Source organism: Mixophyes fleayi, chromosome 2, assembly GCF_038048845.1.
Source record: "Mixophyes fleayi isolate aMixFle1 chromosome 2, aMixFle1.hap1, whole genome shotgun sequence".
Lineage (NCBI taxonomy): Eukaryota > Metazoa > Chordata > Amphibia > Anura > Limnodynastidae > Mixophyes > Mixophyes fleayi.
Genome location: NC_134403.1, coordinates 204,021,750 through 204,093,838, shown reverse-complemented (window position 1 = coordinate 204,093,838; position 72,089 = coordinate 204,021,750). Strand labels below are relative to the sequence as shown.

The following is a 72,089-nucleotide window of genomic DNA, read 5'->3' as shown; positions in this document are numbered from 1 at the left end:
TTCATCGAACACACTTCGGAACATAGAAATGAATTTGGCACTATCTTGTAATACAGGATCGTTTCTCTCCCACAGAGGGGAAGCCCAAGCCAGAGCTTATCCAGAAAACAATGAGATAAGATAGGCCACTCTGGAACGATGGGTAGAAAAATTTTGAGGTTGGAGCTCAAAATGAACTGAGCATTGGTTGAGAAAACCCCTACAAGTTTTGGGGTCTCCATCGTATTTTGACGGAGTAGGCAGGTGAAGCGTGGAAGCCGTAGACACCTGGGATGGCACTGGGGAAACGGAAAGCACAGGAGCTTCAACATTAGATGTAACGGTCTGTCCAGATGTTCCTTTGGAGGCTAACGACTGGTAACATTGAAGTAACAGCTGTTGGCGAGCATCCTGTTGCTCCACACGGGTGACCAGATGCTGCAGCATCTCTTTGGCTGTAGGTTCCGTATCTGGGTCTGTCATGGCCTGATCTTACTGTCACGGGCACTAGGAGTCTTTACCCAGGGATCACCAGGTGATAAGCTTACCAGAGCAGTATAGATGGTAATATGGTACTCTGGTAGCGGGGTGATCACGGAACAGGAGACAGCAGATGATAGAGATGCTCGGGAAAGTCTATGACTAGCAGCACTGGTAATATATATGTAGTAATACACGAGGAACTGAATGGACAAAGGACACGTGAGGGTAGTCAGTGGTCTGCGGTAGCAAGTTGTACCACTGCTATAGAGAGGACACTGGAACAGGTGACACAGGAAACAGGAATCAGTGGTCTGCCTCTAGCAAGTTGTACCACTGAATATATATGTGAGGAGGAGCACGGGGAGAGACTGCAATACAGAGGATACACGGGCACCTTGAACTTGATCCACAATGACATGCACAATATAGTAATGACGAACAGCACTGCAATAATACAAAGTCACAGAAACTATCCGGGCAAAAGCTAACACAATCAATGATGGCAATAGTCTCAGCGGATAGTAAGCTCCAGAGGAGAACAACTCAGTCCAGCAAGATATGCAATACACCAGCACAGTCAATGAGAAGTATGCATACCGTGGTTCAGGAGCAGGCTGTCAGACAGGAGTGCAGAGATACCTGAACGGCTGGAGGCCGGCAGGATGCGAAGTCCCGGGAGGGTGAAGCGGTAATCAAGTAGGTGCAGCGCACAGGTAGGTAGACCAGCAGGGAAACAAATACTCAGGAAGCAGTAGTATGTAGAACTGGACTCCTGGAGGACCCTGAAGAGTAGCGATGGTCTAGACGAGATGAAAGCAGTGAGGCGCAGATCCGATGCAGACTGGCGAGTAGACACCAGCAGGAACACTGAGAAGCACGGAGAGCGGATCAGCTGCTGCAGACACGAGCAGAACCGAGGAGTAGCAGCCAGCAGGACTCTGCAGGCACACGAAGGCAGCGGATAGAAACCAGCAGGTGCAGCCACGATGAAACACGGGAGAGTAGAGCTGAGCTGGAACTGTTGATCACGGAGAGCAGCGGATAGCAATCAGCTGGTGCAGTCTCGAGGAAACACAGGAGAGTTGAGGTGAGCTGAAGACTGTAGCGCACGGAGGCAGCGGATAGGAATCAGCTAAACAGTCACGATGAAACACAGGAGGGTTGAAGTGGTCTGAAGACTGTAGTGCACGGAGGCAGCGGATAGGAATCAGCTAGTGCAGTCTCGAGGAAACACAGGAGAGTTGAGGTGAGCTGAAGACTGTAGCGCACGGAGGCAGCGGATAGGAATCAGCTAAACAGTCACGATGAAACACAGGAGAGTTGAAGTGGTCTGAAGACTGTAGTGCACGGAGGCAGCGGATAGGAATCAGCTAAACAGTCATGATGAAACACAGGAGGGTTGAAGTGGTCTGAAGACTGTAGTGCACGGAGGCAGCGGATAGGAATCAGCTAAACAGTCACGATGAAACACAGGAGGGTTGAAGTGGTCTGAAGACTGTAGTGCACGGAGGCAGCGGATAGGAATCAGCTAAACAGTCACGATGAAACACAGGAGGGTTGAAGTGGTCTGAAGACTGTAGTGCACGGAGGCAGCGGATAGGAATCAGCTAAACAGTCACGATGAAACACAGGAGGGTTGAAGTGGTCTGAAGACTGTAGTGCACGGAGGCAGCGGATAGGAATCAGCTAAACAGTCACGATGAAACACAGGAGGGTTGAAGTGGTCTGGAAACCACAGGAATCAGCAGCGCTGAATACACGAGGAAACACAGGAACACCTTCAGAGGCTCATGGGGAATGAGACTCCAAGATCAGGCAACGAGGTATGGAACTCAGGTGCTTTAAATAGGGAGTGTTGCCTGATCAGCCAATTAACTAAAGGGACAGGTACTGAAGGTTTGAAAGGGCTGCGCATGCGCAGACCCTCAGGATGGTGGACGGCCACGGTTCCTAAACACACGGGAAGAAGCACTCACCGTTTGGTGAGTGACAATGAGTGTAAACCAACAAGAACATGGCAGTTACATGATAGTTGATGTTGATGATAATGGTTTTAGGATTACCAGTATGAAGACCACGAAGAGCACGGTAAAAGAAACAGAGTGTCTGTCAAGTTCCCACTAGGATAGATTGGATCCTTCTGGGTCTCAGTTGGGATTGGCAGTACTTCTCTGTTACACTGACGGTCTGTTCACAAACTCACAGAACTAGTTGGCGGAGGTCTTCACCTTTAGCAGCCGCCTTTCCCATAGAGCTTTATATGCTCACAGGTACTCAGATGCCCCCAGGACTTAACTCCAGATGTAGTGTAAGTTTGTAATGCAAAACCGTAGCGGCAGGCCAGGAGGCAGCGTAGATGGCAGCGGATGGTCAGACGAAAGCAGCGGTCAGAGGTCACTAGCAAGCAGAATAATCAGGTAACACGCCAAAGGTCGGGGTCACAGGCAATACATCTGGGTCCAAGGTACAAGCAAAAGAATCAGGGTCACAGGCAAGGTCCAAGGTACAGGCAGGGGTCATACACAGAAGTTCAATCCAGAAGGTATACACCAAACAGCACAGGAGCAGGTTAGCAGACAGGGAACTGGACGCTATAACCGTCAGTGAGGCTCAGACCTCACTGCCTTAAATAGTACTAGGAGCCAATCAGGACAGAGGAGAACAGGGCTGACAATCAGCCTCAGGAGGCTGCTAATTAATTAATAGCTAGAACTGGCATAGATAATAACATAAACCAGGAAGCATGTATAAAAATATAAATGAACCAGTTTAAATCATATGAGAGCTCCCCCTGGATTTGGAGGCTGTCCCTATACCCTCCTACATCTATGCCACAAGGACAATCCCAAAGAATAAAAACAGAGCATAGAAACTAGAGCACGCGCCCGGCTGCTAGATCACGCCAGGATGCGGCGCACCGCCGTGGCTCGTGACATTCTTCTAGATGCGTGAAGTCTAACAGAGCAGAAGGTTTTCGCCATGGATTCCCGCAAGGGAATTTGGGCTTCGCAGTTTCCACCCTGCAGGTCGTGGTCCTCTAAGCAAGTTCCCGGTGAGCAATGTGAGAGAACGAAGCACCGGATAGCAAAGGTTGTCACAGAAGAAGAGTAACGAAAACAAGGAGATGTGGCAGTTACTACTGAGGAGTGGAGAATGGAGAGCAATGATCTGCGGCAGTACACTGGGGAATTGAGAGAGATGATTTGCGGCAGTACCACTGGATGCGATGTTCTGCGGCAATACACTGGAGAAATGCAGGAAAGCACAGAGAGCATATGGAGCTGCTTCCAGACCAGGGATCTGACTAAAAGAACCAGCGCTGTAGAGTGAGAGGAGGAGCCTTATAAAGAGCTGTCAATAACGGACCAAATGGGAGAGCATAGTAGGTTTGAAAGGTAAGGCGATTCTGCGCATGCACAAAATTGCCATCACCATGTGCAGGTATTATTATTATCATGGATATATTGATAGGACATGTTACAGTCCTTTGATGTTGAAAAAGAGGCACTGAACGTTATCCTCTTTCTGTTTCTTGGTATCTGTGACTACTTGCTTGTGTACCAAGTCAGCAAACGTCTGACTACCCACTTGTGTACTGACCCGGAAAACGTCTGACTGCTCGCTGGATATCTACTCGGCTGTTGGGCTTCAGATAATGCCACCAGTATTGTTACAGCAGGAGGCACTGGATGTCAGGCACAATTGGAGAGTTGCAGATACAAAGTTTATCTTAGGAAGCAGGAGACGCTGAACAACACGTACAAATGGAGAACTGCAGGTACAGGATACTGGAATCTCCATGTTTAGCTGAGCAGCTTTAGTTCCTGGATACCAGGCATGGTTAGAGAACAGCAGATACAGGATACCGGGATATCCAGGTTTAGCTGAGAAGCAGGAGTTACTGGAGACCAAGCACAAGAGGATAGCTGTAGGTACAGGATACCGAAATCTCCAGGTTTAGCTAAGCGGCTGACATTACTAGATACCACAGAACAATCAGACAGGAGGAAGGTCAGGCAAAAGCCAGGGTCAGAAGTCGAAAGATCCACAACAGTACCAGGGAACAAACAGGAGCAAAGTCAAACAAAGCTGAAGTCAGGATCACTGGAAAAAAGGAGCAATACGTTGAGCCAAACAGAAGTCAAATACCAGGAGACAAATCAGGACTAGATCACAGGAGTTTCTCAGATAGACAAGGAGCAACAAACAATTGAACAGGCACCAGACTGTTGGAAAAGGCAGTTTTTAAACACAGGTGATCAAGATCCAGATCAAATGATAAGTTCTTAACCCCTTTCAGGCAGGATCTGAAACAGTCAAGGCAGCATCCACAGAGCAGATGATGTACTGCAGACAAAGGCATATTGTAACATATGGGAGTCGAGCTAAATCAGTGTCCACCCAGATTTGACACCTAGGGGGAGAATGACACTGAATAGATTGTGGTAGCTGTACAGCATAAAATATTTCTTAAAGTTTGACACACCAATGCCACTAACCCTTGTTGTTTTAATCTCACAAAATGAAACACTTTGTATTTCTTCACTAATGCCATAATCATAATCCCAGACCCAATTATAAAAATAGACTAAAAAGTAGGTTTAAAAAATAAGTAAAGTAGAATTTTACTGTGAAAAATGTGTACCACATTAAATGTGCAGTAGACTATAAATACTGGTTCCCTCTCACCTGATCCCTTGAAAAAAACCTATGAGAGATTGAAACGTGTCGGCAACACAAGGAGACAGGGTTTTCGACTTAATCATCAAGCAGCGTGAAAGGCAGGAGAGATCATGAACCCAGGCATCTTTTCTCCTAACTTACACTACACACCCTTTACATTGCAGATAAGGTCATACTTGTCAACTTTTTGTAACAGATACTGGATTACTACTACTAATCTTGATTAGTGCTGGCTTATCTGAGGTGCGGTAACGATCTAACGATCTCCCCGGTGTTCACCAAGAACCGCCACAAGGCGGGCTGGGCTTCGCTGCCAGGAGTCACAGGTCGCGGTCCTCAGGTTCGCCCCAAGATGTAGTGCAGCGGAGTGAAGCGGAAGATGCGGAGTCAATCAAACCAGGTCAGTACACAGGAATGGAGACCTTCAGAATCAGGAGGCAACTCGGAGTCAATCAAGCCGGGGTCGGTACACGGGTCACAAGAATAGAGGGATGGTCAGCAAGCCGGGTCGGTACATAGGGGTTGGAGAGCCAGGATAGTCAAAACAGACAGAGTTCAGAACACAGGAAGACACAGGAGACTGGAAGACACAGCAATCCACGAAGCACAGGAGCCGGGAACAGGTAAGTGTTGCTCTGACACTCAGCGATTTTTATACTGACAGGGATTCAAAATCCCCGCCTCTGGGTTGCGGTCATGTGACTGCCGAACCCGGAACAGCGGCTTCCGGACGGAGCAGCGGGGAGCAGGTAAGTTCTTAACACTTTTCCTCATAGGCTTCAGGGAGATCCCGGAGGAGGTGGGCGTGCGGGGGTGGGGCTTGACAAATTGCATCATTTGGGGCTAGTAGGAAACTATGCGTTAAAGAAAAGCAGCTAATGAATCTCTAGAGACTGAAGGGCTAGATTTACTAAGCTGCGGGTTTGAAAAAGTGGGGATGTTGCCTATAGCAACCAATCAGATTCTAGCTGTCATTTTGTAGAAGGTACTAAATAAATGACAGCTAGAATCTGATTGGTTGCTATAGGCAACATCCCCACTTTTTCAAACCCGCAGCTTAGTAAATCTAGCCCTGAAGTGTCTTTTACATTTCTGCCTCCATTACTGAAGTCATGTTGTCTTACCTGTCAGTCTTTGATTAAATATTGGTCTCAATGAAAATGGCCATCTCCATAGGCATCAATACATGGACATGGGACACAATTCCTGAACTGTGTCATCATGCCACAGATGGCAAAGCCAACCAGTCTTGTGCTGGTTCAGCATCAGGGAGAATGTCAGACTGTTCAGGGAGTGAGGGAGATCACCCCTATTTCAGGGAGTCTCCCTGACATTCAGGGAGAGTTGGCAAGTATGGATAAGGTAGAAGGTTATATGAGAGAAGTGTTTATATGGTACATTTTTAAATGTGAGTGATTTTTTATTTTAATCATTCAATTTTGTATAGAAGGTATTATGCCAAGTTTTCCCTCCTTTCTTCCTTTTTTTATGATGGTGACATAAACACCTGGATACAATATAATTTACGGCTGAATATTTTTTACATTATCATGATTTGTGAAAGAGGAATTTCTTTGACATGCTGTTTGTACTCTCAACCATGTGAGTGGGATTTTAATAAGCTACCTGTAGACATCACAGTGGAACTTCTATTTGATATGCAGTTTTAAACTCTATGTGAGTGCAATTCCAGTGGGTGTGCTTTCATGCTCTTATAGAAGAAGAATACACCTTTTCTCCTCTGAACCTTATCCCCATAGTGTAATTCTCTTGTTGTAACAATATTGCACTAGTGTGTTTTTGTTTGTTTATTTTTTATGTATACGCAATTCTACTTTAAATGAGGAAAGAAAATTCCCTTATCAAAATCAAAGCAATCCTCAAGGACTTCAACTATTGCTCAAAATGGACTTTGTATCTGCTATATATGTTTTGTGAGAGTATTTGCTAATATTGATACCTTTATTTGTATCTGTCCTATTGTTTGTGTAAGCCTATTGTGTAAACTTACTTTTTATTTTCATTATTGTATTGGGGAGAGAAAAAAAAATGTCACCCCAAAGCCCTCCATTTTAACCAAATGAACCTAAAATATTCATAAACTGCACCCTCTTCTGGCGCAGCCACCCAGGGTGCAAGGTCTAGGAGGCGCCATGGCCCCCTGTTATCAAACAAGTCACAGCCCCAGGTACACATCTGGGGCTGATGCAGAGTCAGCGCCGTGGATCGCGGTATAAGCAGCAGGGAGGGAGGTCATGTTTCAAAGGCACTCCGCCCTCTATTGCCACCATACAGGAAAAGTGCACTAAGCTGAAAGAGGCCCCCCTCCCCCGTGGTCCGTCCTCCAGCTAATACAGCCAAGCAAGCTGCTATATTAGTATCGTGACTGCTCAGCAGAGGACCCTCTGCCCCCTGGACAGCCCACCAGCTTCTCCTGCATTTTACACCTGCCTGTACTTCAGCTATCTAGGTAAGTAATAATCAGCATGTGTTTCTTCTCCTGTCTCCCTCTTTGTCTGTGAATCTCTCTCTCTCCCCATCTCCTCAGTGTCCCCCTCAAACATCTGATTGTCTCTCCCTCCTTCCCTTCTATTTGTCTCCTTCTCAGCCTGTATGTCTCTCTTTCCCCTCTATTTTCTCCTCAGCATGTCAGTCTCTCTGTCTATCATCACAGGCTATTAATTTAATGGGATTAAGGGATATTAATGTATTGGAAAGGACTATTAATTTAATAGAGGTAGGGGCTATTAATTTAAGTGGAATAGGGGTTAATAATTTATTGGTGGGGCTATTAATTTAATGGGGTATGGTCTATTGATTTAACAGGAATAGGGCTATTAATTTATTGGTAGTGACTATTAATTTAATGGGAATAAGGGTTATTAATTTATTGGTAGGGCTATTCTTTTACTTGTGGGATGATTGTGGTGGTGGGGCTATTCATTTAATAATGGGGATTTTTGGGTGCTTTTAATTGAATGTAGGACAGAGTTGGGGTTGAAAAGGGCCTATTTGTGAAATGGGAGTGCTATTAATTTAATGTCGGGGCTGGTAAGACAAAAAATATGTCTTTGTTTAAAAGATAAATGTGGATATTATTAATTTAATCTTGAGAAGGAGACTTGATTATTAAACATGGGTACTTTGATTTGATGTCAGGACTGGTTAGAGGAAGGAGGCCTGGACTGTTCACTTGTTGCCTTGCTTTCCTTGTGGTCAATAATAAATGATTTTTACAAATAGGGCCCCAGCAGGATCCGGCCAAGCAGCAAGTGAGCGGAAGATACCAGCAGCAGCTCCATGTGGTCAAACTACAAGAACAAGTACGAAAAAGTTGTACAGGATTGGAGAGCCGTCTAGTACTTGTAAAAGGATAGGCGTGTTTCCCACACACCTCCACAATAGGACTTCTTCCCTTCCAGCAGTAGGTGCCTTTGGAGGCAACATCTACTCCCACCAAAACAAGAGGGTGCCAGTGGTCTAGCTCATCCAGGGAACTGAAATCTCTAGTTACGGTCTGTGGGTGCCTTATCTATATGTACACAAAATATTAATATAATGAAGTGTCATATACACAAGAGAGAATACACAAAAAATAATACAATCATATTTGTGGTGCGCATGCGCAGTATGGAAAGATGTAACTTACGCAAAACATAACAGATTTACGGCCAACTCTAAATGAGCCCAGTATGTATATTTTTATATACAAAAAAAGTAGCACTTTGCAGAAGATAAAACTTTACTTTGCAATACATATATTATTATAGTAGTATTTAATGTATATTCTGTTTGTTTTTTAAAGTAGCCATGTTAGGTGTGTTTTTTTTTATTATGTTTTAGAGTTGTAGAGCCTGATTCATTAAAGAAAATAAAGCAAAAAAAAAATCTTTTGCACCTTGTCATAACCATGTTGTTTTGGAGGGGAATATAAATTTAAAATGTAATGACAGATTTATAGTTGGGGTAGTGCAAGTTGTAGATCCGTTCAGTGTAAAAATAAAGCTATCGAGTATGTGTGCTACATGAAAAAACAGCCAGTATTTAACTTATGTGTAAAAAAAATTAACTGATTTGCACCCCTTGCATTGTAACATGGTTTGTCCAAGAAGAAAACTTTAGAAGACAGTGGTCTGATTAGGAACGAAGGAGGATAAATGACAAGGCTGTGCCCGTACTGCACTCATTAAGAGAGGGGAGGGGGAGAGGGGAATGGTTTAGGTAGATCAGGTGCAAAATAGAGGGTGAGCTGATTACAAGGTAGCCAAAAGAAGAAGGGAGGGAGTAGTAATAGGGATAGCAAGGGGGGTATTAAAGGGAGTTAAATTAAGGGAATCCAGGAGCGTAGAGTAGAAATGTTTTTCAGAATTCCCTCCCACTCACGCCACAGATGGGTTATAAGTTGTATTGTATGTTAATATGTATTTTATTGGCAGTAGATGCACAACAAGGTGGAAAGCACTGCAGTCAGTGGCCATGGGAGGGGCGCAAATGACGGCCATGGGGATACCCCATTTTGAAAGTGCGGCTGTAATGCTCGATACCACCCTTATGGGGGGTCTTGTAGAAAGCCAGGGTGAAGGGGGTGGGATCGCCAGGCCAGGAGGCACCAGGGGATTGAGGGCCCCTCTTATTGGTTGTGATAATTATGGTTATAACTGGAGCTGATGGATGTACTGCTGTTTCAATTTTCATCGCCCCACACTACAGATGGGTTATAAGATTTATTGTATGTTAACATGTGTTTTATTTGCAGACGAGGCACAGCAAGGCAAAAAAGCACTTCAGTCAGCAGCCATGGGGGGAGCAAGTGGTGACCATGGGGATACCCCCAATTTGACATTTGAAAGTGTGGTTGAAACCTTTATGTGGGGTCTTGTAAGAAATCTGGATAAAGGGGAGTGGGTTTCCCAGGCAGATCTCCTGACATTTTACTTAGGAATTTCCCCAAAGCAGAAGTTCCACTATCTATGTCTCCATTACTCAACACCATTGTCAACACAGGCATGTACTTTAGTGGTAGAGCCAGACTTCTACATACTGAGAGAGAGTGTGTATGTGTGTGTGTGTGTGTGTGTGTCTGCATAAGAAGTAAAGGAACCTTCCTATGTCACACTGTTTCCATCTAGGCAGCAATTTACATAATAATTTTAATAGGGAAGCACGGACGCCTCCATCTCTCTCTTTTTAGTAAAATATGTAGTTGCATTTTTATTAAATATTGTTAAAAGGCATTAAAAATTAGGGGTAAATTTTAAACTTATTAAGACAGCCCGCAGTCATTCATTAACCATGCCACCTCTTCTAAATTTTCACTTTGACCACTGCATATAGGGCTTCATTTAGAGTTAGAAGCAATTCAAATACAAAGTTCATATTTGAACCTGCACATCCCATGTTACGATTCAACACATCATGGTTCTACCAATTGTCACGTCTTTCATTAGAAATACCACTGACTGGTATTGGCGATACTAAGCTTGGAGACTCCGCTAACGCACCACTGGTGTTCACCAGGGACCCCCACAAGGAAGTATGGACTTTGCTATGAGAGGAGCGCAGGTCGCGGTTCTCCCAGATAGTTGCCAGTACAATGGATGGAGCGTAGTCAGACAGGCCGAGTCGAAACCAGAGAAGCGCAATACAACGGAGAGGAGACAAAGAGTAATCAGGAACGGTCCAGGGGTCAGTACCAGAACGGGTGGCGAAGTACAAAAGGAGATTTGGAAGAGTAGTCAAACAAGCCAAGGTAATCAGAACACAGGAGACAATAGGAACAACTATAATGCTGGAACAGGGTAGAACCAATACTCTGGCACCCTAATGGTGCCAGAGTGAGGGTTAAATAGAGAGCAGCAGGAAATTAGCAGGAAGAGGATTTCCGGCGATCAGACTCAGCTGATCACCGGGTAGCATCCCGTTGCCTAGCAACGGGACGTGAGCTGTGGGCAGAGGGCGTCCGTCTCCGGCAACCATAGGAGGCGTGGAAACGGCGCCTGACACCAATGTTCAGAATTGTACCATCTATCTGCTTTTACTCCCAATTCTAAATGTGGTCCATAGGGGTGTATTTGATATTTGCATACGGAGTGAACACAAGTGCACTTGCACTGCGTAAATACGCATCTTGCCTAAAATTGTTGCATTTTGAGCTGCATGTATCTAACACTTTTCACAAAGTTTGCTGCTTCAGTGTTTTTAGACCTTTTTGTCAGATATTGCTATGGTATACTGAAGTAAAATTACAAACATTTCATAAGTGTCAAAGGCTTTTATTGACAATTACATTAAGTTTATTTGAAGTGTTGACCCTTCTACTTGAATACCTCTGCAATTCGTGCTGGCATGCTGTCAATCAAATTCTGGGCCACATACTGACTGATGGCCGACCATTCTTGCCTAATCAATGCTTGGAATTTGTCAGAATTTGTGGGTTTTTGTTTGTCCACCCACCTCTTGAGGATTGACCACAAGTTCTCAATGGAATTAAAGTCTGGGGAGTTTCCTGGCCATGGACCTAAAATTTTGATGTTTTGATCCCCGAGCCATTTACTTATCGCTTTTGCCTTATGGCAAGGTGCTCCATCATGCTGGAAAAGGCATTGTTAGTCACCAAACTGTTCTTGGATGGTTGGGAGAAGTTTCTCTTAGTGGATGTTTTGGTACCATTCTGTCTTCATGGCTGTGTTCTTAGGCAAAATTGTGAGTGAGCCCACTCCCTTGGCTGAGAAGCAACCATCTTGAATGATCTCAGGAAGCTTTACTGTTGGCGCTTGCTGGACTTTCTTGGGCGCACTGAAGAGTTCTTCACAACTATTGAACCTCTCTACTTGAAGTTTTTGATGATCTGATAAATGGTTGGTTTAGGTACAATCTTACTAGCAGCAATATCCTTGCCTGTGAAGCCCTTTATGTGCAAAGCAATGATGACTGCATGTGTTTCCTTGCAGGTAACCATGGCTAACAGAGGAAGAACAATGATTTCAAGCACCACCCTCCTTTTAAAGCTTCCTGTCTGTTATTCTTACTCAGAGTGACAGAGTGATCCAGCCTTGTCCTCGTGAACACTCTCACCTGTGTTATCGAGAGAATCACTGACCTGATGTTAGCTGGTCCTTTTGTGGCAGGGCTGAAATGCAGTGGAAATGTTGTTTTGGGGATAAAGTTCATTGTCATGGCAAAAAGGGACTTTGAAATTAATTGCAATTCATCTGATCACTCTTCATGACATTCTAGAGTATATGCAAATTACCACCAATTACTGAGGCAGCAGACTGTGTGAAAAATAATATTTGTGTCATTCTCAAAACTTTTGGCCATGACTGTATACCGTAGTGTGTGAATTTAACATTTTTTATAATGATGCTATAGCAATAAGTAAGATTGGTGGTGTTTTTAAAAAAATATGGGTTAGAAATAATTCTTGTATAGTTTTGTTATTTACATTTAATCACTATGGTTTCTAAATTCAGGAAATACATGGGTTTTGAGGATACAGGGGTCTTTTTAACAAAGGGAGAAAAGCCCTAAGTCCAGCGAACACAGGGTTTCTCCCTATTTAATCTATCCCCCTGGCTCGTGAAGACTTTCTTTTGCCAAAAAAACACAAGAATCAGCATTAAAAACTGTCCCAAGTTCTGCCTAGTTATAATTTATAAAAACCTTTACTTACTGCATTTCTCTTTTATTCCACTAGGTGGTACACACCAGAATATATTTTCATAGGCATGAAACGGAAGAACAAAGAACTCTGTATAGGGAACTCTTAGAACTGGATTCAAGCCATGTAATTAAAACCTAATTTTAATTAATTAATTAATTAAAAAAATTGTGTGCTTTGTTCTGACTATAATGTGTGTAGAATAGTGAAATATTTAAAATGTAAAATGTGTAAGTTGTGCACATGGGAAACTGTGTCTCAAATAAAATCATATTTTCAAAACCTAGTCCCCTAATTTCTCTATCTAACATTATCACATTTACGATTCTCAGCAGTGGTTGAAGTAGGGGTGTATATGGTGGTCTGCCATACACCACCTCTCCTACTGCCTCCGTTGTAAAATTATCATATTCTGTTCACTTAAATTCCCATTACATTGTTCATACTGCCACTTCTAAATTTTCACTTCCTCCACTGATTCTCAGTCAGTGTGTGATATCCACAATATTTATTTAGCCTGCTTGTTAGTTATTATAACATTATCACACACAGCCATAGATATTGGCCTCAGTGATGATATCTGTGATAATATCTCTATGGTTTATTTATCATTCCATATCCACACAGTTTATTAATAATTTTTATCGAGGCCATTCCTATATTACAGCATGGGGTATTAGTCTCAATTATGAGAGCATCACCTATAATACCATCTAACAGATAATTAATTTTAATTGCATGTATTTATTTAGTATGGGTAATATATACCATTCACCTAACGGTTTTCTAAATTTCAGCAGTTTATTATCTGATGGTGATACATATAAGTAAATGTTAGTGTCTGTACATAGATCAGAAGAAAAGTAAATCAGTTTACTAAAAATATTCAGCATGAGTGTCTATCACTGAGGACTAGGCAGACAGTAATGTAGGAATAACCTTGTTAAAAAAATATTACTAAACTGTGTGGATGTTGAATAAGCCATAGAGATATTGTCACAGGTGATAGATACATCATCATTGAGGCCAATATCCATAGTTGTGTGTGAAAACTTTATAATAGCTATCTAACAAACGTGATAAATAAATTAAATATTGTGAATATTACACATTGATTGAGAATCATAATTGTGATACAGTATTGTTAGATAGAGAAATTTGGGGACTACTATTTATATGGTTTAATTTGAGATACAGTTTCACAAGTGCACAACCTACACATATTAGCACGCATACTGAGAACAACCTGTGTTTGGTTTAAAATGCACTTATTTCGGCTTCACGCACTCCCAAATTCATCAAGGCATTGATCTCAAGATACGTGCCGCTGTTGATTTCGGGTGTGGGTCTGTGCAGATACAAAGAGTATGTGGATTATACATTTGAAAAAGAATACAGAGGAATATATATATATATATATATATATATATATATATATATATATATTCCCTCAAATCGCAGAAGTAAGTGTCCTTTGTGTTCGAAGACAGAGCAGACGGTGCTGTGTTTACTGGTGTATGTCCCAGTTCTGAGCATGCGCAGAGTGATTTTGCAGATTACTGCTACTCGATGTGTCAGGCTCATTAAGTTTCAAATATTTCTTTAGTCCACACGTGTATGGTTAGAAAAAAGGAAAACATTTTTTTAAATTGAGGACATAAAATGAGGTTTTAATTAAATGGTTTGAACCAAGTTCTAAGAGTGCCCCATATAGAATTTCTTGTTCTTCCTTTTAGTGCTGGTGAACATTATTGCCGGATGATTGGTGATAGCCTTCGCCCAGGACCCTACACCGAAGCTTCCTCAACCATTGGGAAACCTATTTAGCAAGCACAGCGGTGGCACAGGTGCCTCCGCTGCCCTCCTCCTGCTGTCATCATCTCAGTATGGCAATAGCAGAGACTCTGCAATGGAAAAAATGCTTTATTATTTAAAGAAAGCATTTTTATTCTTTAGTAAAAATAATTGTGCCAGCTGAGCATTGCTGCAGGGTGCTTGTGGCTACAAAGTATTGTGTAGAACATTTTCAGTCTCCAGGCTGTCTGCTTTTTGGCAGTACAGTTACTGCTTGGGGTATGTGCTCCATCATTTTCTCTTTTTGGCTTTTCTCTAAGATTTGCAGCTAAAAACCAGACTTTTCCCATACAAGGGAGGAGAGAGGAAAATGTGTAATGGGGGCACTCACTGGATAGATTTAAAATTTACTCATAAATTGTATTGATATACATTAAAACTGATTGATATATAACAAGAAACATAATATTATCATTAAAAACAAAAAAATAGCAAAATATTAAAAATGTAATGACTAAATGAACCTTTATAATTGCAGACTATCAAGAATAGCAGTTTTGTACCATGCGACTGCTCATATTAATTGGGAAAACAATATTCTTTTTTCACTATACCCCTTATTAATTAGTTCTGATGATTATATACAGATTAGGAATCCCACGGAGCAATAATGGGTAATATATCCCAAAAAGGATATGATCAATGTTCAGCGCTTCATATACAATTCTAGCAGAATAAAATCCCAAATGACAAAAGTACACAAATTGTCAAAGAAATTGGAAAACAGAAAATAAAAATCGGATTCAAATCAGCGCCATCAGAAAATACAATAGACAATCAAACTCTTTCAAAGAGTATAATTACACTGGATAACAGCATTGTTGTATATTAGATTGGCCAATAAACCACATAAAATCTTCTCCACATATTTCACATAAACATCTAAAGATATAAGCCGTCCAATCCTTTTTCTTATGACAGGTCCTTTCCCCCAAAAAAAATAATACTTACAGAGTGAGTTCACTCTATGTTCATGTAGCGGGTACTTGTAATGAACGACCAAACACTCTTATCCACCCCGGGGAGTCGGTACCACTTGTAATCACCAATGACATGCAAAAAGAGAAAGGATCTGGTGCAATATGTTTATTAAAAGCACTCGTATTTAATAAAATAGGTTAAAACTCATAAATAAGTCACATACAAAAAGGATTGCAGTTGCTCGCACCGGATAGCAGGAAAATAAACTCATGTAAAAATAGGATATGAAAGTCCAAATGTCCTTAAGCGATTCCTCTGCATCAGATGAAAATATCCAGGATAAGCAACCAGCCTTCCAATGATTGTCCACCAACGAGTTTCGACTATACCATAAGACTTTTTCAAGGTAATATGACATAGCTCAGGGGAGTTCAATTAATATGTATGGCCGAAAAATAAGGACTCTCATTGTTTAGAGTTGGGACCACCCTATTAGCAGAAGTGCTTGACAGGGCAGTGGCTTACCATACTTTGCAAATGTGTGTAACTGAAAATTCTGCATTTTTATGTACAAGTAGAGATAGCAGCTCCTTTACTGGTTATAGTAGTGTGTTGGGGGAGTTTTCTCTAGATTGCATTTGTATAAGGTAAATGTATGTTTTCGTTGTTAATGTGATGATATTATTGTGCATATTATTATTATTATTATTTTTTGTGTAATGGATTTGCCACTGCATGTTCAAATGGATTGTAGTATCCATAAGTATCAGGCACAATTAATAATTGAATAATTAATTTGTCTAATTGTCTGCCAAGTGCATTTAAAGGTCCTGGAAATTCAATCTGCAATTTTTTTTCAGGTTTCTGGACCCACCTGAACATGTGTATGTTGGAAACAGTGAAACTACACTTCGAAGTCCAACTTACTATCCCTTTAGGACAACCCCCATTTTTAGCTTCACCTTTCTTTTTTTCTCCCAAATACTGCTTGGTTTAACCTCATTTATATGTTAAATTAAATGTGAGTGATAATTGTAAGTGATGTGTTACTGCTAGAAGGCATCTAGAAACGCTGCTTTCCACAAATCTGTATGGCACAGAATGCTTCCCATTAGGGATTGTGCACACTTGCCTGCTTTTCACACGTTAATAAACACCTAAAAATTGCATTCAAAATAGGACAATTAAAAATCAATGTGCCATTTCCACCATTGCATTCTAAAATGTTAATGCTACATTTAAAATTTCAGGAGCATCACAAGCTATCAGTACAATAGGTTGTATTGGTAAAAGCGCAACGCCTGGAAAACGCATTGACACTAAAGTGCATGCTAGTTTTCGAGCGTATGTAACCATCTGTGTGCAAAACTATAAGTCTAGATATGTATATGATATATTGCGTATACTTACAGTCCATGTTTTATTTTAAAAGTTTATGGGTGCAGAGCATCAAAGTTGTGCTTTTATATGTTCATGGAACTGCTTGGTGGCTTTTACTATTCTTATATTTTAGAGTAAAGACGTGTTATTCCCATGTTATACACTGAGTGGTGCGATTATTAGATACATTTACCTATTATCCATTTGTTTTCCCTATTTTCCTGCAAATAATTTCTGGGCCATGAAATTCACAAAGTGTCGAGAGTGCACTAAAGGGATGCTGGCATATGTCAACTAGTTGTTCCAAATTAGCTCTCTGTTCTGAATAGTTTGTTCCATCTCTTCCCTTCTATTCTTGACTAGATTCAGATGTGGTGACTGTAGATTCCACTGCATTAACAAGGACTTTCCTAACTTTGTGGTATACTTAGCAACATTTTGGGAAGCAAGAATGGGGGAATGGCTGCAGTTCGTGGCACCACGCAGCACTGATTCACGGTGAATTTGGTCATCAAGCCCTGCCCCCAACCATTTCATTAGGGAATAAGCCCATTTCCAGTTGGGTACACTGCTGCCATGAAGGGATGCACCCTGGTGTCTTCCTAAGTTGCTAAGTTTCCTAGTGACTCAAGGTACAGGCTCACCCAATTCCTCCCCAGGCCAGCAGTACCATCTTCACGTGTGTGCTCCAATTGATTAGGCCACTAAAACTGCGTTTATAGTAAATAAGAGAAGTTACTTTAACTGTAGTAAGGGATATGTTGTAGACCAACAGTCAAACAGTCTGATTTAAGTAAATCCTCAGGTCACTGAAGACAGGGTAGGAATTAGAGACGTGGATCAGGTTAGGTACCTATGGGTTACCTAATTTGTGGTGCAGATTGTCTTGGGTAGGAAAATTATTGATTAAATGGTTTTTCAACATTTTAACTTTAGGTGCAGGCGTGTGGCTGTGGTCTGACAGGGAGAGTTACTCTGAGTCTTTGCGATCTGATGCATGCAACAGAGAGACACAGCCAAGTGTGTAGTGACCTGTACTGAGTGGAATAACATACACATTACATTAAAAAAATTCAGGCTGGGCCCTCTCGATTCTGCTGCTTGAGGTGCAACACTATGACAAGACACAGATGTCTCTGAAACAGCCCATCTGGCCACACTGGCACTCTGTCTGATAGGTGGATAGCTGCAGACACTCAGCATCAAAAGTACTGGATTAATGGATGGGTGGTGTAATTCACCAATGAAAGAGCTGAAACCTCTTTAATGGTTTTACTATCACTTTCCCCAGAGAACAGTGTGAGGACGGTGGGGTCCCATGAGTACTTGTATTCAGGGCCGGTGCTAGGGTCCATGGCGCCCTAGGCAAAATCGGCGCCCTCTCCCCCCCCCCCGCAAAAATCGTCGCCCTCCCCCCTCACCCCGTCTTTTCTTACCTTGTCTCACCACCGCCGCCTCTCTGCTCCGTCTCCTCCCCTCCACTCACTGACACTAGTGAGTGGAGGGGAGGAGACAGAGCAGAGAGGCGGCGGTGGTGAGCAATAGCCTCTTCCCCCCCTCCCCATGCATCTGAATGCTGTGCGGCGGCCGTGACAGGTATGGTCAGCGGTCACCGCACAGTTTTAAAATTAATTTCCAGTTCTGTGGCGCCCTCCAGGCGCCCTCCAGAGCCCGGCGCCCTAGGCAAGTGCCTAACCTTGCCTAATGGGAGCGCCGGGCCTGCTTGTATTACTACTGCAAATCTGGAGATGTGCATTGTAGTGCTATCAGAGATCTGGAGATCTGCATTGTGTAGATCTGGGGTCTGTATAGCCACTAGATACTTGGAGGTCTGCATTGTGTAGCCATCAGAGATTTTGAGGATTACATTGCATTACCATCAGAGATTTTGGAGTCTGCATTGTACAGATCTCGACTTTGCATTGCATACCTAGCAGAGACTTGAAGGTCTGCACTGCATACACACCAAATATTTGTAAGGTAGTTTGGGGGACTTCATTGTATAGGGACCAAAGATTTGGGCTTCTACATTGCATAGCAATCAGAGATTTGAGGGTCTGCACTGCATAGCCATCAGAAATTTGGGTTCTACATTGTACAATGGTCGCTAACATGCTCTCTATATTTTATATAATATTTACTAAAATGCTTTCTATATCATATATCACCAGAATACTCTCTGTATTGTGTAGTTGACACTAAGATGCTATCTGTATTGTATATAGGTCACCAGAATGATTCCTGTTTTATATAGAGGTTACTAGAATAAGGACTTCATTAAATAATGGTCTGTGTTGTATTTGACTATAGGTCTTTTTACAACAGAGGGATGGTCATCAGCCCGAAGGAGATTAAAAGTCTGAGGTTTGGGATCAAGTCCGGTATAGGTTCCTATCGATTAAATGGTTAAGAAAAAAGGCATGCCAGGTAGCTTGGATACTCCCATGTTGTGTCACAGTGGGAATTATTTGGATGGCTTGGCTATAAATATCCTACTGAACTTATGACCTTCCTCTTTGTTCCTGTGCAAATTTCCCGCCCTTCCATCCCCAGTTATTTGAGGGGGGGGGGGGGCTATTGTCTCCTGGTGCAGGTCATCTCAGTTGACCGCTAGTTGCTGAGAGCTTTGGTTGCCAACAGCTTAGGAGCAGATGCTGGCAGGTGCAATCCTGAGAGGAAAAAGTCCCCCAGTTGATTTATACTGAGAGGGTGTGTGAGCCTCCTTCTGGTATTTTGGTATTGGTTATAGCTGGCTGCTTGTGTTTTTGCCTCCACTGTGTGTTTTTATATTAATATAACTGATTTTCGTTTGCAGAAACTTGGTGTCCGTGTATTTATTTCTTGTTAAGTGGAATTATGAATGCAGGAATCATGGCATGGTTGAGCATCAACCATTAAGCCTCCTATATTTAATATTACTTTTTCATATATTTAAATGGCCGTGTAAAAACATGCCCTCATATTTTAATCAAATTTTGTTTAGTATTTATCAGTAGAGAATATATGTGAGTACTGGTGGACTTTGATGAGTACAATGTGTATCTGGTATTGTTCAATATAATGTGTATGTGGGCAGTGTGTATCGTTGGGCACACTGTATATATGTGTGCTGATTGCCACAGTGTGCATTTAATGCATTGACCAGTAACAATACAGGCAGGACATTCTTTGCTCGTCCAACAACATAGCATTACAGGTAGACAGGGGTAAGTTTGCGATTGGGTGGATATCTTGCCCCTCTTCCACATGACTTCAGAGCTAGGCACCAGCCAGTCTGCTCCCCTTCAGTTATTAAGAAAAGGTAAAAGCAGTTTTCAAGTAGGGTTGTAAAATTTCCAGCAGGACAGGTTACGGACTAAGGCTGGATTCTGGGGTGAAGGTCCTAGCGCAGTCTGGGTCAGTTTTGGTGTTGTAAAACAAACCCGTGCAAGTCTCTAGTAAAAATATCTTTTGTTGACAGCTATTTATTTCTTAAAAGAAGTACTGAGAAATCTACAGAGCTATTGCATCAACTTTAATAGTTCTTTTTTTTTCTTGCATGTAAAGTATTCCAACCTACTCTTTGTAGTTATGAGACTGCCAGTGAGGAAAGAGATTATCAAGAAGATAAGGAAGTTAAGAAATTTCCTCCTCCAGATACAGTGAAATTGTTATAACATTATGCTACTGTGAACAAGAATAGTACTCACAATAAGCTGTCATTCCACAGAATTCAATTTACCTCATGAAGGTGGTCACGTCCTGCAAACGTGGTTCACACATTGAAGTTGCGTAAGTATTGACTTTAATTCCCTATACTTCAATCCAGCATAGAAATGTGCTGGGGATCTTATCGGTTTTCCTGGGCAGTGGGGACCGAGGTATAAAATATTGTGATCTCTGTAGTGGCATCTTTGACACTACAGATCCCTCACCATTATACTAGTGGTCCTATAAAATACAAATAAAATGTACATACAACACTGTCAAATAAACATTAAATAAAAGTTTATTGAAAATAAAACATCCCCATAACTTTGTTCACCAATTTTTCAGTTAAAAAAATATTTCTTTATTTGTATAATAAGCAGACCTTCTTGTAATTGAATGAGAATTCTCCTTGTAATCCATAGGAAATATGTGTAATCTATTGACAATTGTAATCCAATGGCAAATGTTCTTAATTTGTAATCCAACAGAATTTTTTTATTATTTGCTATTCAACTATAGTCTTATAATCCAGGGGAAATGTTCTATCCTGTAAAATACATTAAGCTGCATTTTATAGGCCTATCCATTTTAATGTTTCTACATGTAATGGACCACCCAGTGGTCGAAGTGCGCTGGTATACGCTGGTATGCCATGCCACCACTTCTCCTACTGCCTTCATTGTAAAGCTATCAAATTCCGTTAATTTACATTTTCCATACCACCACTTCTAAATTTCTACTTTGACCACTGGTGCCATCATTGGAATGATTGGCCAATTGACATGAATGGATAAAATGCAGTGCAACGCTGGTATAATTGTTTGTGTTAATCCTTAGTTGGTATGTACACAATGTGCTCCCATAGAGCTTAATGAACTTTCTAAGTGAAGCAATGAAAAAATACGCAGATGCAAGTATGAGCGCAATTGAGTATGGGACATAGAATAGAATGGGTTTTACTTTATATGCATTTGCATGATTTACACTTTTGATAAAAACTAAGTCCAGCACAGCATTTAAACATCAATGGGTAAGGGCCCTAAGAGTAAAGTTTCCAGTGTCAGATGTCAGATTGGACAAAAAGCAAAAATAAACAAAAAAGTTACTTAGCAGCAAATAATTTGCTGAGCAATGAATTTTGCAAAAAGAATCAGACACTGAAAAACATTTGATGTGATCAGTTGAAGCATTGCTTAAAAGATTATCATACTCTAAACATTGCCATAGAAATATAATTTCCGTGAAAGCAGAAATAAGAAAATATTTTCTGTGACAGCCAAGAGTAGCTCTGATAACACTACAACTGAAATACAGAAGTGGAAGTTGTTCAATCAATTTATAAGCTCATCGCAGGTGCTTGCAAGGGTGGGGTTATCCTGAAAGGAACAAACACAGAGAAAAATCCCCCAGTATACTGCTATAGCCAGAAAAAGGAGCTGCCCTTTTACGTTACTTTCTACTTGTACATAAAAATGCAAAAGTCTCAGTTGCACACATTTGCAAATCTATGTTAAGCCACCTGCCACTCCATGGTGCTTTTGCTAATAGGGTGGTCATAACTGTAAACAGTGAGAGTCCTATATATTTGGCCATACATATGTATTTTTAAATTGAGAGCTAACTTACCAAGAGGTACAGTTCAGGCAGTTCACCTGTGAAACCGCACCCTGGCATAGTGTCTGACTGATTTATACATTCCAGAGAACAACTGGGGCTGGCGATTTTTGTCTTTATGACAATGCTGCTTGAAAATGTCTGTGCAATTAGAAATATCATTCCACTCAGGTTTGGACTAGCCCACTGGGATACGGGGAGATTCCTGATGTGCACAATAGCCTTAACCACCACACAAAATGAATATAAACAATCAGAGGCGCCAAAACATAAATAAAATTAATATTTAAAAATATAATACTGTAGAATATGGCAGAATTAGCCACCTAGGCTGCACATAAAAATATGATATATTTATTAAAATATTATAGACTATTAACACAATAAAACAAAACCAGAAATAATACTAAAATTATACTACTTCTCCTAAAGACCATGGTATATTTACTAAACTGCGGGTTTGAAAAGTGGAGATGTTGCCTATAGCAACCAATCAGATTCCACTTGTCATTTTGTAGAATGTACTAAATAAATAACTAGAATCTGATTTGTTGCTATAGGCAACATCTCCCTACACTTTTTCAAACCCGCATTTTTGTAAATATACCCCCAGATCTTATTTGGTACAATTATCAGATAGATGTGATAAAATAATGTTCAAAAAAGACTGTATATTCCCCAGGTGAACTCTATGTTAGGGAATCCCAAGGCTCAGTTGCTGCCATTAAATGTCCGCTAATTTTGTTTCTTATTGGGAGATTAGACAGGTGGCTGGCACACCTGTAATCTCCAGTGCATGTTAAAACAATCAGTCCTTCTCCTGCTGATACGCCAATAGTCAATCAATCATGTTTTACAATCACAAGGAATACGATTTGTTGGCTGATTAAAATCCAGTTGAGTGAATAATGATGCAAACTTAAGCAGCTGTTATGTCTCCCATAATGGTTCAGTGTCACAAAACACCAGCCTTATGTGTATAGATGTAATAACTCAAATAGTTGACTGTTAGTAAAATGTCAGTAAAACAGCATAATAATAGACAAGACAATGAAATGCTGCACAAATATAGCCTTATCCTGACGTTGCCTTGACAGGTAGAGATAGATATCACCCAATACTGGAACAGGTTTCTGTTTTAGGGAATCCATGAGACAATATAACAGGGTAACTTGTATTCACAAATGATCGTCCTGCTGAAGGGTCATTTCCTTACAATGAAGCAGAATAGTAGTGATAGTGGTGTGCTCCAATTGTTATCCAGAAGGCAAACAGTGTCAAGGTTGTCCCTGGGAGACAGTTCTAATCCTGGGTCCAAACAGTTATCAGTCTTATGTAAATAAATAGTTATCTGACCCACATACACACAGCCCACACTCTATAGTGATAGAGCCTCTCCTCATTGAAGTGTACAGTGGCACCTCCAACCACTGTACAGTCATGGCCAAAAGTTTTGAGAATGACGCAAGTATTGGTTTTTACAAAGTTTGCTGCTTCAGTGTTTTTAGACTTTTTTGTCAGATGTTGCTATGGTATACTGAAGTAAAATTAAAAGCATTCCATAAGTGTCAAAGGCTTTTATTGACAAGTACATTAAGTTTATGCAAAGAGTCAATATTTGCAGTCTTGACCATTCTTTTTGAAGACCTCTGCAATTCGCCCTGGCATGCTGTCAATCAACTTCTGGGCCACATACTGTCTTGCCTAATCAATGCTTGGAGTTTGTCAGAATTTGTGGGTTTTTGTTTGTCAACCCACCTCTTGAGGATTGACCACAAGTTCTCAGTAGGATTAAGGTCTGGGGAGTTTCCTGGCCCATGGACCCAAAATTTAGATGTTTTGATCCCAGAGCCACTTAGTTACTACTTTATCTTTTTGGCAAGGTGCTCCATCATGCTGCAAAAGGCATTGTTCATCAACAAACTGTTCTTGGATGGTTGCGAGAAGTTGACAACTTGGAGGATGTTTTGGTACCATTCTTTATTCATGGTTGTGTTCTCAAGCAAAATTGTGAGTGAACTCACTCCCTTGGCTGAGAAGCAACCCCACACATGACACAGAACTGATGGTAGTGCTCACCTTTCCTTCTCCGGACAAGCGTTTTTCCAGATGACCCGAACAATCTGGAGGGGGATTCATCAGAGAAAATGACTTTACCCCAGTCCTCAGCAGTCCAATCCCTGTGCCTTTTGCAGAATAGTAGTCTGTCCCTGAAAATTTTCCTGGAGAGAAGTGGCTTCTTTGCTGGCCTTTTTGACACCAGGCCATCCTCCAAAAGTCCTCGCCTCACTGTGAGTGCAGATGCACTCACACCTGCCTGTTGCCATTCCTGAGCAAACTCTGCACTGGTGGTGCCCTGATCCAGCAGCTAAATCAACTTAACGAGATGGTCCTGGCGCTTGCTGGAAGTTTTTGGGTGCCCTGAAGCCTTCTTCACAACTATTGAACCTCTCTTCTTGAAGTTCTAGATGATCCGATAAATGATTAATTTAGGTGCAATCTTGCTAGTAACAATATCCTTGCCTGTGAAACACTTTTTGTGCAAAGCAATGATGACTGCACGAGTTTCCTTGGAGATAACCATGGTTAACAGAGGAAGAACAATAATTTCAACCACCACCCTCCTTTTAAAGCTTCCAGTCTTTACTCTAACTCAATCAGCATGACAGAGTGATCTCCAGCCTTGTCCTTGTCAACGCTTTCACCTGTTTTAGCAAGAGAATCACTGACCTGATGTCAGATGGTCCTTTTGTGGCAGGGCTGAAATGCAGTGGAAATGTTGCTTTTGGGATAAAGTTCATTGTCATAGCAAAGAGGGCCTTTGAATTTAATTGCAATTCATCTGATTACTCTTCATGACATTTTGGAGTATATGCAAATTGCTATCATAAAAACCGAGGCAGCAGACTTTGTGAAAAATAATATTTGTGTCATTCTCAAAACTTTTGGCCATGACTGTAGTGGAGCTCAATTATATTAAAAATAAAATTGCTGTTTTAAATCTTATGAGAAAAATTGATCCTTGACAAATAATAGAGGATTGCCTAGCGCTGTAAAGCACTAGGCTGCCCATCAGAAATCTCCCTTACCATCCAAACACTGCAGCACCTTGTGTGCTGAACCCGTTAACAGAAGATACCGTCCGGAGTTCCACCGGTGGGACGAACAAGTTCTTGTGTAGGACAGTGGGACAGAGCCCTAAAATCGGGATTGTCCGCCCAAAATAGGAACAGTTGGGAGGTATGAACTAGTGACTTATTTCTTAAAGTAGCCATAATTAAATATCCACATTTTAAATATAGCCCAATTTGTCAGTAAGTTCTATTGCAGCACCAACGTATAGTCGCTGCCTACACTTAGGAAAGGCTATTCACCATCATTCATGTACAATTTCTGCAATAGGGCAACTTACTGGATGTTTTTGGAAGATACTGCTAGGTATGTGGGGGCACTTGATGGTATGTGGGTGCACTGGTTATAGTTTACTGTGGCAGCCCTGGTATATTGAGGGGGGCAATGATGCTGGCCTATTTAACTATTTAACTAACTGGGTGTATTCTATACAGGTGATTCATCTTGTAAAATATATTTTGCACTTATTTTTTTTATTGGTGTACTGTACTCAACACACCTTATTACTTATAATATTTCTGACTCTTTGGCACTGACACTTTCCAAGAAATTTATCCAGGTCTGTTGTAATTTATTATTGTTTATTTATAGTGACAGTTATATTATGTATCGCTGTACAGAGGATATGTAGTCATTCACCTCAGTCCCTGCCCAATTAGAGCTTACAATATAATTTCCTACCACACACAGAATAGGGTCCATTTTGTCAGAAGCCAATCAACCCACCAGAATGATTTTGATCTGTGAGGGAAACCCAAGCAAACACAGGGAGGACATACAAACCCAACACAGATAAGTCCCTGGTTGGAACTCATGACCCCAGCGCTGTGAGGCAGCAATGCTAACCACTGTGCAACTATGCTGCTTACCTGTAGCACCACTCCCCAAGTGCAGCTGTTAAGTGCTAGTCTCACATTGCATAGGCTGGAGATGCAACTTCCACAGCAGCATGGTGGGCCACTACCGTTGGTTTGGTGTGCCCTTCCAGTCTGACAATGATGCCACTGTGTACATATACAACTGCCCAACGCTTGGAGATAGACCCTACACTTGCAGCACTAAATCATGTTTATTCCTTTCCTGATACAATAACTATAGGAGCATATCACATTGGTTCTCCCAAACTATTATAAGTGGGGAGAAAATGTCAATTATGTATTCACTAAAAAATATGTTTAAAAAATACTAAAAAAGTGTTCTGTCTAATTTTGATCCACAATAGTAAATTACATATATTTGGTAGTTAGAGAAGTAGCTGAATAGATCTGAAGTTTTTTTTTATAGTGCTTACATTGGCTATGTGAAACACAGTACGGTTAGAATTATAGTGGAAGTAGCATAATTGTAGGTGTTATTTTGCTGTGCTGTACAAAGCCACAGATACCACAAACACTCTAAGTATCTACACAAAGAGTCGATACTTAAATATAGATATAGTACACTGACACAGAGCCAGGGGACTGTGGCATAGATTTAAAAGTAAAATGTGGGAGAGAAAAGATTACTGTGCTGACTGGGGTGATGATTTTCATATTTTTCTTCCATAGACAACTGTCTTATCCTGACCCCATGGAAGAGCACACCACATTAAGATTTACTGATGTACAGTAACTACATATGGGAAAGTAGACATGTTGGCCTGATTCATTAAGGAAAGGAAAGCAAAAACACCTTGTTGCATTGGAGGGGGAGGCAAATTTAAAATGTGAGGACAGCTTTATAGTTGGGGTAGGGCATGTTTTAGATCAACTTTAAATTTCTGTGTAAAAATAAAGCTATCAAGTATTTGTGTTCTACATGAAAAAACAGGCAGTATTAAACTATGCAAAATGATAAACTTATTTGCACCCCTTGCATTGTAACATGGTTTCTCCGGGAGAAAACGTACTCCTTTTTTTTGCCTAACTTTCCTTAATGAATCAGGATGTTATATTTAGTTATAACTTTACAACATATTCATGTGTTAAAATGGAGCTATTTCTAAAATGTGTTTCTCTCTGTTTACAAACTATCCATTATATAGTTCTAATAAATATAAATGTAAACTTCCTGCCAAATATGACAAACATGCAAGATAGTGGATAATATAGTTTAGGTGAATGACAGATTAATAATAAAATCCTTCCATTTATATATATATAGATGGAAATGTAGCACTTAAACCAGGGGTGTCCAACCTTTTAGCTTCCCTGGGCCACATTGGAAGGCGACAAGTTGTTTTGGGCCGCACATAAAATACACTAGCACTAATGATAGCTGATCATCCAAAAAAAACCATAGAAAACATTGCTAATGCTCCTTGTTGTTGCTCAGTGCTTCAATGACATGCTAATGGCGGCTGTCAAACATCAAGTGATATTGTTTCAACATTTTATGAAGGGCTTCAATACAGCAGTCATTATGACAGGAAGATAAGGTCCGTGCTGCTCCAGGACCAGGTGAGTTTATGCACTGGTCAGCGCCCCTTGAAATAATAAAAAAACCAAAAAAAAACCCCATTAACTTACCTTTTAATCGGCTTGTTTTCTGATCCTCTTCTCTTGTTTTTTCCGTTTCACTGCTGCTGATAGTTCACGCGGGTGACTTCTATGTGCTGTGCTCCGCAATTGATGTCGGACGTGATGACGTCACGCCCGACATTCACTGCGAGCGCCACACGGAGGAGGAGGAGACCAGGGAGGGACCGCGTGACCACAAAATAAGTATTTTCTTATCTTTTTCTTTTTTTTTTGCAGGATTTTTTTTTTCGTTAACAGCGCTGCCTCCTTGCCACAACCAAAACTCCTGCTGGGCCACATTTACAGGCAAGCTGGGCCGCATGCGGCCCGCGGGCCGCGGGTTGGACAACCCTGACTTAAACTAAGTCTAATAGAAGTCACTGGTTCATTTTATATTTGATTAAAACATGTCTAGCTGTAACTATGATACAACTGAAATCAAATATAGCAAACCTGTTTTAAAGCTGCACTGCCACCTTTGTAAGATATTACATTGAGGTGCCCCTCCCCCCTAACCCCGGGATAAACAGCTAGCCGTAGCAGCCCTCGGGCTCAGATTAATAAAATCTCTTACATATGTGGTAATCAGGGGAGGGCTGGCAAATTTCAGCCCAGGGGGCACGACTCAACTCAGCAGTCTATTTTAAAGGAACAAAATGTAGGAGGCCCAGTGACCCAGCCCAAAGTGGCCCACTATGGTACCGGCCCGGGGGTCAGATACCTCTCCTGCCCCCCAGCCCAGCCTGCCCCTGGTGATAATGCAGCTTTAAAGCAGGTTTGCTAGAGAACCAGCACATCAATTTAGTTAACTGACTTCAACTGGCGGCGGAGGTGCTGTGTGAGTGGTAGGACCAATCCCATTCCACAATCTGGTGTCGATTGGCCCTGTCTGAGCAACTTATCCATCATTATCAATATAATAACTTTGTATTCATCGTCCACTAAGACAACTCACGACAAGCAATATTTCTTCTTTGGTGGTGACACTTGTATCCTACCTTACATATCACTTCTGATTATGTGGTATTTAGCTTATGCAAGATTTTCTTAAACAGGAAATTTCAGTTTAAAATAGCTGAAATCGGGTCTCACTGCCTTTTACAGCGCAGTACTGCAATTAGTACAGTACTCAAATTAAAGAGGACAGTGCAAATTGGGTTTGCCAGCAATCTGAGCCAGATTGAGCTCTGTCATCCAGCTATAGGTAAGGAGGGATCAGGTGGAGGTGGGGGGCAGGACATAATAAGTGTGGTTGTTCATTCTATACATTGGTTAACCATTTTCATTTACTTATTTAAAGACCGTGGGCAAACATTTTTTTTTTGTTATCAACACCCTCAAGTAAAATTATATATTAGTTGTAGGGGAGTTAAAAGTTACTTTCTGTAACATAGACATATATGTTTCTCGGTCACAAACTGATAGTGGACTTTAGCCAGATTAATGAAGAACTATAACAAGATGCATGACTTAAAATACAATATAAACTTAAATATTTATTTTGTAAGAAGAAAAGAGACATTTATTGTTATAGCTAGATTTTTGTTATGATATTTGTATCTATATTAAGTGTATGTGATAGCTTGTGTATAAAATATAGGCAGCACTGTTGCTACTGCTAAAAGGTTATAGCTCTTGTTTTAGCCACAGATTAAACATACCTTAGCGAAACGCGCGTCTGCGTTTCTGCTCTCTGCACCTTGTCTTACTACAAATATTGAAACTGCTCATTGTTTACATAGATATCTACTCTGCTAAGCACACAGTTTGTTCGGATTTCCAATTAGGCAGTCAGCAAATCACCTCCCATAATTATATATGCTGAGACACTTTGATAATAGACAGCCTTATGGAACAGACATTATTCCTATGTGTTTGCCTGATGATAGAAGGCACACAGTAGGATTTTAAGTGGGATAGCTAGCAATAATTTGTCAGTATATATTTAGAGAAGGTGATAGGAATTTATTACCTTCCTACATGGCATAACTCTGGCAGTTGGAGCTCATTATCTCCAAGATTGTATATAAAGCATTAGCCCTCTGAATTATACCTAGACTTTATAGGTGCAGTCAGCAGTTTTAACTCACATATGTTTGTACACCTATCACTTTGTTTTATATTATTATTTTCTTGAAATTCCTTTATAAAACATTCAAAATAATAGGGCATAGCCGCCCTTAGGAATGTCCAGGGGAATCCCAAATTATAGGGCGACCTTCTGTATTCCCAAGTGAGCAGGCAGTTCCTGAAAGTGACTCACTGGCTTGAAAAGTGGACAGGGATGTTTTATGATAATGCAAATTGCTTTTCTGCCTGAGGTGGTAGGTCAAAATGACACGATTCTCTTCCCTTCCATAAACTACAATAAACATTTAGCAATATTTTTAAATACAATGACATTAACCAACAAAGCAAATATCACTAATTTAAACATTTGCATCAAGAAAAATAGCATTTTTAAAAAGAATTATTTTCCTTTTAAGGTACCCAGCTTTTGCTACCCAAAGCTACCCATCATAGCAAAAGAGTTAATAAAGAGACACAGAAGAGATAGGCCTTCTCTGGTGAGGTCACACCCGATCACTGCCTTCACCTGTCAAATTTGGGATCACTGGAAATTCGATTTTGTGACTACTTAATTTCCCTCCTCAATTCGTCCGTCTGGAATAACCCTACTTTTCTCCAGTGCAATGTTTGTGCCACGTCTTTCACTAGGATTTGCTACTGACTGGTGTTGGAGCGACTAAACTGAGAGGCGCGGAGTCTAATGCACTTCCGGTGTTCACCAGGGACCCCCGCAAGGAGGTATGGACTTTGCTGCGTGAAGTGCGCAGGTCGCGATTCTCCCAGATAGTCACCAGTGCAATAGATAAAGCGTAGTCAGTCAGGCAGGCTGAGTCGGAAACCAAATAGCGCAGTACAATGGAGGTTAGGCAGAGAGTAGTCAGGAACAGTCCAGGGGTAAAATACCAAACAGGCAGCGAAGTACAGAAGGGAGATCCAGAGCAGTAGTCAAAAACAAGCCAAGTATACAGGAGTAGCCAGGAAACAACAAGGACTGCAGGGAAGCTGGAGTATGGGAACCAATACTTTGGCACCTAAGTGGTGCCAGAGAGAGAGTTAAATACAGGAGAGGAGGAAGCAAGGGGAGAGAGACTTCTGGCGATCAGCCTCAGCTGATCGCCGGGGAAAAGCATCCCCGTTGCTAGGGAGCTAGGCGCCGCGGTCATGACGAACACAGCGATAGAAGGCATCCGTCTCTGCCACCCGTGGGAGGTGCGGAGACGGCGCCTGACAGTTTGTCGTGCTCCCTATCCTGGCACAGGTATCAGGATTTTTGGGATTCTGTTGACTCTGATTCCGCAGGTTACCCTGCAAAATAAAATTGATTTCCCATTAGTAAGCCCATTTGAATACCTACAGTTGAATCACTCTGTTGACTCTCTCCCTAAAACTGACATTACCAGGTCTGACCCTGCTCGAGTCTTTGCGTGTGCACAATCCTCTCCCAAAAGGCATCATCTCCATTGCTTTACAATCTACTTGTTACCGCCAAACAAGCTGCTGTCCTAAAACATGAAATAATTGGGCAGGCCTCCAGAGGAGGACACGTGAACCACAGTGAGGGAACGAACCTCTAAGTCAATAAGTCCTCAATCTCATCCCTTGTCAAGAAGAATGTCTATAAAGTAAATTATAGATGGTACCTGGTTTCAACATGGGTAATAAGGATATATGCTTCTGAGCAATGTTGGAGAGGCTGTGGTGAGATGGGATCTTTTTTCTATATCTGGTGGTCCTGTCCTATTACTCAGTTTTGGGAGAGCACAGACAGCCTTATCAGCATCATTACTAAAGTCTCGATCTCTAAATGCCCATGGTCCATACACCAACAAACTTTCCGTGTAAATTCTCAATGCGGCCAGATGCTTGGTTGCAAAGCATTGGAAATGTCCAGGTACCCCTTCCCAACAGCACTTACTGTAAGAGATCTTTCTCAAGGTTTTTTATATCTCTTCCTTAGTTTTAGCCAAATGTTTAGTTTTGCTGTTACATGCGAACGTTTCTTACAGCTTTGGCCTTAATTACCCCTTTCCCTAGTTCTTACCCTTCCCTTATCCCATTCCCTGCTCAAGACACACTGCTACACATTATACTATATTTAGTTTTGTGCATTTTCTTTTTTTACCAAACCACATATCTACAAGCACTTGATGTTTCATTTCCTGTATTATTCTAAATAGTTATGTTCGCCTGGTGACGGATTTTTCAACGACTACTATCCTGGTCTCTGGTAACTGTGTTTGCTTTTTTGTATTGTATACGAAAACATAAATATAATTCTAAAATAAAAAAAAAAGAAAGAGATACACACATACAGTTGATAAATAAACTTCCAAAAACCTTTGGTTACAACTTTATCAAAAAAAGAGAAAAGAGGATTGTCAAACTTCTTTGTTTTTGACTGGATTTTGTCCAAATAGGAAAATACAAAGACAAAAAATCCCAATTAAAAAAGACCCACCTGAACACTACAGCCAAATGAATGAAATGATCAAAGCTGAAAGGCCTCAGGACTCCCATTTAGCGGCCAGCCCATCACATGCACCAATTGTGTGAGCGTGTGCAAGTGTGTTATTTTTTTTTACAGTTTATTTTTGTGTTTAATTTGGGCTACAATGGGTCAGGAAAGATGAAAGAATAAAATTATTATTCATTTTGTAGTAAATGAGGGCTTTGGAGAGTTATATTTCTTTAAAGGTTTTTTGTTTTACGCTTGGTATCATGGGCAGATGTCTTAAGGACCCCTGTTCTTTATAATGGGCCCAAATGAGGAGGCAAATTTGCCATTCCAGGGGTCCAAATCTTTTTAATTACTACCACAAACCAGGGGGTGTTGGGAGGAGCAGCAATGCATTAATTGTGGGGCTAGTAAACCTTGTTGTCTCCCTGGTATAATGAAAACCAGCCTAGTTCTAGAGCCGTGGCTGGTTTAGAATTTGCGGAGGGGGAGCAATGGCACTTGGTTTTCTTATTTTTTTTATTTCTTTTAAAAAAAGTATTTTGTAACGGTCTTATTACAGGTGGCACTTATGTTTGTGAAGCGCATTACATGATTCAAAGTTGGCAAACGCAATTCTCTACTGAACAGGTCCAGCCTTTGGCTGGGAAGTGCATTTCTAGGCACACTGAGAGTACTGTAATAAAATGAGTTGCACACACAAAAGTGACACATAACAAAAATAGTCCTGATGTCCTTTCACTCGCATGATTTATTAAGCCACAAGTAAGGCTAAATCAACAGTGTTTTACTAGAAAAACAGAAATATTAATTGAAAGGGGTGTTAGTAATGTGGTAGGAGGTTTAAGTTCAATGTGACTTTTACACTTTTGCTCAGTGTACCTCTAAAGATATTTTGTCTCTTCGCACATCGAGACACACTTTTACTTTGAAGAGGCTGCTGCCAAGTGTGGGAAGGAAGCTTGTGCTGCATGATCCAGCACAACAACCATGCACAACATACACATTTCTTAGTGCACTTTGCCAAATACATTTTCTGTGTTTTTCTTCAATGATAAAAGCCGATATATAGAAATATAATCTGCCTTGCATAAGGAAATGGAACTGCTGACTATAAATCTACTTTTCATGGATAATTGTACCTGTGGCTGAAAATGTATTTGATATGTATCTGAACATAGATTTTTTTTGAAAGTGATCACTTTTGTAAATTATAGACTTTATAAACTACTCTAGTCTTTTATTGAAGCATCTGCTGAGACTTTCTAGGCAGTTTATGTCGTCAATGGTCTCCTAATACTTGTATTATATTTGTAGACCTGTAGTAGTGTTAAGGTGAAGTGCTTTGAATTATATTGTCATGGTTGGCACCTGTGCCAATGTAGCCCATCTATGGCAGGCTATGTTCATTTTACACTACAGGCCAATTCCTGATGTTTGAGTCAGTGGAAAGAGTTGGATATGGATGCAATATTGAACCTAAGAGGAATTCCTCCCTACATATCTGATAACTGGCAAAAATGACCATACCAGACTCATTTACCAATTTACCGCATCTCAAGTTAGCTGCTGCTATGCCCAAATCTGAAAAGCCATGTTCTTTGCCCATGGGAAATTTAGACTGCTTGAATTATTGGAAGATATGATGAAGTATGTTCTGTCCTGAATACAGCATTCAGAGAAATAGAATTGCTACATTTCTGGAGCCACAACTCCCCAGAAGTGAACATTAATTAAAACAACTATAAAAAAAATGTCATCCAATAATTTGTTCTTTATTACTGTACCACACACCCTGATGTGTCTATTAAGGGCTTCGTTAAGGGATATTACAGCCATGAACTATTTGTGTTGATTAAATACTTTATATTACATCTACATAATATATTAAAGTGACTAACTGTAATAATGAAAAAAGTAATGTACTGCACATGTATTTTTTTTACTCAAAATAACAATTCAGTTTTAAACACAAGGTTTTGAGACCTCAGTTTTAGGTACAGCAGTACTGCTTCATAAACATTAAATGGTTCTCTAATGGGAAGGATTTCCTTCATTAAATGAGTTTAGCGTATGTAAGTACATTTGCTAGACTTAGCGTTATGATATCTTGCTATGTAACCTATGAGCAAATTGAAGGGGTTGTCTCTGTCTCCCTTTTGGATTTTCTTTCCAAGAAACATGACTATGCCCCTATAACAGACAAGGCTCCTGCTGCTAGGCCGCAGTTCCAAGCTGTTGTATGGTGAGAGGATGATCAAACATAACTAGAGTTGATGGGTGTGCATGAGAAGGAGATTATGTGACATACTAAAACAATGGCAGTCTGTTGCATGGTAAGAACTTCAAGAAGACTTAGGGCTAGATTTACTAAGCTGCTGGTTTGAAAAAGTGGAGATGTTGCCTATAGCAACCAATCAGATTCTAGCTGTCATTATGTAGAAAGTACTAAATAAATGACAGCTAGAATCTGATTGGTTGCTATAGGCAACATCCCCACTTTTTCAAACCCGCAGCTTAGTATATCTAGCCCTTAGTAACAACGTTATAGAAGCTTGGCCAAGCCTTGCAGCAGGAATATTATTATACATCTACCTGATTTCCATTTTTCCATTCCATATTTTAGAGAAATATAAGGGGACAATAAAACTAAAATGAGTGTTTCTTTAATGAATATGCAGAAATGTGCAAATCAAGTTTAACAATGAGAAATCTTAAGGGTATACACTTATGTCAGGCATAAAATGAAAAAAAATCTAAACAAGGAAATAACTCTGAGCTTAGTATCCTAGTTTAATATTAAGCAAAGTTTCAATAATATTTAAATGAAGGATTGGTTTCATTTCAAAAAGTCTACCCTTGCAGTTTTCTTTTGAAATTCCTTTTTATATGCCTTTCATATTCATAATATTATACGATATGTCCACCTTGCTGGGTTGTTACACAAAGATACTTAGACATAGCAGATTGGCAGAGGTACACCTGCTGGAAACCCTACTTTATGTTACGGCAACGATTACTATCATAAGCTTGTAGAACAGGATTATAGATGTCTTCACCTATAGCAGCCACCTTTCCCGTAGAGTTGGTAATGCTCACAGGTACTCAGATGCCCCCAGGTTTTATACTCAGAGTATTACAAGTTTATGATTATACCGTAGCACAGGGTAGCGGAAGATGGTAGGCAAAGCATGGTCAGAGGCAGGCTGATTTCTAGAGATGAGCGCACTCGGATTTCTGAAATCCGAGCCCACCCGAACGTTGCGGATCCGAGCTGGATCCGAGACAGATCCGGGTATTCCCGCCAATTGCAAGACTGAAACCGAGGCTCTGAGTCATAATCCCGCTGTCGGATCTCGCGATACTCGGATCCTATAAATTCCCCGCTAGTCGCCGCCATCTTCACTCGGGCATTGATCAGGGTAGAGGTAGGGTGTGTTAGGTGGTCCTCTGTCCTGCTATATCTCGTGCTGTTCAGTTCTGTGCTGTGCTGTGCTGTGCTCTGTGTTCTGCTCAGTCCAGTGGTGCTGTGTCCTGTGCTCTGTCCTTCTGAGTTCAGTGGTGCTGCTGGGTCCTGTGCTGTGTCCTGTTCAGTCCAGTGGTGCTGTGTCCTGTGCTCTGTCCTTCTGAGTTTAGTGGTGCTGCTGGGTCCTGTGCTGTGTCCTGTTCAGTCCAGTGGTGCTGTGTCCTGTGCTCTGTCCTTCTAAGGGCATTGTTATTTCCCCATTATTCCCAAATTATAAAAAATAACAAAAAAAGTAATTATAAAAAAAAATATAAAAAAATATCCCAAAACAATCTTGCAGTATAAGTCCATTGGTACTGCGATATTACAAAGTTCACTGATTCAGCAGTATAAGTCTAGTGGTACTGCTATATTACAAAGTTCACTCATTTTGCAGTATAAGTCCATTGGTACTGCAATATTACAAAGTTCACTCATTCTGCAGTATAAGTCCAGTGGTACTGCAATATTACAAAGTTCACTCATTCTGCAGTATAAGTCCATTTGTACTGCAATATTACAAAGGTCACTCATTCTGCAGTATAAGTTCAGAGGTACTGCAATATTACAAAGGTCACTCATTCTGCAGTATAAGTTCAGTGGTACTGCAATATTACAAAGTTCACTCATTCTGCAGTATAAGTCCATTGTTGTTACTGCCATATTACAAATTTCACTGATTCTGCAGTATAAGTCCAGTGCTACTGCTGTATAACTCCAGTCCAGTGGTACTCTCCTGTGCCGCATATAATTTTTAAAGGCTTTGCCGAGTGTGTGTGGCTTCGGGGTACACTCTCTTGTGCTACATATAATGCAGAACAAAAATTTGGAGGATAAAGTAGGGAAAGATCAAGACCCACTTCCTCCTAATGCTGAAGCTGCTGCCACTAGTCATGACATAGATGATGAAATGCCATCAACGTCGTCTGGCAAGCCCGATGCCCAATCTCCTAGTACAGGGCATGTAAAATCCAAAAAGCCCAAGTTCAGTAAAAGTAGCAAAAAGAGAAACTTAAGATCATCTGAGGAGAAACGTAAAGTTGCCAATATGCCATTTACGACACGCAGTGGCAAGGAACGGATTAGGCCCTGGCCCGTGTTCATGACTAGTGGTTCAGCTTCACCCAAGGAACTAAGCCCTCCTCCCCCCCCTACAAAAAATTGAAGAGAGTTATGCTGTCAGCAACAACACAGCAAACAACTCTGCCTTCTAAAGAGAAATTATCACAAATCCCCAAGCCGAGTCCAAGGGTGTTGGTGGTTGCGAAGCCTGACCTTCCCATCACTGTACGGGAAGAGGTGGCTCCTTCCACCATTTGCAGCACGCCCTCTGCATATGCTGGAAGGATCACCCACAGTCCAGTTACAAATTTGGCTAATGAAGGTGTGAATGTTGTACACCGGGAGGAGGATATTGATGTAGATGGCGCTGAGGAGGATGTTGATGATTATGATGCAGACAGATACCAAATTGCCTTTCTCAATTTCTATTTATATTCTAGATTATATAACGGCTGAATACTTTTCTATTTTACTCCTAATGGAGAGGGGATCTGATGCAGACAGATACCAAACTGCCTTTGTCCATTTCTTTTTATATTCAACTAGAAGTGTAGGGCGGGGGGGAGGGGGGGGCATAGATAGCCACCAAAGTAACGTGGTCCATTTAATTTCACTTTCTAGCTCCACAGTCTGTGCAGCCTGCTTTTTTTATCTTCAAAGTATTTACAAGCCTTGCAATCTAAATTAACAAGAGGTAGTGACGTGCTAGAACTCCACCCTCTATATGCTGCAGAGGATGGAGGAGCATCAAAAGGCCATTCAAGCCTATAGAGCCACCTACGACATAGGAAAAGGAGTGGGGATGCGCCTGAGTCAAGCGCACTGCAGAATGATTTCCGTGTTGTGCAAGGTTCTGCAGCCATTTGAACTTGCCACACGAGAAGTCAGTTCCGACACTGCCAGCTTGAGTCAGGTGATTCCCCTGATCAGGCTTTTGCAGAAGCAGCTGGAGAAAGTGAGGGAGGAGCTGGTACACCATTGCGATTCCACCAAGCATGTAGCTCTTGTGGATGAAGCCCTTCGCACGCTTTGCCAGGATCCGAGGGTGGTCAGTCTTTTAAAGTCAGAGGAATACATTCTGGCCACCGTTCTCGATCCTCGGTTTAAAGCGTATGTTGTGTCTCTGTTTCCGGCGGACACAAGTCTACAGCGGTGCAAAGACCGTCTGGTCAGGAGATTGTCCTCTGAAGAGGACCGTGACATGCCACCAGCTCCACCTTCATTTTCATCACTGTTTGTGCAGTTCCAAAAAAGAGGAACTGCCATTTCTATTGCTACCTTCTTTCTTTCTGTATTTCCTGTGTCCTGTGGTCTGTTCTGCTAAGAGCATTGTTATTTCCAAGTTATCCAAAAGTTCTAAAAAAACAAATTTAAATTTTTTAAAAAAAAATTATAAAAAATTAATTAAAAAAAAATGTAAAAAAATAATAAATTTTTTTCCAAAAATAATTGGAATTTTTTTTTTTACATTTTTTAAAAAATCTAGCTTGTACTGCTATTTAAAAGTCTAATTAAGATCATTCACTGTTGCTGTACCCAAAAATAATAGGTACTGCTATTAAAGTACAGTCCAGTGGTACTCTCCTGTGCCGCAGATAATTTGTAAAAGCTTTGCCGAGTGTGTGTAGTTATGTATCACAGGTTTTAAGAAGAGGCACAACACTGACAACCTGTTAGAGAAACTGAGGGAAATAATCTCTCTGTGGCTCACCCCACTTAGACTCTCCTGGGGATTCGAATAACTGCCATTTCTATTACTACCTTCTTTCTTTCTCTACGCAGTCCAGATTCTTGTTTGGTGGAATTCAGACCAGTTGAGGGATTTTTTATTATATTGTGGGGACCACTCCACTACGCAGTCCAGATACTTGTTTGGTGGAATTCAGAACAATTGAGTTTTTTTTTATTATATTGTGGCCCCGGTATCAAATTGGGTACCGGGGCCACTCCACTACACAGTCCAGATACTTGTTTGGTGGAATTCAGAACAATTGTTTTTTTTTTATTATATTGTGGGGACCACTCCACTACGCAGTCCAGATACTTGTTTGGTGGAATTCAGACCAGTTGAGTTTTTTTTTATTATATTGTGGGGACCACTCCACTACGCAGTCCAGATACTTGTTTGGTGGAATTCAGAACAATTGTTTTTTTTTTATTATATTGTGGGGACCACTCCACTACACAGTCCAGATACTTTTTTGGTGGAATTCAGACCAGTTGAGGGTTTTTTTATTATATTGTGGGGACCACTCCACTATGCAGTCCAGATACTTTTTTGGTGGAATTCAGACCAGTTGAGGGATTTTTTATTATATTGTGGGGACCACTCCACTACGCAGTCCAGAGACTTTTTTGGTGGAATTCAGACCAGTTGAGTGTTTCTTTATATTGTGGGGACCACTCCACTACGCAGTCCAGATACTTTTTTGGTGGAATTCAGACCAGTTGAGTGTTTTTTTTATATTGTGGGGACCACTCCACTACACAGTCCAGATACTTTTTTTGTGGAATTGAGACCAGTTGAGGGTGATATATTGTGGCCCCGATACCAAATTGGGTACCGGGACCACTCCACTATGCAGTCCAGAAAGCTACCTCGGTGAAACGTTTTGGACTAAAAACAATATTGTGAGGTGTGAGGGTGTTCAGAATAGACTGGAAATTAGTGGAAATGATTGTTATTGAATGTTATTGAGGTTAATAATAGCGTAGGAGTGAAAATAAGCCCAAAAACTTGATTTTGGAACTTTTTATGCTTTTTTCAAAATAAATCCGAATCCAAAACCTTAAATCCGAACCAAAACCTTTCGACAGGTGTTTTGCGAAACAAATCTGAACCCAAAACATCAAGCAAATCCGAACCCAAAACACAAAACACAAGACACCAAAAGTGGCCGGTGCACATCCCTACTGATTTCTAGGGTCTGAGGCAGGTAGTGAGGTCAAGTACAGGCAAGTGGTCGGGGCTGGCAGCAAACAAAGGTTGTCCAGGTAACCAAGCAGAGGTTAGGGCAATAAGCACGATATCAAAGTCCAAGAAACAGGCAGAGAGTCATACACAGAGAATCAATCCAGAGTTAGCAAGCTAACAGGAGCTAGAGCAGGCAAAAAGACAGAACCTGAATGCTATAACCAGCAGGGAGGCTAAGCCCTCCCTGCATTAAATAAACAGTCTGGCCAATGGAAGCAGGGGAGCCCAGGAGGTAATAATCAGCCTTAGGGGCTGTTTAATTAATTCTGCCTATTTGCGCACGTGCCAAGCTGCTCCTAATGCCAGGACGCGACGTTTAGACAAGACGGCGACCCGACCGTTGTCTTAGCATTGGGCTGGGGGAAAACAGGAAGTGAGGTCACCATAGAGATGACAGGGACACGGTCTGTGGGCGCAATGAATCGCGTCGGCTTGAGGCACTGCCGCGGCTCTTAATACTTTATTGAGATTCAATTAAATGGATCATCCAAAAAGGTACCAGCTTTCATTTTTATATGGATGTACATTAGTAGCTTATGAAAGCAATGCGTGTAAAAAATGGGAGAGGAATGCAGCAGGGTGTTACTGGAACTCACTAAAGATGGTGGTCTGGGAGATTTTAATGAAAAAAATACCATAAGGTGGACATTTTTCCATTATGAGTTTGCTAAGTATTCTTCTTAATACAAATGTCTACAAAAGCAAGTGTATCCTGTTAGTATTTTGAGAGTTGCTGTGTTACTAAGGAAACAAAAACAGTATCTGTGTCTACCTTGCAAGTTCTGTTTCAGTGAATAAGGAAGTGATGGGGGTCGAAGAGCCCAGACTACAATTTTTTCAAACATTCTTCAAACTCACTTGATACATGTCAAGATAATATAAGATTTCCCTAAAACAGGTGATGTGAAACAGTTGGAGTCACATTTAAATCAAAGACCTTTAGGAGAGAAATGGCCAAGGACCATATAATGTGTGAGAGAGGTAAAGGAGTTGCTAATGATCCTGGACCCTGATGCAAAATCCTAGAAAGGTTCCTCTCCTTAAAAACACATGTTCCACTGACTGCACCCTGTACTCTTATTAAATGCCCTATCCCTGACAAACATGGCTTTGCCTTATGCTTCAAGGGGTCTCTGTTCAACATTTGTATTGTGTGGTTTTATTTATGTCTGTGCCCTATGAACTTCCCCTCTCCCTTTTTGTCTAGTTGAAATGTGTCCCAGGTATATTTCTTTTTATTTGTCCCATATGAAGCAGGTGTCATTTTGATCTGCACATTACCATCTGGAATCCGCTACTATCCGCGAAGCTTCCTGCGATCGCTAGTTATGGAAGATAAAGGATTAATGTTTAAAATGACATTGTGTTTGGAATGCTAATAGGTTGGTGAAAACTGGATTAGATCAGTTCTCTCAGGTACAACATGTGCTCAGCTATTGGAGTGAGCTGGCCACACCTTATCAGAGGAATCCTTTGAATTGACCTATGATTTGCATTATACTGGACTGACCTGAACCTGACCTCTGTACTTGTTGTTTGTGTACATAGTGACATCATCAGTGTTTTTGTTAACTGAAACTGCATATAAGCAAGCTTCTCTGGCCCAACTGGCTCTCTTTTCATCCTGACAACAGACGACATGTAGGACCCACGATTAATACTTAGGCCTTCCTCAGCCCCAACCTTAAAATAAATATATTCCCATGTAATAAATAAACCTGTTTCCCTCCCTCCAAACAGCTCCAGCAATAAATTAATAGCATTTACGCATAATAAATATACCTATTTCACGCAACCATCACTGCCATTAAATAATTCATATTCACATTTAATAAATAGACCTCATGCTACTCAAACTCAGCCCCACATTCAATTAATAGCCCCCAAACCACCCATATCTTAAATCAATAGTCCCCACTATAAAATTAAATTTCCCCACCATCACCCCACAAACAAAATAGCACCCATTAGTTAGCCACCACCTACCACACACACATTACCACAAGCCGGCTGTGCCATTACACACAAATTAATGTGCCCCTTCATCACCATGCTGTGTCCCCTTGTGATCACACTGTGCTCTCAATGCTGCTTTTGCTCCCCCTTCTCCTGCCCCCCTTTTGGCTGCTTACTGCTTTGGGCCCCCTTCATCACCCTGTGCCATGCTGCTTTTGCTGCCCCTTCTGGCCCCCCTTCACACTCTGCCATACTGCTTTGGCCCCTCTTCATCACCCTGTGCCATGCTGCTTTGGCCCCCCTTTATCACCCTGTGCCATGCTGCTTTGGCCCCCCTTTATCACCCTGTGCCATGCTGCTTTGGCCCCCCTTCATCACCCTCTGCCATGCTGCTTTGGCCCTTCATCACCCTCTGCCATGCTGCTTTGGCCCCCTTCATCCCCCTCTGCCATGTTGCTTTGGCCCCCCTTCATCACCCTCTGCCATGCTGCCTTTGCTCCCCCTTCACACTCTGCCATGCTGCCTTTGCTCCCCCTTCAGCCTCTGCCATGCTGCCTTTGCTCCCCCTTACTTCCGTTCCTTCACTTACTTTTTCTATTGGCTTATTTCTTCTCTTCTGTCTACTTGCCAAGGAGGAAGGAGGGGTGCTGGTGCCGCAATCACATATTATTTTTTTAAGGTACCCGCTCCCCCCACCAACAAAGAGGGGAGCCATCAGGGTCGGGGCCTACCGGGGGATAGAGATGGGTTTTCAAAGAGCGTCTTAAGATTTGAAGGCTGTGGGAAAGTCTGATTGAGCGTGATAGAGAATAAGTAAGGAGCAGCATAAGAGAAATCTTGTAAGCAGGAGTGAGAGGTGGTTACCTGAGATGAGACTGTCACGCTTCATGCAGAGATACAGCTCAGGAGGCAGGAATGAGGTGAAAACACACAATGTTTATTGTTGTAAGTACAACCTGATGGTGAAGTAATGAGCAAACAGGAAAATGCAGAAATAAATACCAGATATATGGCTGATGCAGGTAAGCGGTGATATGGAGAGATCCCAGGTAGCAGGTAAACCACAAGTACAGCAGGAAGGGAGTAACAGCAGCATTAAACAACAGCAAGTAACAACGGCAGCTTGAGACAACAGAGTGTAACAACAATAACCAGCAATGTATGCTGGGAGTGATAGGTTTAGGAAGGGACACACCCAGGTGCAAAAGATAATTACAGAGCAGGTTAACCCCTGATACAAACAAGTAAGGCAGAATAGCTACACCTCTGGTGAATAGAGGTACTGCCAATATAAATACAATAATAAGGACCAAAAGGCAGGAGCTGCCAGGCAAATCAGCATGCAATGCATAAGCTTGCAGGCAGATCCTGACAGAGACAAGGTGAAGGTCAGAGTATACTGGCCAACTCTCCGAGAATGTCCGGGAGACTCCCGGATTCTGGGTGGTCTCCCGGACTCCCTGGAGAGTATGGTAGTCTCTCAGATCTGCCCACTTCCCATTGAAGTGGGCAGAATTTGGTCCAAAATGCTGCGATTCCATTGGTCCCCACCCCCGCTGTAAAATGACGCATTTGCGTCTTTACGTCACAGGGAGCTCCCTGATGCCAACTAGAAGAAGTTGGCAAGTATGGGTCAGAGGTAGATCTAAGAGGGCGGGAGGGAGAGTATATTGATATGAGATTTGAGATGTATGCAGGGGTAGTGTTGTTGAGGGCGTCGTAGGTAAGGGTGAGTAATTTGAATTTGATTCTGGAGGACACAGGGACCCAGTGTAGGTATTTTTGTTGTTGGTTAATATAGCAGTAATCGAATGTGGGTTATGATGTAGAAAGTGAATCTGCTAGGAATGGAGCTATAGAGTATTTTATTGGAGGAAGTTCTAAAAAATAATTTAATTGTCTGACTCACGCATAACAAAAAGTGTGCCCCATTCTGATTTTTGGTAACTTCACTGTAAAACAGTCTGAGCAACCTTTGTGTGTTCACCTGGTAATGTGTATGGTAGAAGAAGTAAAAGCACCACTTCGAAGTCCAGGCTACTATCATTTGAGACGCTTTATTAATAAAAATATTTACATTTTTCGTAAAATACTGTTCTCTTTACATCATTCATGCCTTAAATCATGAGAGTGAGAGGACATCTGCAGTCTTTATAATATGTGTCACTATCATACATATTATTTGTATTGTATTGGTAAAAATGCATTTTCCTGTATAATGTGTGTCTGTTAAGTGAAATAGGCCTAGACAAGGACATAGAAAAGCCCAAGATAAGAGCATAGAAAAGTGAAGTACTTTTGCAAGGGTAAAAGGGCTCCCCAGCAACCCATAAACAAGAGAATGTGCTTCCAAATATTCTCCCTCCACAGCCAGCTGACTCTCATTTAAGCATTTGTCCCAAAAAAACACAATTTTCAAAAGTTTCTGTATATTTGCTTACAAAAGATGTGCACGAGTGTAATTAGCCCACATTTAGCTGTCAACACCTGTAATTCACCCAGTTCCTTCCTATCAGAATAAAAGCAATAGCAGACTTTTACATCCCCATTATCACCACTATTTTGACTGCAAACTCCATACCCTCATAAAACCAGGCTTTACACAAAAATAGCCATAAATGGCATTTATATTGCAGGGACCACACTTTTATAAATTACCTTTAGGGTTCATAGACACAGACATTAAGTCCACTTTACCCCTCTTTTTGAGCTATGTTCTATTTATCTTAAATGGAAAAGAAGGCAGCTTAGATGGAACTCTTTAAAAAAGGACCTATGAGAATTGAAGGGCTGGTCACATGGGAAACAATCCTGCAAGCTGTGTTCCATCAAGCACTAAACCAGTATTGCAGTATTACCATGTCAACAACCCTTGTTATCACCATAGGGATCTGCAATCCCTTTTTTAAGTTATGTTTGAGTTGAATTCTGTCCCATTCAATGCAATATGAACGTAACACAGCTCAAACAGAAGAAAAACATGGGGTGGACCAATAGGCATGTCTCCGATTAATGACTACCAAAACCTGTGCCAGCAGCCAGGCATTTGCGGGAGTATGCAGAACAACTGGCAGTCACTTATGCTCATTGGTTAAAGCTGCTGAAAGAAATAGGTTTTGGAGAGGTTGGTGCTGCAGTGTCTATTTGTAAATCACAGGTACAAGGGTGGCTGATATTTCACCACTGCAGGCAAACAATATGGCATCTATTTACATTTGTAGGTACAATTGGGCATGGAAAAAAGCTTAGTTATATAATTAACATATATATCCACTTTAAATTTATTTGAAACCTTAACATTTTAATGCTATGTTTTTTTCCTCTAGCATTCAATGTATCACTGGTACGAATCTACTGAGTGATTTAGAGGGAAGCCATTAACATAATGACGAGTACATCTATCATTGGTAACAATGATACCCATGTGACATCCTCAAAATGTGAAAGCATAGACATCCAGAATTATCTTATTATGGACAGCATTGAAAAGAAAGTCTTTATTACTGTGATTTTCATTATAATTGGAGCTCTGTGTATCCTGGAGAATTCCTTGGTCCTCTCCATGATCTTTACCTCGTCTCATCTCAGGAAAAAACCTTCCTTTCTGTTTATCAGCAGTTTGGCTATGGCAGACCTACTGGCCAGTTTTATTTTTTCCTACAGCTTTATTGACTTTCATGTTTTCCATGGAACTGGTACTCCTGCGGTTTTCTTATTCAAACTTGGGGGTGTCATTTTATCCTTTACAGCATCACTTGGCAGTTTACTTCTTACAGCTTTTGACAGGTACATTTGTATTCATAAGCCAACTGCATATAAGACTATAGTCACCAGAAAAAAAGCACTTCTGGCATTAACTGCAATGTGGATCAGCACAATACTCATCTCATATCTACCTCTGATGGGCGTGAATTGTTGTGCTCTTGTTACGACCTGCTCAGAACTTTTTCCTCTGATTGACAACAAATATCTGGCATGCTGGATTGCATTAATAGTGATTCTTCTCAGTTCTATAATCTTCTCATATGCTCATATTTTGTGGAAGGCACATTTGCATGCAAAATATATGGAAAAAAACAATTTGCAAGCAGTGAGAGAAAACACTCACGTGAGACTGGACATCAGGTTGGCCAAAACCCTAGCTCTAGTACTGTTGGTGCTCATTGTGTGTTGGACTCCAGCTCTCATTCTTATGATACACAGCTTATTGTTCTCACTAAATGATAGGCTGAAAACTGTTTTTGCATTTTGCAGCACTCTTTGCTTGGTCAACTCTATGGTCAACCCACTAATTTACGCTCTGAGAAGTAGAGAGTTGCGCCGGAGATTGATAAAACGTCTACGAAAGTTTAAATGTCTGGAGAAACTCCCTGGTAGTCAACTAGAGATGAATGCTGCAAGGAACACCATGGATTTTGAAGCCACCTGTGAGGACACTGTTTGTGACACTGAATCGAGTATATAACATTTATCTGCAGAAGATTGTTGACTCAACAGCAACTCTAAACTATGCCCTTCTACTGATTAGATTTTGATTGCTCATAGGCAGGTAAACAAAAAGGACAGAGACTGATATAATTATGTACAAAAGAAATTATGTGACTACGATTGCTTAATATACACTGGACTTGCTTTAAAGACATTGCCATTTTAAATCTGCTCTGTAAAGTCGCCGAATAACGGCGACTTGCAAAACCGCAGTTTAATACATTAACCCCCTGGTAGCTTAACCAAATAGTAGATGCAATGAACGTTGTTAAAGGGGCACTCTTTTTTTTCTATTTTGGAGACATTATTTAGGAAATCTTAGTAAAGACACACATTTGTCATATACAAGCTACTGTAAAATAGCAAAACGACAAGGTTATCTACATACAAACAGTAGTTAATACTATAGCTTCTGAATTTGCATTGTATCTAAACTTCTAAGCAAAATTACACTTTTTTCTTTTGTTCTCGCTTGAAAACTTTAAAATTACCCTATATCAGAACAATGACAGGCCCTAAAAAATATCAAAAAAGATTTTCAGCAAAATGGTGCATATGATAAGTGCACCTATTACTGTGCAAAACTGCCACTGTATAAATAAAGTATCTATACAGCTAAAGTCACATTTCCAAATAAAAATAACAAATAGGCACCAATTACTGCTGGCCAGTCAAGCTTCAATATTGCAGGCAATGGCCTGATATTGATTTGTGCGGCCCCAGAATTACTGAATTTTTTGATATTAGTGCATGTTGGCAAATGCAGTTGGAAGATGACTGTTGTCGGCCTATTAGTGCTATCATCTTGCACACACACTAACAAAGCCTCAATGATCCCGGAATTGAACCATCTGCTTGGTTTAAGCACCACATAGGCAAGCCTGGGGCACTGTATAATTGAGGTGGCTGGACCCTGCCCCCGCTTCACACGGCTCTGCTTGTAAAGGGAGAGCTGCGTGCACCTAACAGTAGTGAATGCAGCATTGCCCATGTATATTATAGAGATAGGAAGAGTTGGAGAGCAGCCAAGCACTGTCTAATATTATAGCCATGCCCCCATGCATGCTGGTCACGCCCACTTGTAGCGTGGTGTGGAAACCCCCTCTACTACTCCTGCGTTTGCCCCTGCACCAAGTCACTTGTGTGTCCAAATGATGCATTTACTCACAGCATGTGTGAGAAGGAAAATAGTGTCTTATCTGAAGAACAACTCTCCCTCCACATTGGTTTGGTTTCAGACACTCAAGTTTGCTAATTATAATATTTAAATGACTGCTAGAATGAGACATATGGGCTTATTGAACGAGATTATGCAGTGTACACAAGTGTGCTGAAAATACTTACATCCCATCATTCCCAAAAGGAAATTTGGGCCATGCACCTGTTCACTCCGACTATACTCCAATCTGCCCAGACTATGCCCCTTTCTCATTGGACAACATCCCTGATAAGTCATACCTATTGGACAACTGGAAATTGAAGTTAAATCTATAGCATAGCTTAACTTGATGTTGACTTTATTTTTGTAAACAGTACTAGAAAAATTACACCATGTTATTACTTAAGGTCCTTTGTATGCTCTGTGGTTAACCACTAAGAACAATGTGTCTATGTTGGCTCTCTGCACTCTCACACTTTTATTTATAGTTTATCAACAACTATGTTTGTTATCAGAGTATTTTTTGGTCAAATAGAAACTTTTTACTAACTAGTACATTTTTCTGGAACTTTTATAACTAATGGATAAAAATGTAGTTTGGCTTTTGCTTTGTTGGCTGTTTAAGATTTTATTGTTTTTAATCTTACAACACTGCCCTTTTATTTGCCTAGCAAACCTACTTTACTTCTCTAATATACACCCAGTCTTCTAAACCCTGATGCCTCTTTGCCTCCTTTAACTTACTTCTTTGCACACCTGCACTATCTGCTCTTCCTCCCTCGCAACCCATGACTTGCTACCTACAAAATATTGATACCATTCCACAAAACATTTCCTCCTGCCAAATCACGCACACCCCACACACCTTTTCCTAGACTCCCCAACCCACTCACAGTTCATTTTACTGAGTAACTAAGGACAAACTGTCTGAACTCATCTCTTCATCACACCCCACAACCTACCCCCTCAACCCATCCATCTACCCCAGTGTATCCTGTCTCTCAACTGGTAGATTCCCATCTACTTTAAAAATGCGGTCACCTCACAAATCCTAAAGAAACCATCTATTGAGCCTCATTTTGTACATATCCCCATATTTCTATCCTCTCCTTTGGCTCCAAACTACTTGAGTGTCTAGTGTTCAACTGCCTAACTCACTTTCTCTCCTTTCACTCACTTTGGACTTTCAGACCCCAACATTCCACTGCGACTATTGCTACACAAGCAACCAATGGTCTGTTCACTGCAGTCCATCCTAAATGCAACACAAATCTGAACTTTCTCCCTTGGCACTTCACAGCTACTGCACCACTCAAGTACCTTCACTGGCTGCCTATATCATCCAGAATATAAATCAAATTACTCACCATCGTTTATTACCACCACTTTTACATGTAAACATCACCTTCAAAGGCTCTCCCTCACACCCTCTTAGATCTGCCTCTGACCTGCGCCTCCTCTGTTAGACAGTTCTCACTCCTATCTACAAGACTTCTACCATGCTGCTATTAGAATTCCCTAATATGCCTGATTAGTCTCCCCCATATTTAAACACACTCTGAAAACCAACCTCTTTATTGAATCCAACCTACTTCCAATTGATACTACTTATAGTGGTACAGCCTTGTTGCTGTCCTAAACTCTACTCTGAGTAAGACTGGGTACATACTACAGGGTTTTCAGCAAATTATTGGGCCAATCATACGATAAACTACCATTTGTCCCAATTTCGCATTAGTATGTGCGTTCTAATGATAAACGATTATTGTTCCACAGCACATCGTATCGTTTCATTTGATTTTTAAACCAAACTAAAAATCTTGTTCAACGATGGAACAATGTTGATCCAATTCTGCAGTGTGTCTGCACTCACGTCCACAGTGTCCATAGATCTCTATGGTATGTGCATAGTCAGGATATTTTCAGCCGATGGTTATGACAAATGAAGAACACAGTCGCTGGTAAAATTGCTAAAAATAAAGCATCGTTAGAACTTTCCTGTAGTGTGTACCCAGCCTTACACTAGATCCTCTTATCTCAGTTCTGTACTTACAATAGATTATAAGGTTTCACAAGCAGGGCCCTACCCTTTTATTTTGCCTACATTTGTTCCTATGTTCTCTTTTATGTATGCTCTGTTTTCCCCACTGGATGGCACTGTGGAGTACTGTGTTGTCTAGCAAATAAACAATAATAACAATTCACTTTTGTACTAATGTGTTTGTATAAACTATTATAAAGGAATATTGCTGTGTCTTGAGGAGAAGACTTGTGGGTGATTTAGAGATGAATATAAAAGTTACCCATTTACATATGCACAAATATGTTTCTGCACACTTCCCACATCTGTGTTCACATGTTTCTTAAGTTATGTTAAAATCTTAATTTAGTATATAGATGTGTCCTGAGCCTGCTTTGTGTAGGCGCTGAATTTACTCTTTGTAAGGCATGCATGTCAAAGGTTTGTGTATCCACAATATGATATGATCCAAGGTGCGTGCTTAACTTGTGTCAAAGTGCAAAGGGCTTTTAATAACTCCTGATCCACCTCTCGAGGCGCATGAGGTCATAAGTGGTAGATACATCAACATACTGCTGCAAGTTGTGTGCATGCTTGGTGCAACAAACGCACATGACGCACACATGAACTATTGTTATTTTTTATTAAAGAATTAAAAACCTGTGCACTAATTTTATTGAACTAGAATATGGCTGCAAAAAAGGCTTCACTGAAATATGCACATCAGTTGGCTTGATGACAGAAGAAAACTTCTCACTTTCACTGGTAAGACAATTAGACAAATGCCTGACTTAAAGATTCTATGGGCTGGTGTTAATTACAAGCATTTTCTAGTATTGCAACACAAATGGGTATGTTCAGGGCCTGATTAGGGGTTCTGGCCGCCCTAGGCTAATATGGCCGCAGCGCCCCCCCCCCCCCTCCTCCGAATATATAGGTGTATAGGAACACTCCTGAATATGAATGTTCAGGTGTATTCTCCAGCATTCAAATTTAGACAGATTGTGCCATTGTCTCTTACCTGTTCTTGCTCTTCTCTCTTGCAACTTTGTTATCCTCTCGCTGGCTTCTGGAAAGTTGGCGTCCTGTTTTGAAAATGCAAAAACGTATTATAATGCAAACCCTGAATGATTAGGCCCTTTAGTTAAAACAAAACACTCCATTATGGCCAGCTAAAAGTACCCCATTGGACAGGCATATATAAGCAATATCTGAATATTTGTTGTCAATCAAATACAAACCTCTACCAGCCCCATCTCACTAATATTTAGTATTCTAGTGATTGCTGAGACCACCCATGTGACCACCACACAATCATGAGATTCTGCCCCCCAAAGCTGCTGTATTTTTTAAATACCCCCTGCAGCCATTTTCCTTAACCACAACCCCCCCACAGCCATTTTCCTTAACCCCTGCTGCAGCCATTTTCTTTACCTCCCATCCTGCATCCATCCCCCTTGCAGCTATTTTCCTTACCTCCAGTCTGCTAGCTAGCTATCCCCCCCGTCACATCAAAACTCCCCCAGTCACATATATCAGCCCCCCTCCTCTGCCCTCCTTCATACATATCAACCTCTCTCCCTCCCTATAGATTTTCATGGCAGCCCCCCCCCCTCCCACCCTATAGATTTGTATGACAGTCCCCCTCTCCCTCCCTATACATATGCATGACAGTCCCCCCTCTCCCTCCCTATAGATATGCAGGGTAGTCCCCCCCCTCCCTATAGATATGCAGGGTAGTTCCCCCCCCTCTCTATAGATATGCAGGGTAGTTCCCCCCCCCCCCTCTCTATAGATATGCAGTGTAGTTCCCCCCCTCCCTATAGATATGCAGGGTAGTTCCCCCCCTCCCTATAGATATACAGGGTAGTTCCCCCCTTCCTATAGATATGCAGGGCAGTTACCCCTCCCTATAGATATGCAGGGCAGTTCTCCCCCTCCCTATAGATATGCAGGGCAGTTCCCCCCTCCTTATAGATACGCAGGGCAGTTCCCCCCCTCCCTATAGATATGCAGGGCAGTTCTCCCCCCTCCTTATAGATATGCAGGGCAGTTCCCCCCCCCTCCCTATAGATATGCAGGGCAGTTCCCCCCCCTCCCTATAGATATGCAGGGCAGTTCCCCCCCCCTCCCTATAGATATGCAGGGCAGTCCCTCCCCCCTCCCTATAGATATGCAGGGCAGTTCCCCCCCCCCTCCCTATAGATATGCAGGGCAGTTCCCCCCCTCCCTATAGATATGCAGGGCAGTTCCCCCCCCTCCCTATAGATATGCAGGGCAGTTCCCCCCCTCCCTATAGATATGCAGGGCAGTTCCCCCCCCCTCCCTATAGATATGCAGGGCAGTTCCCCCCCTCCCTATAGATATGCAGGGCAGTTCCCCCCCCTCCCTATAGATATGCAGGGCAGTTCCCCCCCCTCCCTATAGATATGCAGGGCAGTTCCCCCCCTCCCTATAGATATGCAGGGCAGTTCCCCCCCTCCCTATAGATATGCAGGGCAGTTCCCCCCTCCCTATAGATATGCAGGGCAGTTCCCCCCCTCCCTATAGATATGCAGGGCAGTTCCCCCCCTCCCTATAGATATGCAGGGCAGTTCCCCCCCTCTCTATAGATATGCAGGGCAGTTCCCCCCTTCAATTACCTGTAGTTGTGCCAGTGTCGCTCCTCTCCTCAGATCAGCAGATAGGAAGTGAAGACGTCCTGCTTCCTGTCTGCTGCACAGCAACAGGCAGCCTGGCGATTGGCTGTGTGTTGCTAACCACTGACCACCATTGCTTTTGATTGTTGAGCCCTCCACCCCCCCGCGGTGACCCCCCCTCCCCCACCCCGAAAAAAAAAATGAATGAAGAAAAAAAAAAAAACAAGGAATCGCTCTCATGTGATGGAGGAAACCTCACAGACACTGACATTTATACACCCACAGATCATACACAATATACATCTTCTGATATTAAGGAAGAATTGGTCAAATGTGATGGAGGAAACCTCACAGACGTTGACATTTATACACCCACAGATCATACACAATATATATATTTTTATATTAACAAGGAATCGCTCTCATGTGATGGAGGAAACCTCACAGACACTGACATTTATACACCCACAGATCATACACAATATACATCTACTGATATTAAGGAGGAATCAGTCTCATGTGATGGAGGAAACCTCACAGACACTGACATTTATACACCCACAGATCATACACAATCTACATCTACTGATATTAAGGAAGAATCAGCCTCATGTGATGGAGGAAACCTCACAGATACCGACATTTATACACCCACAGATCATGCACAATCTCCATTTACCCCTGTTGAGGAGGCATCAGGATCTTCTTCCCTTGGTGAAAGATGTTTTAATAACCGAGGCAGCTATGTTAGTTCCCAGAAGAAAAAACAGGTCAATTACATTGAAGATAAATCTTGGTCCTGCTCTGATTGTGGAAAATGTTTTTCTAGGAAAGCAGTTTTGAAAACTCATCAGAGAATCCATACAAAAAATAAATCCCATTCTTGCTCTGAATGCGGAAAATGTTTTACTAAGATAGGAGTTCTACAAACTCATCAAAGAAAACACACAGGAGAGAAACCATATTTTTGTTCTGAATGTGGTAAATGTTTTGCCCTTTCATCAAATCTAAAAATTCATCTGAGAATCCATACAGGAGAGAAACCATATTCTTGCTCCGAATGTGGAAAATGCTTTAAAAGTAAATCAGAATTTCTTTCCCATCTGTCTACTCACCCAGGAAATTACCCATATCCTTGCTCTGAATGTAACAGATCTTTTTTCTGGAAATATCAACTTAATAGACATCAGAGAATGCATACAGGAGAGAAACCATATTTGTGCTCTGAATGTGGGAAATGTTTTGGCAGTAATTCAGAAGTAAAAAAACATCAGATAATCCATGAAGAAGGGAGATCTTTTTCTTGCTCTGAATGTGGGAAATGTTTCACCACTAAAGCATATTTGAAAAAGCATTATAGACACCATATAGATGTAAAACCTTATTCTTGCTCTGAATGTGGGGAACGTTTTGCTACTAAAGAAATCTTAAAAATGCATCATAAATTTCACACAGGACAGCAACCCTATTCTTGTTCTGAATGTGGGAAATGTTTTGCTAGTAATTTTAGCCTGCTAATGCATTACAAATTTCACACAGGAGAGAGGCCATTTTGTTGCTCTGAATGTGGGAAAAACTTTACAATATTTGCGGATCTTATTGCACATCATATGCTTCATCCGGGAAAGCACCCATATTCCTGCTCAAAATGTGGGAGATCTTTTGACTACAAATCAAAGCTTGATAAACATCAGTTGATTCATACAAGGTAGAATTCATGTTCATGCTCTGAATGTGGGAAATGTTCTAGAAGTAATTCAGATCTTAAACATCATAGAAGTCATAAAGAAGTTAAACCATATTCTTGCTCTGAATGTGTGACATGTATTTCCCACTTCACAATCTTCCAACAAACCTAAACCAGTTAAACAGTTGGGAAGGCAGCTGGAAATGACACGATAATGTAGCGGAATCATCACACACATAAACAACATTGTTTAGAAAGTCTTCTTAATTCCATCTCCATTTATCTGATGGAGCCAAAGAGTTCAAATGCCATCGCTGAAGCTATCTGTTTCTCCTTTTATGTCCACTGCCACCAGCCATGGGGAATAAGTGCCTTGACTCTGTTTCCAGCAACAAGCATCATGCTAAAAAAAAACACCTCCCACCCCAATTTAAAAATGAAAATAACTGGTAAATATGTGTGGACATATCTATCCTATATTTTGTTCTTTGTATTCGGAATTTTCAAAATAAAAAGTCAAAGTAAACCAAAGCATTGGGCCACACCGGTCTTCTCCAAGCTGTCTGATAACCAAGAGTGCCTGAGAGTACGACAGCTATAACCTTTTCTAGAGCCAGTTGAAGCCTTCAAGTGCGTTTTCTCCAAACTTTCCCAAGGGAATAGACAACTTCGAAGTCTAACATTTTGAGGCTACTATTCTACCATGAGGAAAGAAATTATCTGTGTTCTATATCATTCTTTGCTCCTTTAATGTGAAACCATTAATTACAGAGAACTTGTATAAAATTCATACAGAGTCGTACATGGTCCTCACTAAATTAAACAAAATGTTTGTCTTCTACCGCTCCTCTTTGCTCTGGTCAAAGGTGCATTTCAATTCAATCTGGTAGATTTGTCCGAAGACTTCTACTTTCTGTTCGGACATTAAAAGCTTCTTGATGAGTTTCTACAAACGAATGCTCCGCTATGTCTGCCCTCCTGGATCTCCCTGTTTGGTCCCTATCTAAAAAAAATAAATCCATTTAATTAATATTTCATGTTCTACAGGCTGCCAAGTGGTCAGTGAATTTGGGGAAACAACCTCTTCCACCTCCCACCCATATAGTCTAAAATAAGAGTTAATGGAAAATTAATAAAAATATACATAACAACACAAATTTAATCAGGTTTGGGAACCATTGGTTTACTCATAACCCATGAACTTCAAATCCTTAATTATATTTATGTGGAATTGAATTTTCAAAAACGCTTATAACATTGGTACTCTCCATAATGATGTCCTCCTGTAAAGTTGACCATGTGTAGCTTCCTAAACCTTCCCCGCATCCCCAAAGATTAACTTTTTTATTTCTTTTTAGTTCACTTTATAAATTCCATAATTCAATACGATATAGAAGTAATACAAATTTATTTGCACAGAAAATATTATTTTCTTTTGTTGAAGTTCAATAATTGGATGAAGGTGATAATCGATTTTTTCTGTACACTAATTTTGGTTGCGATGCAATTAATACGCAATGAATTATTATTGCAAATAACATGCAAAGAAGTTTAATCTTTATTTTAGTTAATATAAAATATAAAGTGGTAAAGAGACTAAATAATATTTACAACAAACTACATTGAGTTTGGTATCATGGTGGCAGCTCGGTGGCTCAGTGGTTAGCACTTCTGCCTCACAGCGCTGGGTTCATGAGTTCAATTCCCGACCATGGCCTTATCTGTGTGGAGTTTGTATGTTCTCCCTGTGTATGCGTGGGTTTCCTCCGGGTGCTCCGGTTTCCTCCCACAATCCAAAAACATACTAGTAGGTTAATTGGCTGCTATCAAAATTGACCCTAGTCTCTCTCTCTCTGTCTGTGTGTGTGTCTGTCTGTGTGTGTGTTAGGGAATTTAGACTGTAAGCCCCAATGGTGTGAATGATTTCTCTGTACAGCGCTGCGGAATCAGTGGCGCTATATAAATAAATGGTGATGATGATGATGATGATGATTATTTTGTGACTGAGTTGGTGCACCCTATACATGTATTTTTAGTTCATAAATCAACAAGTGCAGAGAAGAGAATCATGTAACATAGGGGCACTCTATGATAATGGAGTATTTAAAACTTACATTTTATTAGTTTTATTAAAATAATAATGAGTCCCAGAATAGTGCCTGTGACACCAGTTGCGATATAAAAAACAAAAAATGTGAAATAAACAAACATATAAATTTTAAAATGGCAGAGAACACCGCCAAGCCTCGCAGTGAAATGAGACAGCCAAAAAGTCTTCAATAAGATTTAATAATAAATGACAAAATATTATTGGTAGCTGTCTATAAATCCAAAAATATAGAGGACCATTTAAATTTTTTTTGGTCCTAAACGGGAGATGTCATAGATATATAATAAGACATCATTAACGGAGTAATGGTAGTGTAGACAAAGTTATTCCCTTATTATAGTGGAGTAGTTATTCCAGGGATATATATCAAAAATGGTAAACCCTTAATATTCCATAATCACGTAACCTCCGTTTAGTGGGACATGAAATCTGGCAGTGACAGTCTTATCACTATAAATAAGACTTAAGAGTGCTGTATGAGTAGATATATTCTCTCTTAATTATTGGTAACATGATATGTATACGCCACAAATTACCAAACTATAAGATGTTGTTTTCAAGCATCAAAGATTGTATATTTCATTATAATTGTTAATGTAGCATTAGTCAGGCTAAATCCTGCCCTAAACATAAGCTGTAATTAGGCTAGAAAAGGACTGATCTGCGTATCCCTCTATAATGGAGGCTCACTTCTGAGCATTCAGTCACAGCAGTCTGTCAAGCTAATAAAGCCCTAACTTGAACCTTTTCAGAAAGCTTATAGTAAATTTAAATCAGATTTGGATGAATTTGAAAAAGTTATAGTGGATAAAAAACGCAAAAAATTTGCACGTGATAAGAATGATTACGCTTTAAACCAAATCTTTAAGTGGGATAGACCTAAATTCCACAAATCGTACAGATCTTTCAGTAATTCAGGGATGGATTCCTCAGTCAGTGAGATCTCAGATACCTCCCCCAGCAAACGAGAACGTTCCCACCATACTAGATCTTTTTTAGAGAGAGATTCCAGGAAGGGAGAAGGTGGTGGAACCACAGAATTAAACCGATACGAAGGGGGGGACACAAGGTTAAGAGACCGCAAAAAGAGGAAGTATATGGAAGGTCAGGAGGGTCCTCTCAACCATCGGAGAAATTACAGACGTCAGATGAATTAGACACATCACTTAAGGTGATTAATCTGACAGAAAGACAATTAGAACCAATACACTTAAAGGTACTCAGTCGTGGATTATCGTTTTCACCTACACAATCCCTTAATCGTTTTGAATGGGAAAAAGATTTAAACCTATTCATTAGGAAACTACTCTTAAAGAAATTTTATTGCAGCAAAAAGGATATATGTGATTCCCAGCTACAAAGTCGAGATAAGAAGGATGCCATGCAGGTTATGGAGCTGGCATTTCTAACTGACGATGAGAGACAGGCTTTGGAAACTCTTGAAGAGTTAGACACTAACTCAATATCAGATTCATGCATGATGAAAGACACTAGGGACTCTATTAAATTGAAGAAAAAATCAACCTTCTGTCCGGATCTGTCAATTTGTCCGCAAGCCAAAATCTATCGAGACTTGGTATCCAAGGATCTAGATAAATTATTCAATCAAGCGAGATCTAGGAATTTAAGTAGGAATTTGTCTAAACAGGAATATAAGGCTTTAAAGGATATTGAGGAATGGGAAGACACTGTGATTAAGCCCTCAGATAAGGGTGGTAACATCGTCTTGTGGCCCATATCCAAATATATGACTGAGATCTATAGACAATTAAATAACATTGATTGTTATAAAAGGTTGATATTCAATCCTACAGCCAATTTTTTGACTAAGTATAATAACCTGATTAATAAAGCCTTTAGGAACAACGTTATTTCTAAATCTGATTACGAGTTTCTAAAAATAAACGATCCCAAAATTCCTACTTTTTACGCATTGCCAAAAGTACATAAATCTATAACAGACCCACCGGGTAGGCCTATTGTATCGGGCATGGGTAGTTTGACCGAGAAGGCCAGCAGGTATGTGGACCAACACCTGCGTAAATATGTCACAAGTCTACCATCATACACCAGAGACACATTAGATGTCCTGGCAAAAATTAGTGACATTTCAGTTAATCAGGAGGTTAAATTGGCATCGTATGACGTGGAGTCACTCTACACAAACATATCCCATGATCAGGGTATAAGGGCGGCTAAGTACTTTTTGGATATGGAGTGTAAAAGTGATTTCCATGAATTCTTGATTTCCTTATTGGAATTTGTACTTAATAACAACTATTTTGTATTTGATGACAAATACTATCTGCAGATCCGTGGAACAGCCATGGGCACAGCGTGTGCGCCAACGTATGCAAATTTATATCTTGGCTGGTGGGAGAAGGAGATGGTGTTTAATGAACGAAATGAAATGTATACTGACCATATTTTAATATGGTTCAGGTACATAGATGATATATTACTATTATGGGAGGGAGAAACAACCTTATTCCATGAATTCACCAAACACCTCAATAATAATAAATTGAATCTTCTATTAACATCTGATATCCAGGAAAGAATGATCAATTTTCTAGATCTACAAATCTCCATTAATAGCGATGGTAAATTAATGACAGATATGTTCAGAAAATCCACAGCTACTAACAGTCTATTACACTTCACGAGCGCCCATTTTCCATCAGTAATAAAAGGGGTGCCTAAAGGAGAATTCCTCCGAACTAAACGAAACTGTTCAGATATCACCACCTTTCAGAAGAGATCTGGTGAACTGAGGGACAGACTGGTACAAAGAGGCTATAGCAAGAAAAGTATACAGAAGGCCTCACATGAAGCGAATTGTAGAGAGAGAGAATCCTTGATATTCCCCACACCCAAACCTATTTCAAAAGGAAAAACAAGAATGATTGGTACATTTTGCTCCGAATGGAGGGACATCTCAAATATTTTTCAACAACATTGGCACGTCTTGTTGTTGGATCATGATCTCAGGGAGAATCTTGATGACCGAGTCACAATAACATGGCGGAGAGCCCAAAATTTGAGAGATCGTCTTGTCCATAGTCATTTTACGCATAATAAGAAATCATCAAATATAATCCAAGGTTTTCACAAATGTGGCAGGTGTAAAGCTTGTAAATACACTATTCAAAAACATGACTATGTTGACAGATATTCTAGAATCTGGAAAATTAACAAATTTGTTAATTGTAATTCAATGGGGGTTGTTTACTGCCTGATATGCCCGTGTGGTTTGAAGTATGTTGGCATGACAACAAGACCCTTTAAAAGACGCTTGTTGGAACATGTCAACAATATTAAAAATGCTCCCAAAGACAGAGAGAAATTTAAACCTATTACTACGGTGGCTAAGCATTTTCTTTTGTTTCACAATAGCAATCCGGATTTACTTCAAGCGTTTATAATGGAACAACTATCACTAGGTATTAGGGGAGGTGATATGCAGCAGGAATTGCTAAAAAAAGAATCCAGACTGATATTTCTAATGGACAGTTTGGTACCCCATGGCCTCAATGATAAAACAAATTATATGGCATTTATCTAAATGTGAGATTTAATATATTTTTCTTCTTATTTGATAACATCACTTCAATTAATATTTGATTTTTATCACTTAAATCTGTTGTAAAATCCAGATCAATGTAATGTGTTGTTGGTTCAACACTTCTCTGATGATATGACACACTATAGGGATCACTTAATACGTATAGGGACTCTTTATCTTTGGACTATGAGTCAATTCACTCACTTTTATTTAATTATTATTTCCTAAAATTTTCAAATACACTGGTTTAAACGGGATGTTTTTACATCTAATATGGTACTGCTGGCAGCAGTACCTCTGAGAATTATTTTTAGCACATGGTTAACATTGGTATGTTCTTATATTTAATATGGTATTATTGGTTTTAATACCTCTTAATTCACTTTATTTAGTTATATTTAGTAAGACTTAACGTATAAATCACTTCTAAGGAATATAAAAAAAAACTTTTAAATTTCTAGCACAATGATTAGATAGGTAGTGCGTGGGGTAATTCTTGTATCAAATATCTTTAGAATAAATATATATTCATCACAATGTCATTATGGGGCCAACCATATTATCATTCCTGTGTTTATATGTACTTAATAGATCTACTAATGATGCCCCTGTCTCAATACATATTAAGGATGCTTCTCCGTTGATAGCCCTGGTACCATAGTGTACTATGTACTAGTATTATTAGTGCATTCACGATCCGTGTTTACTATCTTCCCCATATATCTGTAATAAACCAATCACTACAAGGAATAGCAGGGCGGGACTTACCTCTCTGCATTGTGATTGGGTCAGCGATGTGTCCATCAATGAGTATGTGTCTCCGAGATTGATAGATTTCTATTGGCCTGCTGGTGATGACGCCCGTATTTGGGGGCGTATCTATCCCATAAAAGAGCTGTCAGCTCTGTCCTTCGGCTTGCCTGGTTAAAGCGAGTGAGCGAAACGCGCGTCGGCGTTCGCCTCGCAGTGTTATGCATACTAATTAATTATCAAAACTAATCTTTACGGGAGGGGACCTATCTCTGGCGTGTGTATGAATGATTTGAATGAGAGCCCATAACCAGATATAAGAGGGACTCTTAGATCAGTCTAATGAAAATCTCAGCAAACAGTTAGGGCTTTATTAGCTTGACAGACTGCTGTGACTGAATGCTCAGAAGTGAGCCTCCATTATAGAGGGATACGCAGATCAGTCCTTTTCTAGCCTAATTACAGCTTATGGTTAGGGCAGGATTTAGCCTGACTAATGCTACATTAACAATTATAATGAAATATACAATCTTTGATGCTTGAAAACAACATCTTATAGTTTGGTAATTTGTGGCGTATACATATCATGTTACCAATAATTAAGAGAGAATATATCTACTCATACAGCACTCTTAAGTCTTATTTATAGTGATAAGACTGTCACTGCCAGATTTCATGTCCCACTAAACGGAGGTTACGTGATTATGGAATATTAAGGGTTTACCATTTTTGATATATATCCCTGGAATAACTACTCCACTATAATAAGGGAATAACTTTGTCTACACTACCATTACTCCGTTAATGATGTCTTATTATATATCTATGACATCTCCCGTTTAGGACCAAAAAAAATTTAAATGGTCCTCTATATTTTTGGATTTATAGACAGCTACCAATAATATTTTGTCATTTATTATTAAATCTTATTGAAGACTTTTTGGCTGTCTCATTTCACTGCGAGGCTTGGCGGTGTTCTCTGCCATTTTAAAATTTATATGTTTGTTTATTTCACATTTTTTGTTTTTTATATCGCAACTGGTGTCACAGGCACTATTCTGGGACTCATTATTATTTTAATAAAACTAATAAAATGTAAGTTTTAAATACTCCATTATCATAGAGTGCCCCTATGTTACATGATTCTCTTCTCTGCACTTGTTGATTTATGAACAAATGGGTATGTGTAACCTTTATATACAGGGAAATACAAGAGGCAAATCTAATAACAATAAGCAAAATTAAAGTAAAACAGCAATGCCATGAAAAATTAGTTGGTTTTTTTTCTAACATAAATTACTGCAGGCTATAAGAAGCTTAGCAATTACCATTTTCCTTGGCTTGCTTCTCCCATATATAAATATTCCAGATGCCAATCAACTGAGGAACAAAAAATAATCATAGGACTAATCACCAGAAAAAACAATCGGAGGGTCGTTCACCAATAGTCTAGACTCATGCCATCATGTTAATCCAAAACAGGACTGGATTTCCCTTTGATATAACTGGGCATTGAAGGATGAAAAAAATCTGTTAGTCCGCTTTTCTTTAAGTGAGAAGATTCAATCCAGTCAATCCGATAGATGTAAAACAATTAAGGGATATAGGCCGACCAACTGGCGTCACAAGCAGTGAGCTAATAAAGAAAGACTTTAAGACAAGTATTTGGTAAAATTATTTTGGTCACAGCTTTATTAAACACTTGCAAACTTGGCAGACAAGTGGCGTGCAAGACCAATAAAATTTACTACCCTTTTAAGTTCCATGTGGAAAAATAGGGTGTGTTCTGCCTATCCTGTAGGCACCGCAACAACGTCCTCTTGAGACCAGCCCCTTGGCATAAATCACCCTCCAATTGCTGAAACCTGGCACGCCGCCCGTATTGACCCAACCGTTGAAGCTGGAACCAGGTATGCGGGCGTCAACCCAGGGTGATACTGCCTGGCGTTCTCTCTAGATAAATATTACCACCTTTTCCAGTTCCATCTGGAAAAATAGGGCGTGTTCTGCCTACCATGTAGGCACCGCAACAACATCCTCCGGAGACCGCTTGGCATAAATCACCCACCAATTGCTGAAGCCTTGCACGCCGCCCGTATTGGTCCAACCGTTGAAGCTGATACCAGGCGTGCGTCCGTCTTCCCGGGGTGATACTGCCCAGCCCTGCTGGTTCCCCCCTTTCTATGCCTCGTTCGTCGCTTTCCCGCCCTTTCAATTGTGACTAAGCAATCTGAGCAATAAATTATATTCACAAGCATACAATGACAATGACATTACTTGTCAACCATTTGCAAAGATTACATATATAAAGTGCTTAATATATAATATATATTTTTATATTTTACATTTTATTTTTATTTATTTCTTTGTTAAGAAATACCTGCATGTACTGTAGGGGATTGGTGGGTGGGAGACTGAAAACCTATTCATAATAAACTTCCTTCCCCCTCTCCCTTAACTACTTTCACCTTGTCCTGCCTCCTGTCTCGCCCCCTTCTTTCCTTGAGTGGCTACCTGCACTGCTCAGGTGTAACAAAATAGGACGTACTTCGTTGTCTGCCCCCCTTTCTTCATGTCACTTGTATCGGGCCCCCTAGCGACCATCCTCCCTTATCCCTCTTCGTCGCCATTGCTGTGCCAGCGATTCCTTTTAGTTGTAAATACAGCCAGAGTTGGTGAGGACTCTTGGATGCACACCTACAGTATAATTTTTCTCGTAGCCATAGAAATAATCAGGAACAACTTCCTGCTTCCCTTCGTCATTCTGAGTGTCTCGGGGATAAACCCCAGGACTGCCCACTCCGGGGTCAGGGGATGCACATATTTCAAAAGAGTATCAATGGCATATTGATAAACCCGCCTCCAAAATCGTTTAATATATGGGTACTCCCACATACAATGGTAAAAGGAAGCACAGTCAACATAGCATTTAGGATAGCTACTAGATTCAGAAAGACCTATAGTGTATCTACGGTGTGGAGACAAGTATCCTTGATGGAATATATTGTAAAACATTTCTCTATAAATGCTAAAAGAAAAAGTAAGAGTGAGTATGATAATGTCTTAAGAATTGCATCTACAGAAATGTGAGGAAAAACATTAAACCTGCACGTGTCTTAGCATAGTCAAAGGAGCATCTCAAAATTTTATAATGTATCGAAACGATGTTCCTACCAGACAGTGGCCTACCAGCAGCTAATCTAGATCACGAACACTTGTGTGGATGGAAGCTCAAATTTCTTCAGAATCTGAGGTATTATAAGAGACACGTATAAGGGAGCATTGATCAATGATTTGACTCACTTAATGCCCAACATATGCCAATAATTACAAGGGTAAAAAGCAGTAATTACTATTCAGATGAAATTGGTGGCGAATAAAGTTTCAGGCTTTCCAGACCATCATCAAAAGTGGGTTATCCACAATATTTCTTGGAATTTATTGTTTGTGAAAATGAAGAAAAGCGCTCAAGCATGCCCCTGACATGAATGATTGTTCCAAATCATACTTTACAAAGATGTTCCCGGCATGCAGCCAGTCTCTGATAAACCTTAAAGTTCCTGCATAGCTATATAGTTTTAAATTAGGAAAATTAATACCAACATCAGGAATACGTTGCTGAAGCTTAAATAAACCTATTTTGGGCCTCTTGGATTTCCAAATACAGTTCCTAATTTCTGTATTCAAACTCTTTTCATCTGATGGTGATATTAATATCGGTAACATCTTTAATGGATACAATATTTTAGGGAGTACTATCATTTTTATTAGATTGGCACGATCCAGATAAGAAAGCATTAGGTGCTTCCAGCTGGTCAATTCCTCAACTGCCCCTTTAACCAGCATTCTCATATTAAGGGAATAAAAATCATGGATATTCTTTGGCAATTGGATAGCAAACTAAGTAAGGGATCTATTAACCCAAGACAAGGAATATGACCTACTCCACAATGGCCTGTTCTCTGATCCCAGGGACATTGCAACTGATTTGGATTGATTAATAGAAAAACCTGATACACTGCCATATTCCCCAATTACTTCAAGTAATGGCGACAGAATTAGGTGAGGGTTAGATGGAAACAAAAGTAACCAATCTAATTTCCTGTCTGCCAACCGTTATCCCAGACAGTTTAGGATGAGTTCGCAAAATACGGAGGAGAGGATCTAAAACCAGATTAAACAAAAGTGGAGATAGGGGGCAACCCTGCCTGGTGCTCCTTTCATAGTTATCAGGGAACTAAGTTGTGCATTAATAAAAAGGGAAGTTACCGGATTGGTATAAAAAAATCTAAATAATTTGTAAGAATTTTTGTCCAAAAGCCATTGTTTCCAATACCAAGCATAGATATTTCCATTGAACTGTGTCAAAGGCCTTTTCAGCATCAAGCCTTAATATAATGTCTGAGTTTTTTTATTCTCTTTAGCAGTCCCGGCCATAATAGCCGCAATAGCAATCCTAACTCTTTGTAGTGTATGTCTACTATGGGTAAAGCCCATTTGATGAGGGTTAAGCAAATCCGGCATGATAGATTGTAATGTATTTGCAAAGACCTTAGCAAAAAATGTCAAATCTAGAATAACAAACAAATAGGCTTATACGAGGAGAATAAATCCAGACTCTTTCCTGGCTTCAGGATAAAGATGGTATGAGCCTCATTAAACAGAGAATAAGGTAGATGTTCATTATGAATTCAGCAAACGGGCCATATTGTGCCTTAACATTTAATACTAATCCCCATTATAGCCATCTGGGCCAGGAGATTTATTAGAGGCCAAGCTTTTACCATCTCCTGTTCAGTGAGTTCCTGCTGTCTCAACTAGTATTGGCTAGACTTCCCTAGAGGCGCGGAGTCTAACAAGATGGACACTCCCGCAAGGGAATTTGGGTTTTAGTGGTTTCCACCCTGCAGGTCGCGGCCCTCCAGGGAAGTTCCCAGTGAGACAGATGGAGAACAGATTTAATAGCAGAAGAAATATCCAATTCGGACATCAAATGGTGATAATAAAGATTACCACTTTATTGTAAAATATACTACAAAGTTCATTAAAAGTTGAGTAAAATGATGATCATGATAGTATTCAGAGAGTAGGAACCATCAATAAAGTTCAATAATGCAGACTGAATGTCTAATAAGTCACCACTTATATCACTAGGGAGTGAAACATAATACAAAGTTTAATGAAGTTACTGGAGGTGAACTGATCAATGAAATCCCTGCTCACTAGGAAGATGTAAAGCGAGCCAGCACTAGACAATGATGTTGATAACGTTGATCTCAGCGATCACCACGGATAAGTGAAACAGGTACACTGAGGTCAGCAGAGTCAGGTATATACAGAAATGATGAGCCACAGCTTACCACAGGGATGTGGATCGAAACAGCAGTAGTCAAAGGTGCAAGCCGAGTAGGTAGCGGGTGTTGATCACAGCGATTACCACAGGTAGTGGAACTGGTGCACAGAGATCAGCAAAGTTCAGATATATACAGCAACGATGAGCCACAGCTTACCACATGGATGTGGATCGAAACAGCAGTAGTCAGAGGTGCAAGCCGAGTAGGTAGCGGGTGTTGATCACAGCGATTACCACAAGTAGTGGAACTGGTGCACAGAGATCAGCAAAGTCCAGATATATACAGCAACAATGAGCCACAGCTTACCACAGGGAGGTGGAACAAGGCAGCAGTAGCCAGTGGTGCAGGCCAAGTAGGCAGCGGGTGTTGATCACAGCAATTACCACAGGTAAGCGGAACAGGTGCTCAGAGATCAGGAGATCCAGACACACAGCAGCGATGGAGCACAGATACCACGGGATATGGATTACGGAGGAGGCATAGAACCAGGTCAGGTATGACTTGAAGAACCAGCTAGGAAAAGGTGAAAGGAGGAGCCTTATAAAGGGAGGCTGACCAATGGCAGAACTGACAAACACACAGGTGAAGTAATCACAGGTGCAACCGTGGCTGACAGCCTGTGCTAAGAAGAGAGATTTAACATGATAGTCAGTGTTTTAAGGTTCAGGTGGAAATACCCGGGGAGCGGAGAGTGACATCAACCTTTCTCGCTGAGTGCTATTAATCTTAGGGAGTTTAGCCTCTCCAATGAGCTTATGGTGCAGTCCCGGATGCACTGGACGAGCATTATAGAGCTCATCATAATATGTTTGAAACTGGGATAATATAACTGGCGTGGCTGAAAAATGGGTACTTGTAGTCTGATCTTTTATAAGAAGTCGATTACTTCCCTTTTGTGACATATACATATTAACCAACATTTTGCCGGTTCTGTTTCACCACCTGTAGAATTTATTACAGGTATAATCAACACTAGTTTGAGCATTAGATAATAAAAAGCTTTATAACAGTTGTTCGGCCGCCTTCTAAATTGACCATAGAAGGACAAAAAGAATAGGTATCAAATGCAAGTTTCATAGCCTGATATAAAGATTTAGATTTACTTTTAATGTCTTTTTTTATTGGCACTGGTCCTTCGACATCCGAATCTAGAACTGCTGTTCATAGTAGAAGTTGATGCCTATGATGTTGGAGCAGGCGCAATCCTTTCACAAATGGATCCCTACGACCACAAAGTGCACCCCTGTGTATTTCTTCCGTCAAAATCCACTACGATGTTGGTAATCGGGAGTTATTGGCAGTCAAGTGGCCATTTGAGCAATGGCGCCACTGGCTTGAGGGAGCAGCTCATGTGATTACTATATATACCGATCACAAGAATCTCCAATTCATCCAATCCGCTAAGACCATAAATTCCAGACAAGCCCGGTGGGCCCTGTTCTTCACTCGTTCAATTATCACGTTCTGACTATGATCCAAAAACACCAGGGCTGATGCCTTGTCTCGCAGCTTTATCTCCACGCATCTACCTCTCGCCGAACCCTCCGCTATCATCCCTGCCTTCAACATTGCTTTAGGTCTGACCCAGGATCTGGGCACTATTCTTCTGGATCTCCAGCATCTAGCACCTCCAACAACTCCCACTGGCAAATTATTTGTACCGGATCATCTGAGGAAGACAGTAGTCACTGAATGTCATGATAACAGGTCATCCCGGGGTGTCCAAGACTATTGAACAACTATCTTGCTTGGTTTGGTGGCCTTCCTTGTCTTCTGATGCCAGAGAGTTTGTACTTTCCTGTGAGATTTGTGCTAAGAATAAGTCCTCTCGTAGTCTCCCAGCTGGTCCTCTCATGCCTTTATCTGTTTCAGTAAAACCATGGACAACATATCCATTGACTTCATTGTGGAATTAGCTCACTCATCCGGCCTTAACACCATCTGGGTAATCGTTGACCGGTTTAGTAAGATCAGGGTCGGACTGGCCCGCCGGTGGACCGGACTATCCACCGGTAGGCCCCGACCCTGAATCGCTCCCCTCTTCGTTGGTGGGGGGAGCAAGAAACTTTAATAGTAAAAAAAAAACAAAAAAACTCACGTGACCGCAGCGCCGGCTCCGTTCGCACTGAATGCCGAGCGTGACGTCATCATGACCGACGTTCAGTGAGGAGCGCCGGCAAGACAGAGGAGAAGAAAAGGAAGAAGCAGATAGAAAAGGTAAGTGATAGGGGAGCATGGAACAGAAATAGGAGTATGGAACAGAGAAGGGGGAACATGGAACAGAGAAGGGGGAGCATGGAACAGAAATAGAAGTATGGAACAGAGAAGGGGGAACATGGAACAGAGAAGGGGGAGCGTGGAACAGAAATAGGAGTATGGAACAGAGAAGGGGGAACATGGAACAGAGAAGGGGGAGCATGGAACAGAGAAGGGGGAGCATGGAACAGAAATAGGAGCATGGAACAGAGAAGGGGGAGCATGGAACAGAGAAGGGGGAGCATGGAACAGAGAAGGGGGAGCATGGAACAGAAATAGGAGCATGGAACAGAGAAGGGGGAGCATGGAACAGAGAAGGGGGAGCATGGAACAGAAATAGGAGCATAGAACAGAGAAGGAGGAGCATGGAACAGAGAAGGGGAAGCATGGAACAGAGAAGGGGAAGCATGGAACAGAGAAGGGGAAGCATGGAACAGAGAAGGGGGAGCATGGAACAGAGAAGGGGGAGCACAGACAGTATGGCAGTGTGTGAAGGGGAGCCAGGAGAAGGGGGGAGCAAAAGCAGCATGTAGGGTGCAGTGTGATTATAAGGAGGCACATCATGGTGATGAAGGGGCGCAGTAATGTGTGTGTGATGGCACATCGGGCTTGTGGCAATGTAATGTGTGTGTGGTAGGTGGTGGCTAAATAATGGGTGCTATTTTCTTTGTAGGGTGAAGATGGGGCAATTTAATTTTATAGTGGGGACTATTAATTTAAGATGGGGTGGTTTGGGCGCTATTAATTTAATGTGGGGCTGAGTTTGAGGAGCATGAGGTATATTTATTAAATGTGAATATGAATTATTTAATGGCAGTGACGGTTGCAGGAAATAGGTATATTTATTATATGTAAATGTGATTAATTTATTGCAGGGGCTGTGTGTTGGGAGGGAAATAGGTTTATTAAATGGGAATACTATTACTTTTATGTTGGGGCTGGAGGAAGTCCTAAGTAATAAATGTGGGTCCTATTGATTTAATGCCGGGGCTGGTTGGAATTTTCTAAATGTACCCATTAATTTTTCCAAATAGGACCCCTCAACATTCCAGGATCCAGACAAGCCGCAGCTAAAGAAACCAGCAGCCACAGGTGGTGACAAGAACAGGTAGGACAGTCTGTCAAATGTTCTGAGTCTAGTGCAGGCTTGGCTAACCTGTGGCACTCCAGGTTTTGTGAAACTACAAGTCCCAGCATACCCTTCCAGCAATAGGCTGCTATATATTGGTAAAGCATGCTGAGGCTTGTAGTTTCACAACACCTGGAGTGCCACATGTTAGTCAAGCCTGGTCTAGTGGGATAATCCCGATTTTTGGTGACTGTTCTGCCCAATCTAAGGTGCAGATCAAGACTGTACTCTTTATACACACTGCATTCTTTATATACTACACTATTGTGCTAGCTGTCCTTTGTGGGCTGACCACTCCCCCTCTAGTGTCTGGTCTCGCCTCTTTGATGGTTGGCCATACCCCCTCTGGTGGGCCCCTAGCGTTGCTGTCCCCTGGTGGGCCCTTCATGCCCCAGTCCGACACTGAGTAAGATGGCCCACTTCGTTCCACTTACAGGGTTGCCATGCACCAGAACACTGGCTTCCCTATTCATCCAGCACATCTTCCGGCTCCATGGCCTCCCCAGCAACATTGTTTTGGATCGTGGTTCCCAATTTGTCGTCACCTCATCATCATCATCATTTATTTATATAGCGCCAGCAAATTCTGTAGCACGTTACAATTGGAAACAAACATTAATAAAACAATACTGGGTAATACAGACAGAGAGGTAAGAGAACCCTGCTCGCAAGTTTACAATCTATGGGACCTTCTGGAGAGCTTTTTGTACCCAGCTGGGAATCAAACTCTGTTTATTGTCTGGGTATCATCCGCAGTTCAACGGACAAACTGAAAGGGTCAACCAATCCCTCAAACAATTTCTTCATTTGCAAAGCAATGATGACTGCATGTGTTTTCTTGCAGATAACCATGGTTAACAGTGGAAGAACAATAATTTCAAGCACCACTCTCCTTTTAAAGCTTCCAGTCTGTTATTGTAACTCAATCAGCATGACAGAGTGATCTCCAGCCTTGTCCTCTGCAACACTCTCACCTGTGTTAATGAGAGAATCACTGACCTGATGTCAGCTGGTCCTTGTGTGGCAGGGCTGAAATGCAGTGGAAATATTGTTTTTAGGATAAAGTTCATTGTCATGGTAAAGAGGGACTTTTAAATTAATTGCAATTCATCTGATCACTCTTCATGACATTCTAGAGTATACACAAATTGCCATCATAAAACTGAGGCAGCAGACTTTGTGAAAAATAATATTTGTGTCATTCTCAAAACTTTTGGCCATGACTATACATGTCCCTGTCAACAGAGACCAAGCAAATTATGTTGGCTGGCTGCTTTGATGTTGGCTATTGAACCCCTCCCCCACCCCTTGGTTCCCCTACTTCTGTTCATCTAATATTTACCATAAAAATGATATATTTTTTAAAATAAAAATAAATAAGATTGATAATAAAAGTAAAATAGAAATAAAAATCAATATATTCGGGATGTAAAAAAATGAAAATTGATATAAAAATATGTACAGAGAAAATATAAATATGTATAATAATATAAACTATACAAATAAATATAGAATTAGTTTAAATTATGAAGAGAATTAAAATAAATATAAGGTAGAGAAGCTGATTAAGTATGGTGATGAATGAGAAAATATTAGAAAAAGAAAAAAGGGAGAGGAAAAAGGTTAAAAGTAGGTAAGGCTTAACTTCAGGCTACAGTGGTGGTCAGCGGTGTTTCTGTATGTAGCGGCGGCCGAGTGTCTTCCAGGTCTGGTGCTTGGAATGCAAATGCATTCCAAAAGCCAAACTTCCTGTTTTCTGTGGAACGCACAGGCGCCAGTATGCTCCACTGTCTGCTTTTGCTGAGGGACTCACATGTTTCGTACTACCAAAGAGGACGTCATCAGGAAGCAGATCTAGGGGGTCAGGGCAGTTCAGGGGACCCGGACAAATGGAGGTGTCTGAGTGGACCTCCTAGTTTGTCCGGGCCTCTCACAGCTCTACTGGCCGTACCCCCCAGATGGTGGCCCTGGGGGTATTTGAACAAAAGCATGTGCATGATGTCATAAAAGAGCATTTGTACTGCTGGTTTGTGCTTTTGTGGTTCATAAATGACTATTAATGGTTCTTACAGTAGACAGTGCCAATTAATAGAGCAAACTGCCCGCTCAGGCCGACTACTAGAACACAATATACATAAGTGGCCATATTTGTGCAGAGTTTGTATGTTCTCCCCGTGTTTGCGTGGGTTTCCTCCAGGTACTCCGGTTTCCTCCACACTCCAAAAACATACTAGCAGGTTAATTGGCTGCTAACAAATTGACCCTAGTCTCTGTATCTGTCTGTGTTAGGGAATTTAGACTGTAAGCTCCAATGGGGCAGGGACTGATGTGAATGAGTTCTCTGTACAGCGCTGTGGAATTAGTGGCGCTATATAAATAAATGGTGATGATGATGATGATATCTGAAAGATACAGCCATTCTGCACTCTGGCCAAATGGCTAGATCAGCTGAGGTCCTTGCCTGAATGCATTTACTGCCCATCCTGCCTTATATCTGATGGTTCCATGTCAGATGTTAATCAGAATTTTCAGTCGCTTTGGGCCTATACACTTTGAGATTTGCAGACAGTTAGATCTAAAACTGCATAACTGGGCATTCAAATTGCGGAAAGAAAATCGATCATCGTTGCTGCGTACACACTAATGTGATATCGGGCCAAATAGTCGTTTATCATGTGATTTGCCTGATAATTGGCTAATAACCCTCTAGTGTGTACCCAGCCTTAGGTAGCTTTGGAACATCCATGTGTAAATAAAAGAGAGAAAGCTGACCACATGATAAAGTACAGAAGACATGAGGTCAGGTGAGGAGAAGTAGACTTGGGTGTTGTCAACATAGAGGTAGTACGGAGGCTGAATGAGTGAATTAAGTCACCAACCAAAGAATTGTACAATGAGACTAGCGGAGGGCTAAGAACAGAACTTTGTATTACCCCAACAGAAAGTGGGAGTGGAGGGGAGGATGTGCCAGAGGTAGAGACACTAAAAGAACATTATACTGCATAGTTGCCCTTCC

General features: G+C 41.0%; 1 protein-coding gene across 1 annotated transcript; it reads left to right on the top strand.

Annotated features, from left to right (window-relative positions):
- Positions 1–20,614: 20,614 nt before the first annotated feature.
- Positions 20,615–48,196, top strand: CNR2 (cannabinoid receptor 2). Its single transcript, XM_075195385.1, has 2 exons — positions 20,615–20,731; positions 45,243–48,196. The coding sequence occupies exon 2, from the start codon at positions 45,302–45,304 to the stop codon at positions 46,379–46,381; it is 1,080 nt and encodes a 359-aa protein (XP_075051486.1). The 5' UTR covers positions 20,615–20,731; positions 45,243–45,301; the 3' UTR covers positions 46,382–48,196.
- Positions 48,197–72,089: the final 23,893 nt, after the last annotated feature.

Excerpts from the sequence above, each read along its gene's own strand:
- CNR2 (XM_075195385.1), top strand. The coding sequence starts at position 45,302 with ATGACGAGTACATCTATCATTGGTAACAATGATACCCATGTGACATCC.